The sequence below is a fragment of the Lactuca saligna genome, chromosome 4, assembly GCF_052625555.1.
Source record: "Lactuca saligna cultivar CGN05327 chromosome 4, ASM5262555v1, whole genome shotgun sequence".
Classification (NCBI taxonomy): Eukaryota; Viridiplantae; Streptophyta; class Magnoliopsida; order Asterales; family Asteraceae; genus Lactuca; species Lactuca saligna.
The window spans coordinates 73,675,142-73,726,592 of record NC_136420.1 but is presented as its reverse complement, the minus strand read 5'-3'; the positions used below and the strand labels follow the sequence as shown (position 1 = coordinate 73,726,592).

The 51,451-nt window shown below is 33.4% G+C and overlaps 3 protein-coding genes across 3 annotated transcripts; 1 reads left to right on the top strand and 2 right to left on the bottom strand.

The window, feature by feature from the left end:
* Window positions 1-19,052: 19,052 nt before the first annotated feature.
* On the top strand, window positions 19,053-20,428 carry LOC145038616 (postsynaptic protein-like protein). The gene is made up of 4 exons (XM_078986920.1): window positions 19,053-19,168; window positions 19,325-19,442; window positions 19,876-19,967; window positions 20,193-20,428. The coding sequence occupies exons 1-4, from the start codon at window positions 19,153-19,155 to the stop codon at window positions 20,255-20,257; spliced, it is 291 nt and encodes a 96-aa protein (XP_078843046.1). The 5' UTR covers window positions 19,053-19,152; the 3' UTR covers window positions 20,258-20,428.
* Window positions 20,429-25,524: 5,096 nt separating this feature from the next.
* On the bottom strand, window positions 25,525-27,236 carry LOC145038615 (protein translation factor SUI1 homolog). The gene is made up of 5 exons (XM_078986919.1): window positions 27,042-27,236; window positions 26,431-26,543; window positions 26,144-26,349; window positions 25,982-26,035; window positions 25,525-25,892 (listed from the first exon to the last, which is right to left on the bottom strand). The coding sequence occupies exons 2-5, from the start codon at window positions 26,465-26,467 to the stop codon at window positions 25,848-25,850; spliced, it is 342 nt and encodes a 113-aa protein (XP_078843045.1). The 5' UTR covers window positions 26,468-26,543; window positions 27,042-27,236; the 3' UTR covers window positions 25,525-25,847.
* An 8,446-nt stretch (window positions 27,237-35,682) lies between these two features.
* Window positions 35,683-37,570, bottom strand: LOC145042138 (polyubiquitin 4). The gene is made up of 2 exons (XM_078990518.1): window positions 37,463-37,570; window positions 35,683-36,961 (listed from the first exon to the last, which is right to left on the bottom strand). Exon 2 carries the CDS (start codon window positions 36,959-36,961, stop codon window positions 35,816-35,818), a length of 1,146 nt encoding a protein of 381 aa, XP_078846644.1. The 5' UTR covers window positions 37,463-37,570; the 3' UTR covers window positions 35,683-35,815.
* Between the last annotated feature and the right edge of the window lie 13,881 nt (window positions 37,571-51,451).

The window sequence follows — 51,451 nt, the reverse complement described above, 5'->3', positions numbered from 1 at the left end:
TACTCCTCAGTAAAACGGTGTGGCAGAACAGAAATGCCATCTTATTGTTGCGACAACTCAACCATTCCTCTTATCTATGCAAGTTCTAAGTGCCTTTTGGGGAGAAGCAATCTTAATTGTTGTTTACATGATTAATCGTATCCCTACTGTATATATTTTAGGAATTTCTCCATTTGAGAAGCTATATGGCCAATTACCAGGCTACTCTGCTCTATGAGTCTTTAGATGTACTTGTTTTGTTCTTCGTCCTCATGTTGAGAGGAAAAATTTAGGACCAAAATCTGTTATTTATGTATTCTTGGGGTATGGTGTTGGACAAAAAGGATATCGTTGCTATGATCCTATGAGTAAGAAGTTATATGTTTGCTGGCGTGTCACCTTTTCTGGAACATATTTCTTTATACTCGATTCCTGCAATAGCCTACGATGTAACTAAATCAGATCTTCTGAGTATTGATCATTTTGATGAGGATATAAAGGATCGAGATTCATCTATGCTTCTTGATCCTCCAGTTCAGGACACACCCCCTTCTTCAAAGAATTCCTCGACTTCTCTTATTCTTGAGTCTTCACCTTCGACTGATGAAACTGAAGACCCACCTTCACCACCCCTCGGGAGGTCTACTAATCCTATCAACTCTACCAAGCTTCCAAATTTTTCCTACTCTACATACTCAAGATCATTTGCTTCATTTATAGCGAGCATCCAACATATATATGAACTTGAATCATATATAGAAGCTATATTAGATCCTCTTTGGTAGAATGTTATGGCTGAGGAACTCACTACTCATCATTAGACTCATACATGGGATTTGGTTTCTCTTCCTCTAGGGAAACATACGATTGGTTGTTGTTGGGTGTACAAGATAAAAATAAAATATAATGGGTATGTTGATTAGTACAAGGCCAGGCTCATAGCAAAAGGGTATTCCCAATAGTACAGTATTGACTATGAGGAGACCTTTTCCCCAGTGGCAAAGATGACAACAATATGTATTAGGATTGTGGTTGCGTCTATTCTCTAGTGGAAGATCTTTAAAATGGATGTCAATAATGTTTTTTGAATGGTGACCTCTATGAAGATATTTATATGTCTCCTCCCCTAGGAATTCAGCACCAACCGGGTGAGGTTTGTCGACTTCGAAAAGCTTTATATGGTCTCAAGCAAGCACCTCGTGCATGGTTTGAGAAATTCTCCACAATGATTACTGTCGGATTTTGAGCACTCTAACACTCCTATGGTGTGCAAGCAATCCTATGTGCTTTGGATCTATGTTTTCTCTATTATACATGCATACATTCAAAATTCCAAAGCATCATCCTAACTAGCATATTATGAGGCAACTATACTACAAAAGTCTAGTTAGATGACATACCTTTTGATGGAGCTTGAAGTCTTGAACCTATAAGAGCTTAGTGCCCCAAGTGTTTCACCTCAAATGGTTCACACAACACCACCAACAATTGGAATAACTTAAGAGAAGGTTATTTGGTTCACCCTTTATGAAATCCAACTTCCCTCTTTTGTGTATACACTAGTCACCATTTCATGAACCATGGGGTACTTTATATAGTGTGGCTCATTAGGGTTACACCATGTAAACCCATGACTTTCCATTTCCTTCATGATCCAAGGGTTTTAACCTCCATGGAGTATCCATGGGTTAAGCCCAACATGAAGGACAATGGATCACAAGCCCACATACATAAGAATGAATGATTTACATAATCAAACCCCATATATTTAATCAGTCTCTTTTGTTGATCAATATTAATTAAATAATATGATTTCATATTAATATATTAAAACTTATAATATATTAATATAAATCATAAATAACATTTTCTCATTTGTCTATCTAATTGTTTCAATGCCATGCAACCCAAATAGACCATGCTACTCTCGGGTCTAATACATACCAATAATAGTTATGGGCTTAGACATCTAATCCAACAGTCTCCCGACTAGTAATTGTAGCTCTTAAAGTCGTTGTCGAACTCTGACTCAGTCAATGACGTGTCCATTAGATAAGGGATCATATATTCCTCCATTCTAGATATCATATGGACTGATACATGGATTTTAATCATTCTTTCTGTCTGTCTATTGTTTCCCGATTTCCGATTTATGATGACTGACTAATTGAACAAATCAAATTAGTCCAGGCCCGGCCGAGCACTTACGTTTGTCATCACTAAATCATCGAGGGGCCCAAAGATATCACTTTTATCCCTCCAAGGGTAAAATGAATGGATAAACTTCGACCCAAATGTTCGCTTGTACTTACTCATCAAATTACACATAGCGATATGTTTTATAACAACCAAGTTGTTGGTTACGTTTACATATGTCAATGTGCAACCGATGTGCAACTACAACTCACACGTCTCCGTTTGAAGAATATAAGATTTTGGTGTCTCATGATCACTCGTGATAAATGTAACATCCTGAAATTCAGGTAAAGCTATTTAACCCTTCTTATTTTTCCACGTTGTCAGTTAAGTCCCTTTAGTAAAAGAGTTAGGCTTGTGAGTACGTTGGGCGTACAGAGGAGTACGTTGCGCGTACTCGCGCGATTAATTTGGATGCGGATTTAATTGGGTACGCTGGGCGTACCCAGGGCCTAGGTGCAAACTCTAATTTGGGGCTTGAGCACTATAAAAGGAATGCTATGGCCTTGACCTTAGCCTCCATTCCAGAGAGTAAAACCCTAAAAGAGGGTCCTCCTTCGTTTCTAGCTAGTGTGTTGGTGTTCTAAGCTTCTAAGTGTCATTTCAAGGTGGTAGAGAAGAAGAATAGGTCATTTTGGAGGCTAGAAGTTTGTGGGAAAGAGTAGATCCGAGCTTTTCAGAGGTTGGAGCTTCTTCCTGAGGTAAAAAGCTTAAAACTTGCATTGTCTTTTGTGTTGTGTGCTTCTTGGACCAATTTCTAGGGTTTTTGGTCCCAAGATGGAGACTTTATGAGCAAATGGTCTCCATTGGCCTAGATCTATCATATTTCAGGACTATAAGAGTTGTATGTTCATAAAACTGCAATCTTGGACGTACACATTGAGCCATGCATGAGATTTAGACTTTTGGAGGAAAAAGGAAAGGTGTTAGAGAGTGTAGGGACCTCTACAATCATGTCAAGGCTTAAAGGTTCCGACTTTATGGGATAAGAGGCTTTAGGAGAGCCAGATCTGGGAGTTGAAGGAGTGTCTTAACCGTTTAAGACCAAAATCCATGGAATGGCTGAAACCGAGACTTACGTTGAGCGTAACTCTCAGTACGCAGCGTAAGGGGTTGAGACCCCGATTGTGGTTTGCTGGCGTACCCCCCACGTACAGAGAAGGTACGCGCCGCGTACTGCCCCCCTGTTGACTTTCGTTGACTTTTAGGGTTTTGGTCAACTTTTGGACTTTTGGGTCAGCGAGGGGTAAAATGGTCTTTTACCCTTCCGTGGAAATCGTGGAGTGGATTTAATCTAGTCTTTGAGAGCCGTTATTTATTTGAGAGTATTGTTATGTATTTAGGCAGGGACTAGACTAGTGCGTTCGAGTGCAAGATTATCCGAGATACCGAGGTGAGCCTTCTCACTATGTTGTACCTGGAAGGGTACCTATGCGTGACCGGAAGGTCTTGTATGCTTTGAGATGTATGTGCTATATGATGTTATGTGATATGTATGTTATGTATGATAAGGAAGGGAAGGTCAGGAGATTACAGACCGGAAGGTCGATACGGGTAGGACCGGAAGGTCTACCGGGATTCGGGACGGAAGTCACCTGAGATACTTGGATCGGAAGATCCTATAGAGTTATGGCCTGGAAAGGTGTATGTGGTATTTTGGGGAACTCACTAAGCATTTATGCTTACAGTGTTGTGTTATGTGTTTCAGGTACCAGTGAGGATCGCGGGAAGGCACCGGCCTGATCAGTACACACATGAGGAGTTTTTACGTATTATGATCTTGGGATGTAATGGGTTTTTATTTGATACAATGACATTTTTATAACTATTATGAATGAAAGTGTGTTTTTAAAATGTGAAAATTTACGTTGTTACAATAAAATCCATGAAGTGATTCAAATGAGCGTGAGTTTAGTCCAATACTCGAATCTCATTCCATGAGCACTCATGAATGTTGCAGCAACTTTTGCTATGTCTAAATAGTTTAGACATCTACAAGCCCAATTCATGACAATCTTGATTCATACCTACTTCCAAAGTATGATTGACTGTGGAGAGTTTGAATAACCTAGTTATTCGGGAAGTCAGAACATGCAAAGTGAAACACAAGAATAATCGAATCGAATATGGTCTCAAAACTTATGAATATAAATAAAACACCTTTTATTTAATCACCATATTGATTACACATTATTCATTGCATAATGTTTCAAATTGAATGAATAGTCATTCCATGCTCAAAGCATGCACACTATATTTGTCTAAACAATAGCTATGCCATACTCCAAGTATGCACACTATGTTTGTCTATGATCCTTACTTTGTGGAATAGATCAATTGAACATAATTTCAATGATTCTCATTTCACAATCCCAAATCCTTATCGTAAATGTAAGAACTCTAAATTCCTGCCATTTACCAAAATCTGTTATATTCTAAAATTATATGCATTGATCCTCTTGTAATGACTATGCACAAAGTCACAAAGACTTGTCAACAAACATTACAGAGTATTCCAATGGAGATCAATTCCATGGAAATGAAGTCTCAAATTCAAAGTACATTCCTTTGTACATCCTTCTTGCATTAAGTTACCTAATCTTACACAGATCTAATGAATAACTTCCACCTATGAAACATTTCTATATTCCCATTCTGACTATCACTTCTGAATAAGAGTTGCCTCTTTTCAGAATATGTCAAAATGGTCCTTTCCAAAAGTTTACACCATACTTCCAACCATCCATGAGCAACCAATCTTTGTTAAACCTCATATTGTCCTTGATAATTGCTTAATTATTTTAGTCATATCCAATTCTAGACCTTTTCCCCTCTTAATGTCCTAGGCATTTGGAAAATTTAGAAATGATAAATACTATAGAACATGTAATCGATCATATACCTAAATCATATGGGACACGATGATGTCTCACATAAATATATGATCCTAGACCAATATTTTGCTACAATATTTTTTATTTTCCATGTTTTCATAATTCGACTATGAAGAGGGATGTCGTAATCATAATCGAATTTTGAAAATGCAATATATATAGAATTTCCTTATGTCGAATCATTCCAACATAAGATTTATATATATATATATATATATATATATATATATATATATATATATATATATATATATATATATATCCTTGATTAAAGATGATTAAAATCTCAATCTAAGCTTTTAGAATTGAAATGAAGTATAATTTCCTCTCCCTTAATTATAGCAAAACAATTTTTCCCAATTGATAGTTTTGTTTTCTATAATTAACATTTCTAACTTGCAACACTAACATAATAATTACTAACATAACAATTATGCTCCCAGTAGCTTTGACATGTACTCAGAAATCAACTGGACTTCTAGAAATCAAATCTTTATTGATTTTCTTACCAAAGTTCAGATTTTTGATACGAGTTGCTTTGATAAGACTTTATCAAGGCTTCTCAAAATCATACACCTTTCCTTAGATAGCTCACATGTGTGTCTAAACAATTATGAATAGGGATGTTGTAATCATAAACTTTAGACCTTTTGCCATTCTCACAAGTCCATGTTAGTGTGTCGGTTAACCACACACGCTCCACTAACAACTTTGAGAATGCAAATATCACAATTGCTATCTACTTAAAATCTACTTAGCGGAAACATTTCCTCACCATCATTTTCATGAATCGTAAAGAAACCTTATGACACTTAGATTTTATGGTGTATGTGTTCCTATCCATGTGAATTTGGTAAACCATAATCATAAGACAAGGTTAGTGACAAATCCAAACTCTTATGGATTGAACTTGTTCAATCTTAATTTCTTGCTACTTGGTAGCACAAGGGCCTACCATGTCTTCCAAGTTGTTATGCAATCAATTGAGAACTCATAGAACTCACATGCACAATGAATGGGTATAGAAATAAGAATATGTCAACACGATAGGTTACAAACCTCAATTCGTGTGCAATTAATAAACAACAGGTTTTATTCTTGATTAGGTCTTGAAACTTTTTTCAAGATCTTTAATACTCTTACTGTCCTCTTGACATATAAGATTCTCTTGTCAAGAACCATTCCTTGACAAAACAAATATTCAAGAGTTAGTGTGGATTCTTATCAAGATGAACACTTCACACAACTGGTCTTAATTGGTCTTTGTTTTATCCAAAACATCACAACTTACCCATTTCAAATGTACAAGAGTCGAAAACATTTTATTCTACATTTGACAAGTGTTATAAACCTTCTTTAAGATATGTCACTCAAGTTACAATCTTGGAGTATAACTCTAAGACTTCTATTGGAACGAAGTATGATTCTTCTTCTTGATTCTAACCATTTCAACAATTCATGATTCCTCTTCTTAGCCAAACAAAAGCACTAAGATGTCCTTAGACAATCAATTTTGATATGGTTTCATAATCACTAAAATAATCATAAAAAAAAGACACTTAAGTACTCTCCCATCTTTTCAGATTGGTGAAACTTTTATTTTTCTGCCTAATTTGATTATTCTCATCCATCCTGTCATACACTGAAACCTTTCCAATGTTTTAGAATTACACTTAAACTTGTAAGTGTAACCATATTTACTAACTTTTAGTAAATCATGACGAATAACCTTATCGATCTTTATGGTGGACCTAACCAGCACACAACCAAGTGTACCCGATCCCTTTGTCCTTCACTTGACTCACATATACATGTGAACAAGGAATTAGTCTTATTTTCACAAAAATGAAAATTCCCATTCATCATACAATACCGGTTGCATGATTCCAAGTTTCTATCCAACTGAAACTTGGGTGATGAGAATCTTTCCTTATTTGGAAAATTATCACACGACCACAAATGAAAGAATTAAATTTATTTTCCAATATTGCTATCAATGGAATCATATAAACAACAATTCTCACAAATGCCATTGTAAGGAACCATAAAATAATGTAAAATCCAAATTTTCCTTTATTTTATAAAACTTTGCGGGAAAACTTTTCCTTACAATGCACCTACAAATGAAACTATGTTGTTATCTATTCCTAAGCAATCTATCATAACTCTTAAGTAGTAGTTTAAAATTCTGATCATTGAACCATTCGATCGGAATCCATCTTCATGATCAGAATCAACTTACTCTTCTTTTAAGATTCCTCTTTTTTCTTTGATTCTACGAAACATCAAAATACGACCTAGTCACATCATGTATTAAGAATATTCAAATAGGAACTTAATAGAGTTAGATAGTGGACTTTACCCGAAGTAGAGTCAAACTTTTTGACTTTACCATCCTTATGATCTTTCAGGTAAATAGGACAACTTTGCAACCAATGCCCCTTCTATTGGCATATGGACTCTTTGGGAATGGTACACGAGACTATCTCAGACTTAGCCTTTCTCTTTACCATTGGTCAAATGACTTGACCATGGCCGATCCCTTTCCTTTGGGAAGAGAAAGCTTTTATGGACTTCCAATGTTACCATTGTCAATGTCCAAGTATGTTTGGGAAGTAGATATTCCAATCAAATTTTGCTTTACCAGTGCTTCGAATCATTGCTGATTCAACAGCAACAAGAAACTAGGTAAGATCATTAAGGGTCATGTCATAGTCTGTTACATAGTAGTCCTTAAAGAACTCATTATGTGACTTTGGAGGTGACTGGAGAACCCAATCAACAACCAACTTCCTTGAGACTTTGACACCCAACTCTCCCAGCCTGTCAATATGTGACTTCATCTCCAAGATGTGATTGCACATAGACTTGCCAATAGGGCTTGAGTGACCTTAAACTATTCAAATCTTTAAACTTGTGGGTTAGGGATAATTATTGGAAGAGATGGAGAAAACTTGTTCCAAGAGATTTGGGAAGATCATAGTTGTCTGAACCAGACATCTATGTGGGAGAAATTCAAGTTAGTTGATTTAAGTCCTTAATATAACACCTAATATGAAATATTAAGGCTAGGACCCAACACAATATTTTATAACTTGGAAGAGGGATGTCGTAATCCAAGCTACAATATTTGAAGGTAGGTAAATGATGATTTACCAATTTCCACCATGAAAAACAATTTTTTTAATTGGATTGAAACTCCTAGATCCTTTGAGATTCATTAAACTATTCAATGACATGTTTAAATCTTGATTTTTCCCTCTCAAGTTTGTGACTGGGATGCCGAGGATCACAAACAAGGTGTGAATAACCATGCAAATTAACTTTGTGCCCTTAATTTTTATCACCTAATCAATGTATCGGTTACCCACACACGCTCCACCAATCTATGATAAACATTAAGTTACCCTTTGCTACTCTTACTAGTCCATGTTAGTGTGTCAGTTACCCACACACGCTCCACCAATGACTTGGTAAGGTACAAAGTGTAATTTCATGGGTTAGCACCAAATTCACATTTTCCTAAAGTAACTAAGATTGGGAATTTAATAAGGTTTGGTGACTTTATATTTATCATTTTACTTTTAATGAAAGGAGAATTATAGCCCTATCCTACCCGTTCGGACGACGACCCTTCACCAGTAAAGGAAGCAGTGGGTGAGAGTGGACACCGATTAAACTGTCATTTTATAGTAAGTAACCTTATACCTCGTTATAAACCGTCTTCGTGAATGAGACCTACTAACGATAAGATTGACTTTTACTCTTATACACATATATAAATATTAACTATTAATATTATAATAGTATAAGGGTTGAATTTTAAACTATTAAAATTCTAGGGTTTGGAACTAAATGTGTCTAAAGAAAACTCTATATTTACAAATTCCAAAACTTGAGGGCAAGTTTTGAACAATTCAAAAAAAAACTTTTGGAATCCATAACATATAAGTTTAATATAGGTATTAAAGACTTTAATGAAGAGACTCTTGAACATCCATAACTTGAGGACAAGATATGGAGTCCATAAAACTATTTATGAGTAAATACTCTTCAATTATGTAACCTATAGCTTTAATGAAGATTTAACACAAAAACTTTTGGTTTTCCATAACTTGAGGACAAGTTATGGAATCCATTAAAAATCATTAAGATCATCAATTCAACTAACAAACATGTTAAGAAAAACTATGGTCTAGATTAAACTCATATGAACAAGAAAATTCAAAGCAAACAATTTTCATGTAATTAGCATGACCATTAAACTAATACAAAACATGAAAGTGTTGACAATTATCTTTTGAATTGGATTAGAATGATCATTACCACATCAAAAATAGTTTAATAGGTTCAATAACAGATTAGGGTAATGACTGTAGTCTAATTCAAGCCTTAAAACTTGAAGATATGCTATCAAGGGCTCCAACTTGTCGAGTGCAAGAACAAACTCAACGAGTCAGATGAGTTTGTGCATGGACTCGACGAGTCCATCAGTGGAATCAGCCAGTCCACTGTCTAGAACAACAAAAAAGTGATTTTTATAGCATTTTCAAGCAAGTAGCATCAAGTATAACAGAAAACAACCCTAGGCTCTGATACCGTTATCGGGTTTTAAGCATTCTAACACTCCTATTGTGTACACGCAACCCTATGTGCTTTGTATATATGTTTTCTCTATTATACATGCATACATTCAAAATTCCAAAGCATCATCCTAACTAGCATATTATTAAGAAACTATACTACAAAAGTCTAGTTAGATGACATACCTTTTGATATAGCTTGAAGTCTTGAACCTTTAAGAGCTTAGTGCCCCAAGTGTTACACCTCAAATGGTTCACACAACACCACCAAAAATTGGAATAGCTTAAGAGAAGGTGATTTGGTTCACCCTTTATGAAATTCGACTGCCCTCTTTTGTGTATACACTAGTCACCATTTCATGAACCATGAGGTCCTTTATATAGTGTGGCTCATTAGGGTTACACCATGTAAACTCATGACTTTCCATTTCCTTCATGATCCAAGGGTTTTAACCTCCATGGATTATCCATGGGTTAAGCCCAACATGAAGGACAATGGATCACAAGCCCACATATATAAGAATGAATGATTTACATAATCAATCCCCATATATTTAATCATTCTCTTTTGATCACAAAATTAATTCCAAATTAATTCTTGATCAATACTAATTAAATAATACGATTTCATATTAATATATTAGAACTTATAATATATTAATATAAATCATAACTAACCTTTTCTCATTTGTCTATCTAATTGTTCTGATGCCATGCAACCCAAATGGACCATGCTACTCTCGGGTCGAATACATACCAATAATAGTTATGGCTTAGACATCTAATCGAACAATTACCTCTTATGGATTTGTTCAGATTAATCATGATTCGACTTTGTTTGCTAGATGATCGAGTGCAGTACGGATTCTTATTTCCTTATATGTGGATAACATGATTATTATTGGTGATGACCATGGTGGTATTAAGTCTTTGAAGCATGATTTAGGTCATCAATTTTCTATGAAGGATTTTGTAACACTCAGTTCCACAGTATTTATTATTTCGACCTTTATTATTAAATTAATTTGAAAATTTGGTCCTAAGGGGGTGAAAGTGAAACTTTTGGGAAAAGGGACGTTCGTTGGGTGTACGCTGTCCAAGGGAAAACCCTAATTTTTAGGGTTTGGGCCCTATTTAAGCATTATTATCGAGCTTGAGGCTACCCCGCATCAACATCCTTTCCCTAGAAGATAACCCACGAAACCATAGCCCTCTTTTGAGTATTCTTGAGCTTTGAAGTTATTTTGTAGCACTTTTAGGTGGCTCTTGGTGAAGAAGAAAGTACATTGAATAATAAGTGGTGCATTCAATCTTTAGATCTAGATTGTACACCTTCTTGTGCACCCTTAGAAGGTATCAAGCTCACACCTTGGAGTTCTATGTTCTAGATCTCATATTGTTCATGTTTGTGAAATTTTGTCCCAAAACAACTGTCTTATAGAGTATGGACTACTCCAAACCATTTGGATATCCTTTTGGGTATGTAGGAGATCACGGAGTCATAGAAATCGAATCTTGTAAGTGAAAGTTCATTCATGTTTGAGTTGTTGGCTTTTGTGTGAAGCCTTGGACCTAGGGTTTGGTGTTGGGTCCTTTTTAGCATGCAAGTTAGTAAAGTTGTCAACTTTATGGTTTAATACCTTATTTAGTAGTAGATACGAGATTTAGACGTTAAGGTCTTAAGGGGTTAACACCCTAGATTAGTTTTTGGGACTCTGACCAGTACATCGGGCGTACTCCTTAGTATGTTGTACGTACTAGGTCAGCAACCTGATTTCTGGTCAACAAGCGTATATGGGGCGTCTGCATTGGGTACATGGGTTGTACGATATACTGTGCACCTCCTTTGATTTTGGGTTACTTTTAGGCCTTTCGGGCTAGTTAGGCTGTTTTGGGGTTTTGGGGTTATGGGCTTTCATATTTAGGCACAGTAAGGGATGGGAAAAATAGTCTTTTACCCTATGAGTTAGAATAAAAGACTTAGACTCTTGGATATGGTTTATGCCCTAATAATAAATTTTGATGTTATTTGATCGTATTTAGTGCGGAGATTTCCCGGATTAGTAGCCTGAGCATTTATCTGATTTTTCAGTAGTTTGAGGTGAGTCTACTCCCAGTGTTAAGCGGGTCGAAGGCACCAAAGCCGACCCATGGGTTATGGTTATATGTATGCTAGTTGTCTATGTGACCTTACATGTGTGTATGTATTGTATATATGTCGGGCAGGGCTCAATGCTAGGCGGGGCCTGATGGGTGTGTTGAGTGGGGCCTATCACATGATTCAAACATATCTGTTATGAGCGGGACCCGATGGCTATCCGACATAGCCTATTATATGTTTGATATGTATGGTATCAAGTATTTTGTGGAACTCACTGAGCTTCATGCTTACGGTTTTCAGATTATGTTGCAGGTACTTCCTGATAAAAAGGGGAAAGATTGGAATGATCGCATCGCACACACCATGATTTCGGCCTTATTTGATTATGATGTAATTGAGATGATTGATTGACATACTCTGATTTTCCTTTATGGATTTATAAACATGTTTGGTTGATGGTTTTATTATTATTAAAATGAACTTTTTGGTTTTAGTTTTTGGAGGCGTTGCAAGTTCCTATCAGAGCCTTGGTTTGAGGGATTCAAGCATATGCTCGGGTATGTCATAACTCAAACTGATGGTTTGATAAAATAAATGTTTTATAAAAATAGTTTTTCTAATAAAAGAAGGGGGTGTGGTGCATGCAATTGATCGAGCTCCAGTAATTTTTCCCAAAATACACATACATGTTTTATTCTATGCTCTGAATTGTAAATCTGTGAATCACATGCTAGAATAAGGCTAAGGATTTGCTCAGGATTGCATGATAGAATGCTAAGAGATGTGCCTTTTATGTTCCTACTGTGTGATCTTGTAGACTTGCATGCTAGTAAAGATCAGTCATTGATAGGATTGCCTAATAGGTTATGCCTTGATTTCGATCACTCGATGCTCGAATGTGTTGGGTTTTGATACGAAATATAAGTTTGTTTTTCACAAAAACGACAACAGAAGACTTTAAAAATAACAAGTTTATTTTTAGTTTATTACAAAACCAAACCATCATGGATCCATTTATAGAGGTTAGAATGAAATAAAAACAATCATAGGATGTTTTAGAGATAACCTTTGAAGCCTTTGAACCCACTTGGTTTTGGGGTGTTGATGAAGATGTAAAGATCAAAGAACATGGTCTTCTCTACAAGTATCCACCAAGACTAAGGAACTTGGAATGCTAGTTCCTTCTTGTATAAAGTATTTATTAAGTCTTTAAGTGGTTAACTCAAATAAGCACTAAAGAATAAGCACTTTGAACCACCAAAGACTTGAATGATCTTCAAAAGAAAAACAATAGAAGTAGCTCCATGCTACTTACGGTTTTGGTGAGAAGAAAGGAAAAAGAAGAGAGTTTTTTACTTGTTTCAAATGCAAGCCTCATGCATCTCTAATATAGACCATTAAAGGTAAGGGCTTTACATTAAAATAATATAAAATAACTCTCATATTTTCAAGAAGCATGGGCAAGGCATGGAGGTTAACAAGCAACCTCCATAATATTATATATATATATATATATATATATATATATATATATATATATATATATATATATAGCCCATACCTCTCATAAGAGGATGGATTCTTTATTTTTTATAAACTCCAAGTTTATAAAATATCAACTTTGTCTTTAGGTAAAAGACAAAAGAATCCAACTAGTCTAAAATATTGTGCATGACTTGTTAATTCATACCATATAAAGTAATAAATAGTTATACTCTCTTATAATTATTATTTTCATAAAACAATAATTATTTCCTAATTAAAATACAAGAATCGATATTATTTATTAATAATCACATTAATAATAAATATAGAAAATACACCATCTTGATAAATGTGTGACCCTATGGGATCATATATTATTAGCAATATCACTCCAGAATGATTCTTGGACATATAGATTCAACAATCTCCCACTTACACAAAATTCATTATAGACTAACATAGACAACAGCTGACGTCTAGCAACAGGCTACTGCTCCTAACAACATATGAAGGGTGCCATCTCATCTACAACCAATTCCAGGAGCTATAAGCTACACTTGTTACTAAAGGTATGGTATCAGTTATTCCTTTGTCTCAGACATCATGTCAAACATGAGGATATGGATCACCATCAATCTCATTTACTGTTTAACTTTAAGTAAGGCCTTAGATGTCTAGCTCTCAACGAATAAGAGGGACAAATCCCATCTTGACTACATACGCCTATTAATGTAGATCATGTCACACCCAACGATGGCCCATATGACTGCCTTTTATGTGACAACGTTAAACCATGTCAAATCACAACAATTACTACACTTCAAGTCCCAAAATATGTATCTCAGGTCTAAGAATACAAAGATACAACCTTGATCAAAACATCACTCATGACTATGATCCATAAAGTGGTTTTCATGCGAGTCAAGTCCAATACTTATTCTCCTAATCAAGTATCTATGAAGTTGATATCAGCTCTTGGTATTTTCATCTCCGTGAGAATCCACCAATCCACTCATATTAGTCTTACCTCATAGATGCTCCCACAACTATGAACTAATATAGACATTTAGAATAACCTAGTTATTCAAGGATTTAAACATGCTATGATAGAACACAACAATTATTTAATGAATAACTCATATCCAATATCTTAACTCATTAAAATATATGTTGTCTTTATTGTTCCAATATCCAAATACTAAATTTCAATCAATACATCTACTTATATCGACAAGGCCCTATATTACCAGCTTGACTTTCATGCTTTAGCTAATGATGGTGCTTTGTCTAGTAGATTTAACAAACTTGATTTGTATAAACTTTGTGAATACAAACATTTTCAGTTTTATATTCACAACTCATGTAAAAAGAAAACTAATGAAAATGTATTAGATGATTAAATATAACTTAAATACCAATACTCGCATAATGGGATTACTCATAGTTATTGAAACATCCCAAAAATACAATCTAAAATTTTCGTTTTTGAAATCATTTGACAAACATAATCTCATCCATAAAATAAATCATCAAACATATATCTCAAATCTCATAAAATCGGTCAACAAATAACTGCCTGAAAAACAATATCAGAGTAAACTCCCAGGCTAATCAACTGTGGTGTGTGCCATGCCATCAGCTCGATCCCTTCCCTTTGCAAACTGAAGTACCTGAAATCAAAACTGAAACCATAAGCACGAAGCTTAGTGAGCTCCCCCAAACTACCACATACCATACAAAGCATATATAACAACTATTGGGCCCCGCCTACTGCATCGGGCCCGCCCGACATCGGACCAAAGTTTGGAATAACTTGGGCCCCGCCCACCGCATCGGGCCCAGCCCGACATCGGACCAATGTCCGGAATGAACTGAATCATAACATAAACTCAAACCTATAATATACTCACATAAACTGCATCGGGCTTGCCCGACATCGGACCGGAGTCCAGAAAACATAACACATAACATACACATGCATGATTCACAAAGACATCAAGCATACTAAACTACTTCTCGGGACCACCCCGGCATCGGACCGGAGTACGGAATAAACTGAACATATATACTGCATCGGGTTAACCCCAGCATAAGGCTTTCCCCGACATACTGTAACTACATAAACGGGCTGACATTGGTGCCTTAAACCCGTTCCTACTGAAGGGAAACTCACCTCGTATGTCTGACGGCTGAAACTCTGGGTGAGAAATCTCTGTCTGCTACTCCGACGACTCTCCGACTATAAATTTCCATAAGGATACTTAGTCAAAAACTGATAACTACTCTTAGGGTAAAATGACCATTTTACCCCTGGCTAAGTTAACATCCTGGTTAAAGTCAACTTCCTGGTCAAAGCCAACATCCAGTTCACTCGACTCGCTAAGTTGGTCCGTCAACTCGCCGAGTCCCTATTCTTTCATCTGTCTCCAACCCGACTCTACTCGTCGAGTCTAGCAAGAACTCGACGAGTTCTCCTTCAATCATAACATCGGGAAAATCTTCAACTGACTCGCCGAGTTCCTCCTTGAACTCATCGAGTTCATCTCCATCATATGAGCGTGTCTAGTCTGTGACTCGCCGAGTTGTATGAACAACTCTTCAAGTCCATCTTCATGGGTTGGGAGATTGCCTTGGACTCGCCGAGTGCGTTCATACACTCGCCGAGTCCCATGGTTTCTAGGTCCATAACTACGTCTATTTCGTTGAGCCCTTCTTCTAGACTCATCTAAATCCCTTCTAAACTCAACTGACTCCCTTCGAATCATAAAAAGGTTTGGGAACCAAACCCCTGACCCGTCAAGTCCCAAGGACGACTCGTCGAGTCGACTAATGCCCAAGTCTATAACTCGATTTTTGTTGTGCAAAACTCATCCAAAAGGTAGATATGGGCTCCTAAGGTCGATATAACACGTAAAGCCACAAACTTTACGTGCATGCATGGGACTTTTATGCTCAAAGGACCAAAAATGAGGTTTATTTCATGCATGGGGGTTCTCATGGCCATAAAGATGGCACCTTTATGCCATGAGGTCCCTTTAAGGTTCCAGATCTGAAGGTGTATCAACTTGGTTCGTCCAAGTCCCGTGAATCAAGCTTCTTGGCGCAAAACTCCATAAGAATGACCACAAGGAGATCTAAGAAACTACAAGTCAAGTATGAAGCTTGATTACCAGTAAGTAAAGAGGAGATGATGTTGTTCCTGAATCTGCAACCTTTTCTTGAAGCCTTCCGTCTTCCTCTCCTACATACAAGCTTCAAATTACACAAGATTACTCATAATGACATTAAATAGCTCAAAGATGCTCACAACTGCTTAGGGTTTCGAGGACAGGGCTTAGGGGTGATGGAGGCTGGGGTGGAAGCTTCATAAGTTGTTTAAATAGGGTGCAAACCCTCTAATTTAGGGTTTCACTCAGACAACTCCTACTCGCCGATTCGGTCTTCCGACTCGTCGAGTAGGTCACTTAATCCCCCGACTCAGAGTCGATCCTACTCGACAAGTTGAGCCTCCAACTCGCCGAGTCCAAGGGTAAAAATATGAAGTTTGAATTAAATTTAAATGCGTACCTGAGACCGGGTGTTACAATCATAATGGACCATATATTACGCTTCTTAGCATGTGGTTCTCCAAACCACAATATACTCTAGCTTTAATGTATAACTATAATTAAAATTTACATGGAAACACTATCCATGTATCTTTCTCTTCATTTATAATGAATACACACCCAATTGACATTAATAATCATCTCAATCTATTTGAAAATTTTGCACATGTGTAACAACTTTAAACATAGCTTTCTTTCAAATACTCCGTAGACTGGAATATTTCTCTAGTTCTCTCAAGTACTTTAGAATGTTCTTATAAGTCACACAATAACTTGTTCTCAGATTATACTAGTATCATTCGACATGCTTTAAGGATACGACTCATTTGGCCTTTATCCATAATCATGGCTTATATGATTAATCCAATTGCATCAGCATACGGAATACAATCATATTATCTAGTTGAAAAACATTTTCATTAGGATTTTGCTCAAAATCATGTCATGTGGTATTTGACAAGATGACTCTCTCAGAATCCTTTATTTTAAGCTCTTTTAAGATCCTTGATAATTAATGCAATTTTATTTAATCCTTTAAGTTACCATGATTTATCTATATAGATCTATATTCCAAGAATTAGTATGTCGACTATGTACAGTTCTTATTCTTCTACCAAACCTAAGTTTTAGAAAAACAAAATGAAAACCAAATTCACATACTATCCCAAAACACATGGGTCAATTGCAATTTAATCTATAAAAAATATTAAACAATTGAACGTTTTGAATATAGTTTGTAAAAATTAATTAAAAGAAGTTTTAATTATTAGTCTTTTGAATTAAATTTTTGGGTAAATTACATCAACCGTCCCTCGTACACAAGCCAGAAAGCGTGTTTAGTCCTTATTTTCAAAATTCAACTTGGACTGTCCCTCGTTTGTTTAATGTTTGCATGCTTCGCCCCTGATATGTTGTTTTATTGCAAATTTCATCCATATCAAATCTGAAATGACCATAATGCCCTTTTTATATAATTTCCAATTATTTTTTATTTTTTATTGATATTAGTTATAAATTAATATCTAGAAAAATGTATATCTCCTTATTTCCAAAACCTCACCCTCACAAAAAATATCAAACACCACAATTTTCTTTCCGGGCGGACCACCATCGCCGGACCACCGACTACCAACATCGTCGAAAAACCACCCGCCACCATTTTCGGAGCACCACTCACGACCATTATTTTCCAGAACCATGACATCTCTCTCATCCTCCTTTTCCGATTAGATATCCCTTATTCTCCACTCATCATCTTGTAATCTTCTCCACCATCCAACCATCCTCTTCATTGTGAGTTAGTTTCAACCACCAAGCACAACTGTTGTCCCGTCGACGACCTTCAACAACCAAGAACACATATAAGGGTTTCAAATCGCCGCCTAGGGTTTCGAGATCGACAATCTTCTTCTTTACCTGTGCGTCATCACCTGTAATACATCTCTGTCCTGCTCCTTTTTCGATCGACGATCTCCTTCTTCACCTGTACGCCTAGGGTTTTAGATTCATATAGGGGAAATGTGTGGTTTTATAGCAAGAACTTTGGGCATTTCATGACAGATTTCACTTTGGGGATTTCAGATCAAGCATCACCTCCTCTGATAATCTCTTCTTCTAAATTGTGTAGCAACCATAGTTAAAGTCTGACCGGTGGATTCAGGAGGTTGTTAGATGGTAAGAGGGAGGTTGTACATGGTGTAGGTGAGGCCGATTTTAAGTCGAGTAAAGAGGAAGAGAATAGGTGGTGAGACGAGTCTAGAACCAAAATGAAATGGCAGTGGAAAATCTGTCGGTGATTCTCCTAAGGATTTTGATCGGAGATGGGAAGGTTTCCTGTGAGAGGAAAGGACACTGGGAAAGGGAAGGGGGGGGGGGTACCTGATATATATATATATATATATATATATATATATATATATATATATATATATATATATATATATATATATTTGTTTAATTTAAAAAATGAAAAAACAATAAAAGAAAATTAAAAAAATTATTTTTTAAGGGTAAAATAGTCTTTTTATGTCCAGAGGAATGAACTGTGCAAGTTTTAAACAAACGAGGAACGATCCGAATTAATTTTTTAGAATAGGGACTAAACACGCTTTTGAACATATGTACGAGGGAAGATTGGTGTAATTTACCCTAAATTTTTTTATATAAATATAAAACGTATATAGAGAAAGGGCATTTTAGTCCGTTCCGAATAATTCTTCCCAACGGGGTTAAGCAACGTGAATATTTGTTCATCCTCTCTCGGTCTTCTCTTCCTTTTTTTACTCTCCGGAAATCTCACAGCTACGATGGTTTGCGAGAAGTGTAAGTCCTCTCTCTTTTGATTCTTGATGTCTTACTTTGATTTACCCAATAAATCTAACTGTGTTCCCAATAATCTCAGATAATTTGTTATGTAAAATTCAATTTCGTGTTAAGAATTTTCTAGGGTTTTAATATTTGGGGACGAAATTGAAACAGGTGAGAAGAAATTATCGAAAGTAATTGTGCCAGATAAGTGGAAAGAAGGAGCAAGCAACACCACCGAAGGCGGTGGTCGTAAGATCAACGAAAACAAGCTTCTCTCCAAGAAAAACAGGCAACTTTTTCCTTCGTTCCTTTTTTTTTTCTTTTAAATTATATTTTCAAGATCCCAGAAAACCTACCGATTCATTCAGAACCTCTTATCCTGTTAAGATCAATGTTAGTCAAAGTTCAAAACCCAAAAAACTCATGGTTTCCATTCATAACACCAAATTCTATTTCAATTTTCAACAACATAGATAAGGAATCAGGTAGAATGTATAGGTTTTAGGTATGTGTTAATTGTTATCCATGGGAGTATTGAAAACCTTCAATTTGGTTATTTCTCTAGCTAAGAACATGTTTATTTCTCTAGCTAATTGCTACATTGATGATTATGGCATTATGCTTTCATTATAGAATATAGATATATCTATATATTTTGTAAAATGTGATTATACATATGTGAAAACACTAATTATTTTATTTTATTTGTTTATTTCTTTTAGATGGTCACCATTAGGAACAACCAAGTGCATCATCTGCAAGCAGCAAGTCCACCAAAATGGCAAGTATTGCCATACATGCGCCTACTCCAAAGGTACACTACCCCCCAAAGCTTTCTAGAATTATTTTTAAAACCAAGGGCATTATCGTCTTTTACACATACAAAATATTTAAAGTGTGTCCTTGCCCCTGCTTATCATATCTTTTTTGGTCACGGTACAATGCATATCAAACACAGTATAATGTATAATGTTATCTGTGTAACTGTGTTAGGTTTGGTCATGACATGTGATTCACATTTAATGATTTTTTGGTGTAGGTGTTTGTGCAATGTGTGGAAAACAAGTTCTAGACACCAAGAATTACAAGCAAAGCAATGTGTAATAAAATAAATAATGAAGTTGTTCTTTTGTTTTTGTATGATGGTTGATTTTTGTTTTAGCTAACTTTATCGGTTATATCCTTTTATGATCTTTCATGTAACGATTGTAATGCTGGGTTACATATTACTTAACGGTTTAACACTATTGCTATTTAATCATTTTTCTTACGTTAGTTATTTTTTTGTATTATTTAGTCGTTGACACTTTTTTTGTCGTAAGTTTTTTCGTTTTGTTTTTGTTATATTATGTTTTAACTAACTTTGTTTAACGAAAAATTATCATAAACTTTCTCCGTTGACCATTTTTCAAAGGGTTTTTTTTTCTCTTAGATTAACTACATCATTCTCATCTTTGTGAATTATTTTATAAAGCTTCATCGTCCAATTTGTTATTTTGTACATATATGTTATGTTTTTAAAAAGAAATATTGATTGACAATAACATTTAATGTAATAAATAAGTTATAATACTAGAAATAAAAATATATGATTCTTTTCTTTTTTAAAATAGATATGAAAGTTGTTGGTTTTTATTTAAAAACCGGTTTCTGAAAACACTAAAAATGGTATCGGAAGGTTTAAAATTGTGAATAAACTTAAAACCAGTTTAGTATACCAAGGATAATTTTGCAAAGCATTGAAAGATTAAAACAACAATAGGAAGAAAGAGCTACAACTTTTGAAAATTTTGATACGCTTGAGACGTTGGAAGTTAATGAAGAATATAAATGTAGAAATCTGTCTTAGTTAGAAACACCATCAATTCTTATACTTGATTTGGATGCTAGTCCTTGTATATTTTAGTTGTTCTTAAACCTTAAAGACATATCAAATAGTCTTAAAGCGAAGCAACTAATAAGCACTCAGAAGAGGGGAAAAGTCTTGGAAATCCACCACTTGGAGAAAAAAATGAGAAGTGTACTTTTTTTTTTTTGTTTTGTTTTTTTGGTTTTTTTTTTGTTTTTTTTTTAAATCATATCTCATCTTTATATACTACCACACATGCACTAAAGCACCATATCTTAAACAAGTCAACACGTGTCTCTTTTATGACAAGTATGTGATGTAAGAAGCAAGACCACAAAGAAGCCTGAACATATTAAAGAGGTCTACGGTTTTGTGCAAGAAGTCAAGGATCAAGAGTGTTTTTCACTCAAGTTTCCAACTAACTAGTTACATATTCTAAGTAGATGGTTACTCAAACTACTCAAATAAATATAGATGACATATATAATCATACATTATGAATATAACTAGTTAATATTGTATTTATTATTATTTCTTAAAAATAATAATTTCATTTATGTTGGTAAAATGTTGTTTCCACAAAATAATAATTTTTCCAATCATATACAAGAAATATAAATATTTATCAAGGATCAAGTTATTATAAATAATACATTAACATCAAGTTAAGTTGTTCTAGTGTGATCCTTTAAGATTATATATTATCTAAAAATATCATCCTATAATATTTCTTGATCATAAAGAATTTTTCAAAAGTTACCTAAATTATTATGTTATAGTTTTAAATTTTTAAAAATCATCTCTAATAAATAAATGTTTTTTTGCCGCTAGTAATACTCTCATTCAAATTGCTAAATGTCATTTTTGTGGTTATTTTGATTTTTTATATATATATATCATTTTATGAGTTTTTCGATTTTATGAGATTCCCCATTATATTTTAATGTAAAATTACAATAAATATAGTAATAAATTGATATCAATTTCATTTATGAACTTACATTTTAATTTCAAAATTCTCAAAATTAAAGTTCATTAGTTTCTTATTTATTTAAATTATTTGTTTAAATTTAAAAGATACAAAACATCTCCATTATAATAATTTATTATTTTTCTTATTTTCTTATAAATTCAAAGTTGTTAAATATTTTGATATTTATATTAATTTTTTTTTAATTAACTCATGTAATACTTGAATCTCACAACTAGTTGTTAAGAATAATATATAACCATTACGAGTTTAATATGTGATATTAAAGTTAATAGGAAATGAATTTAGTCAATATAAAATATAAAAATATAAATCTAATAGTAAGAGTAAAATGGGGGATTTTAATTGCACCATAGTGAATATATATATATATATATATATATATATATATATATATATATATATATATATATATATATATATATATATATATATATATATATATATATATATATATATATATAGAAAAATGAATATGTGGTTGTGATATATGTAATGTTACGTATAGAACCATCAAAACTGATTTCATTTTGTTTAAACAACAAAATTTTCTTTCATTGTTAGTTTCTTCCTATTTCCTTTGAATTCATATTATATTTGATTTCGTGATTCATCCTTAAAATCTATCTATTTTGAATGTGTTTTTATTAGACCTCTAGTAGGTTTCATAACTTCCTTCAATACCTATCATATGTGTACTTGTATATTTTTTCTATCCTGGATTATGGAAAGAAGTTTAGTGGGTTTTTTAATGAATAATTTCAATCTTTTAAAGTAGTTTTATGTATTAAATTTCAATTTTGAAACCTACAAGTAGTTGGTAAAATATTCTTATACATGGTTTGTGGTGTACAATTAAACTTATAAAATTCCATAAAACTATATACAAAGCTTAGCATAAACTCTAACAGTGGATGTAAGAAAAGATGGTACAAAGATTTGATTGCATTTAGTTAAAACTACGTAGCTTTTTATGGTTCTATATCTAAAATTAAGTACATAACAGCTACATATTCCCTAAGCCTATATATATATATATATATATATATATATATATATATATATATATATATATATATATATATATATATATATATATATATATATAAAATAAATGTGAGAGTAGAGACTAAAAAGTAAATACATTATGTTTAGACTTTATTTCCCATGACCCATGAATACGATTCTAACTTACGAACCTTAATCTGACGAATGAAACCGAATTTGACTCATGAACCCGCAAACTCGTATAAGTAAACGATTTATGTGGGTTTACCTGTTTATGACTAATCCAAGTTAGGGTTGAGCAAGTCGACAATAATACTTATATGAGTCGTGTCTGGGTTGAGTTTTTATGATCTGTCAACCTGCGACCCAACAACCCAACACGACATGGCCGCCACCCCTAACTCTAGACCCGCGGGGGGGGGGGGGGGGGATATGAGCACCATTCATCAACGGGCCATCTTCATGATTGTTATTGATTAAACTAGCATTTATGAATGAATTTCTTCCCCATTTTGGAAAATAGCAAATTTGTTCAACACATAATCATTCTAGTGTACTTATACATCATGCGTGTTCCATACTAGATAATGTACATTCTGGACACAAGTTTCACAAATACAAAAATACAAGCTTTGGTTAATAATTAGTAACATTCATATCTGAAAACGAATAGTAATAGGCTAATAACATTCATATCTGAAAACGAGTTCATCAAATAGAGTTCACAAAAATAAGCTTTACCAACCTTTTTCTTTACTGTTATATCTTCAAATAATCAACCCCGAACTTTTATCCGCATCAAGAAAGATGTGAACTTTTATCCATATCAAATCGAGTTTACAAAGAAAGATGTGAATTGTTTTGAGTTTTGCTTTAACTAATGAAATTAAAAGTAATTCCCTTCGTGAAAACCATATATTACTTTTCAAAATTAGATTACATTATCTGTAAATGTAATAGCCATGTATAGTTGGGAATTTCGTACGGTGCAACCGAGGAATGTCTAAGTGAACTTCAAACAATTGCATGAAACGTTCAGTTAAGTTTATTGAAATATCGTTCATTTCAACTCGCTCCTCAAGTGTTGCACTCACCCTACGCTCTTCTTGAATTCTTTTCATTAAGTTGAAAAACTATATCTTCGGACATCGTAATCGTGAGGATTCGCATATTATGAAGTGTTAACTTTCTACAATCCTTAATTTCTAAATGTGGTAATGGGATCCCCAATTCTCACAATTGGTATTATATGGTGATAATCATGAATCAATTCTAACGCACTTCTATCAACAAGAACACATTGTCTAACCTAGCGCATAACCCTCCATGTTCTATAACTTCCAGCTTTCTAAAGAAGCATTTCTTAAATAATAATAATAATAATAATAATAATAATAATAATAGTAATAAAACTTGAGTAATGCTAAGTTCAATAGCATATGGTTTGTATTCTACCAACGAGTAGCCTTTTGTCTACTTATGGAAATATGTTTGGACTAAATGAGTACACCTAAAAATTGCATAATAGAGAGAAACATGGTCGGTCCAAACAGTGGGCAACCCGGGCGACCGTCCAGAACTCATGTCTCTAGGGGGCCCAAAAGTTTTTGGATATATAGTGTGTATATATATAAAACAGTTATTACCTAAATGATTTTTAAGGTCTAAAATTGTTTCAAATTTAAACTAGTTCAAAAGATAAACAATTTGGTTTTTTTGTTATTGCTGATTGAACGTATTTATAGTAAAGAACAAATAATATTTTTTTAATCTTTATTATATTTGTCTTTAAAGAGCTTTTTTTTTTTTCTTTTTGTCCCGAACCCCATATACGTTTGGACTGACACTGGAGAGAAAGAAAGGGGATTGTGTTTAACATGTCCCATTCCGATGAAAAACAACCATTTTCTTTTTCTTTTTGTTTAGCATGTTCCTATCAAATAAATTCTTAAGAGAAAAGGGAAAAAAATCATTTGTCAAAGGCGCGTAATGCACCTTCCTAGACGTTCTTTTTTAATTTGAATCAGGTCTCCTCACTTGTCGAAGGCGATTACAAAATCATGGAATAAGAGCTTAACGCAGTTCGGCCCACGGGAACAGATTCATAGGACCGATAAATCTCAGCTCATATCATCCGTTTTAATCCAACTAATCGGCTCTTAGGTGGCAAAATAATGGATGTTGAAGATTTTGATAAAAAAATAATAATAAAAAAAAAACATACAATTCTTTAAAACAATTATATGGTTAAAAAATGAACCTTCTCCTTCTAATACAAATCGTTTCAAAGTCATTCTAAGGATTTCGGACGACAATTATAGTAATTCCTACTTCAAATCATAGTAAGAAATCACATGAAAACTAATCTGCTATCTCGAATTCATGAATACCTTTTGAAATGAAGTTCAAAGGCGGAGTCCATTTTTTCAGAAGTTTCCAAAACAGTACTCGGTAGGAAGTGACATACAAATAAGATCACGTAATTCATGAAAAAACATACAAACACAAGGCATGGGAGCAAACGTAAAAAAATCCATGTACATTAGAATTAGATAAATATTCCCCGTTACATTATCACAAAAACAAACAAAGATCGCCCTTTCGTGACCCATACTTACACGCGACCTATTTATTTTCAAGATTTTACAATCTCTAATTTCTAACATTTGGTTATTATTATTATTATTATTATTATTATTATTATTATTATTATTATTATTATTATAAATGAATAAATAAAAGATGATTTGAGCAGATGATGAAAAATAACAAGCAACACAAAGAGCTAATATCGCTTAGATACAGCACAAGTTGCAAGCAGAATGTTATGTCGCCGCCGTCGCTATTTAAAAACCATGAATTTTGATGTGTTCTTTCTTCACAATGCCAGCCTGGCAAAATCCACATATAAATTACAACAAATCCATGTAACAAAAATAAATGCTTCTAAACTAGCTGTAATAATAACAAAGATTATTACTTGAACGAGAAATGTGGATACGTTCTTCCTTTGATCACCTTGAAGTTGGATAACCTGTAAACATATCCCGTTTGTTATATCTCTCTCATGATTCCACTTGTGGGCATTTTTGTCTTTTACTTAGAGAGAGAGAGAGAGAGAGAGAGAGAGAGAGAGAGAGACCTTGCCAAGTTCAGGGTCTTGAACAACAGTACCATTGCAGCAAAACTCTTTTTTAAGGTCTTTAAGGATCTTGTTGTAGCTGAATTCTTTCTTCAAGCCTTGAACAGTGGTCAGGCTTTTCCTACCATTGCGTTGCTGTATACGTATATGAACGTATTCCTTTGACCCAGCACCTGAGTTCTCAGCATTTGCCTCAGCGAATGGATCTTCATCAATCACAAATCTCACCATTAATATTAATGCTTCCATATATTTTCAAACAACTCATAATCATCAAAAAAACATACCAAAGGCAGTTGGAATCTGGATGTCGAGCTCAGACATTAAACTTGAGTGCTAGAATTGGAGGCCACAACCACGCAAGCAAACAGCCTTCTTCGTGTTGAACAGAAGAACACAACTGAAAACAACACAATTACTCTTAAAACTTCAAATTCAGATGTGTTCAGTCTTCGTTCGTTTCTAATCAATTTCAACAACAGTTTACATGATTAATTCATAATCAAATCATTAGCGTAATTACATCTTAATTTCCGGTAATGATGAAGAAAGATAACGCATCCAAAATCGGATTAGGAAGAAAACATCCGGAAATTGCAGCAAAACGAAAAATCGTTTAATAAAAACTAATTAAAGAAAATGTGAAGATCTGAACGAAGAAACCGATGATCCAACTCAAACATTATTTAACAACGGAATATGATCAAAATCGTTTGCGATTTTCATAATCAACATCTGATTCCGTGACGTGATTGTGGAAGATAAGCATCGTTTGGTTGATCTCATAAAAACGTCATAGAAATTGAAGAGTAATCAAACAAAAAGAGATTTAGAACAACGAATATCATGGAAGAGAGCGAAGAAAAGAAGAAGAATGAAAATTAGATGAAAGGATTACCTGACAGGAACGGAAGAAAGAATCGGCGATCGGAGACGATGGAGATGGAGGAATGGATTGAATGAGGGTAATGTAGAAGCAATTTGGAATGGTGGATGGTTGAGACTCCTGTTTTATATCGGCCACTGTTTTGATTTCCCGGTGGCTTAAAACCACCGCATTCTACGCGATTTCTGTTTGGAGTTGTAAGCTCTACCATTTTTCCAAAAAACCAAGTTAAAAATTTAAATCAAGCCAATTGTTTTAAAAAGAGGCGATAGATTAATTGGTGTTATACAATTTTGACATATTAAAAGACCAAATTAATAAAATTATAGAATTTATAGATTTGACTCATATCGTTTTTTCTTATTTGAGGCAATTTTAGTCTATCCATGGGTGTTTAAGATTTATGAACAATGTTTATTGATTTTTTTTTTTAAACCAATAAATCTAAAAGGTGCTTGAGGAGCTAATAAGCACTTTTAAAAATAGTTACCATCAAAAAATCATTTTTTAAAAGTCATATTTTTTATATTTAAATTAGTTTATAACTTATTAGATTAAAAAAAAACTTCAAAATGAGACGAGTATTTGAGGATGTTCGACCGTACCGTATGTGAGTGTGTGTAAAAGTTCTCCAAAATTGCTACTTTGGTTTACAGGCAATGATATTTGCGCAAACCAACTATCAACGATATCCACCAATTATACACGGTGCATGAAAGCAAGCATGAGTTCCTAAGAATGCTAGGTAGTATCGATTGCATGCATTGGGCTTAAGCATTGTGCCCTAATGCATAGTGTGGTTAGTACATGCAAGACGACCACAAAGAGCCGACGATTGTTCTAGAAACAACCGCATCACATGATCTTTAGATATGACATGCATTCGTTGGTTCAACTAACACAAACAAGGACATCAATGTTCTGAACCAGTTGTCGGTAGTCAACAATATCTACCTTGGAAAGTCATACGATGTACCTTTCAAGCAAACGAGATATCATATAACTGTGGGTTCTATCTTACTGACGGTATATATATCCTACATTTTCTTCTTCTTCTTCTTCTTTTTCTTTTTCTTCTTCTTCTTTTTTTTTTTTTTTTTTTTTTTTGTGAAATCGTTAACATATTTGAACAACGAAAAAGAAAAAAGTTTAAAGAGACACAAGTGTCAGCTAGGAAGGACGTGGAACGGACATTTTGTGTACTCAAGAGGCGTTGGTAAGTACTAACAGTTGGGGCACAGTCATATGAAGTGAAAATGTTGCAACACGCAATGTATGCGTGCATCATATTGCATAATATGATTTTTGAAGATGATAAAAGAGCGATATGCTGATACAATGAAAGCGAAGTTTTGTCAAATGTCTAAGAAGTAGCCGTTGGTACGGAATAGTATAGGGAACCCTTCATGCAGATTTGGTGAAGTACGTTTACACAGCTCATATTCAGCCGCCGACAGAGTATTAGCACAATGATTTGTTTGACGAACCAGATGAGGTTTCGGATATCTTCGTCGAGGGAAAGGATTCCGATGATAATGATGATGATGATGATGATGAGAATGACGATGACGATAATGGTGATGACGAGGACAACGATTTGAATGAGTTATTTTAGTTTTTTAAAATTCAGATATTAATTATGTTTTCTAGGTTATGTTTAATATTTTTTTTCTAGTTTTTTTTTTCTTTTAATATTTTTTTTAGTTTTAATCATGCTTATTTTAATGCATCTTTTTATGTAATCTTTATTTGAATGAAGTGTTTTTAATTTTAATTCATTTTTATGTTTACTAATTATTTTTAAAAATTATATTAAGTTTTTAAATTACGAATCTTAAAAAGAGTGAAAAATGATTTCCTTACACACCATCATGGACGGACGCAATAATACATAGTAGTAGGTGTTATCGGGATGAATATGTGTTGTCGATACATGAAAAATAGTTTAAAAAATCAAAAAATCAAAAAATTTTATACTGCGGCCAGAAAAGTTAGGGGTTGTCAGTACCACAACGGAAACCCCTTAAAACCGTCCCTGTACACCATCGCTTTTGGTGAAAAAAAAAAAATAAGAAAAAATGATGATGTAACAGAGAAAAATAAAAGATTATTTTCCACATATCATCGGGTCTAAGTCTAGGTGTCCATAAACACCCTTTATCTTAAAAGTTATTTAAGAGATGATAGAACCCACTTTAGTTCATATCAAACAAATAAACCAAAAGAAAAAATTCAAATGCAATGAAACCAGTCACGAAAATATAAAATACAAATTGGTATTAAAGAAATGAGGAAATGGTGGAGGTGGAGGTGGCTGAGGAAAAGGTGATAATAGAGGTGGTAAAGGTACCATAGCTATTGTGGTAGGAGGTGGTGGGGAAGTCCATTTTTGTTCATATTTAATTATTTTCTTGTTTATACTATTTATCATTCAATTTGTTAAAATTGTTTTTATATAGTAAGCTGCAAAGTGAATATGTTCGACAAAATGAATGATATTAATAAAAAAATAATAATAAATAATAAATAAACAAAAAAGTAAATACGAACAAAACATGTGAATGCCTATTTATTAGCCCGCTAAGTTATTTTCTCTATTTATTTCTTCGTTTTTTGCTTTACACTTTTTGTTTTGTCTTTTAGAAAGTGAGAAAAGGAGAAATATGTGAATACATTTCCCAATTAAAGTTAGAGCTGGTTACTTATTTGTTATTTTGTTTTTAGTCTATAAATTATGTAGAAAAACTAATATTATTATTATTATTAAGTTATTATTAATTAAAAACAATTATACGTAGGCGTTTGATCTAATGGTATCAATGCTCTTTTAAGTTAAAAGGATATATATTTTTTAGTTAAAGATTAAAAATTTAAGTTCCGACTAATATGATAAAATAATTAGTAAAATAGTTGATGTGTGTGATCTGTTCTAATAAAATATATTTTCTATCCCATATTAATATTCTATTTTTCTTTTTTGATTTGTCAAAATAATAGCATAATACTTAAAACAAATATGTCTTTTAACAAAATACTCATAATTATTAATTAACCTATAATGGAATTAAATGAAACAAAATAATTAAAATTAAATACAATAAAAATGTATGGTTGTTTCATTCAATAAAATTAAAGATAATTAATGTTTTTTTAATTCATTTGTTTTTTATTTGTGAACAATAAATATACAACATAATTAATGTTTTCTTAATTCGTTTGTTTTTTAGAGTTTTTGACAATAATAGAGTGATTGGAAAAAGTATTTACCATTTTAGTGTATTTTCAAAAATATTTACCAAAATAGTTTTTTTTTTCATTTTTTTTATTTTTCAGTTTTCTTTGATATTTTTTATTTTAAATATCCATTTTTTCTCTTTTATTTCACCTTTTTACATTTTGTTAAATAACAAATTTTATTTCAGTTGTTTTTTTTAATCTTTTTTTACTGTTTTTTTTAACTAACAGTTTTCATTATTATTTCTATTTCTTTTATTTTCTTTTTAATTTTAAATATCCGTTATTATTTATAGTATATAAAAAATTTAAAAAGAAAAGCTAAATTCACTTTCATAAGTGTAATTAAGTGGCCCAATTGAGTAATGCTTTTGTTTTATAATATTATATAATATGAATTTGAAGATGTTTGTTATTTTAGTTTTCATATAATTAAACAATGAAATATATTTTCGTAGAAAATCAATAGGCGTAGAGTACGTGTAGAAAGTTTATATTATTCAATATGACATAATGTTTTTTCCTTTAAAATTAAATGAATTTGTTTTTATGTAATTTGCATTAAACAACTAAAAACCAGCATTTAATATAAATTACCGGTTCAACATTGTTCGTTAAAAAACACCACAATTAAAAAATAGAATACATGGCATATTTTATTATCTTGTATCTTTTGTTTATTTATTGTTTTACTCCATTCGTCCAAATAAACCATTAAAATTAATTTTTATTTGTTTTGTATAATTCAGTGTTATGAACTTTTCTTTTTGGTAAAACACTAAATTATGCAACTAGTTACTATATTTTATTTTACTAATTTTATATCAAATTAATTTTGTAATCAATTTCTACAATCATATTGAATTCGCTACCAATTTATTAGTTTTTTTTACCGTATTTATTGCATATTTAAAAATTAAAATATTATTATATACAACATCCTTACATGAAGAAAAAAAAATTATGCCTCCCCTTACACCTACTCTCCGCTTATTGATTTTCTACAAAAAGATATTTCATTGTTTAATTATATGAAAACTAAAATAAAAAACTGTCTTCAAATTTGTATTATATAATATTAGAAACAAAAGCACTACTCAATTGGGCCAGTTAATTATACTTATGAAAGTGAATTTAGCTTTTCTTTTAAATTTTTTTACATACTATAAACGATAATGGATATTTAAAATTAAAAAGAAAAAAAAACAGAAATAAAAATGATAATGAAAACTGTTAGTTAAAAAAATAGTAAAAAAAAAGTTCAAAAAAGCTGAAATAAAAATTGTTATTTAATAAAAGTAAAAAGAGAAATTAAAGAGAAAAAGAATTAGATATTTAAAATAAAAAATATTAAGGAAAACTGAGAAATAAAAAAAATGAAAAACAACACCATTTTAGTAAACATTTTTGAAAGAACACTAAAATAGTAAATACTTTTTTTCAATTACTTTATTATGGTTAAAAACTCTGTTTTTTATTTGTGAACAATAAAGATAGGACGAAAGCATTATAAGGTGAGAAAACTAATGTGGTTGTTAAGTTAATGTTACCTTTAATTAGATTATCTTTAATTAATTATGTTAATGTTTATTGTTGTTGTTACTAAAATTAAATAAATTATATAATCGTTAGAAAACCAAAATATATAAGTTTAGAAAACTAATGTGGTTGTTAAAGTAATGTCATCTTTAATTAGATTATCGGTAATTAATTAGAATACTAATTGTGAGATCATGTATTATATGAGTTAATTTAAAAAAAAAATTAAATATAAAAATCAAAATATTAGAGACTTTTGAATTTATAAGAAAAAAAAATTAATGAAATATTATATATTTTGTATAAACAGGTTTTTTCATTAATTTACTTATCATCAAAGTTTTTTCATTAATTTAATTATTATATTTAAAATATTTTTAACTATTAAATTTAAACAAATAATTTAAATAAACAAACAAAAGAAACTAATGAACGTTAATTTGAGAATTTTGAAATTAAAATGTAAGTTCTTTAATGAAATTGATATCAAATTATTATTATATTTATTGTAATTAACATATTAAAATATCATATGGAATTTAATAAAATAAAAAAACTAATAAAACAACATGTGAAAAATAAATTAATTAAAAATAACCACAAAATTACATTTGACAATTTAAATGAGTGTAAAATATAGCAAAAAAGAACTTTCATTTATTAGAGTAGATTGTTTATCGTTAAATGAGTAAGTTTTTGTCTTTCTGAATATTCTTTTTTGAAAGATAAATTAATTCAAAATAACCACAAAATTACATTTGACAATTTAAATAAGAGTGTAAAATATAGCAAAAAATAAGTTTTGTTTATTAGAGTAGATTGTTTATTGTTAAATGAGTAAGTTTTTGTCTTTCTGAATATTCTTTTTTGAAAAAAAAAAATTAAAAGGAATTATCTGTACAAAGATAAAATATCTTATATAAATCCTCTCTAATAAATGAAGGTTTTTTTATCATTTGTCACACTCTAATTCAATTTGTCAAATGTCATTTTATAATTGTTTTGAATTATTTTTTTCCACATGACATTTTATGAATTTCTATTTTATTAAATTCACATAATATTTAAATGTAATAATTACAATAAATATAATAACAAATTGATATCAATTTTATTAATGAAGCTACCTTTTAATTTCAAAATTCTCAAAAATTAAAGTTTATTAGTTTCTTTTATTTATTTAAATTATTTGTTTAAATTTTAAAAATAAAAACATTTTCATTATAATAATTCATTATTTTTTTATTTTCTCATAAATTCAAAGTTTTAAATATTCTGACATTTATATTTAACTTTTTCTTTTATAAATTAACTCATGTAATATATGAGTCTTACAACTAGTATGATTATAAGAAATAAACTAAAAATATAATTAATAACCCTAAACTACAACACCAAAATTGCAAAATAATGACTTGGAATTCATGAATTATACAGGGAAATAACCTTTAAGTAGGAAAATATTAAATTGGTTTAGTTTTATCTGATGATATCTATTTCTATTATCATATTAGATTGACTCAATAAATATCTAATTGTTATCCAATTTGTATGCCATTACAACCGACAAATAATTATATTTATAATCAATAATCGGATGATAATCGTAGATATTAGGCCGTACGGTATCATATGCGAGGAAGGTCGTGGGAAGAGTCCCGCAGTGCGGAACATCGCACCGTCTATGCGGGGAAGGGGCGCAGGGAGGAGGGTGGGGAGTGGGGATGTCACGTTCTCATTCTTCTTCCTATTGGTTGTTTATTTATTTTATTTTTCCAACGGCTAAATAACTGTTAATATATATATATATATATATATATATATATATATATATATATATATATATATATATATATATATATATATATATATATATATATATATATATATATATATATATAATTTTTTTTCTTTTATCACACTATAAATACCACAACATCCAAACTATTTTTTTTAACACAGACATTCTTATTCTCTCCAAAAAATATTAATCAAAATGTCATCATCTTCATCATCCGATTCGACAATTCTAGACGAGGTTAAGTTTATCGATTCCGTTATGGCGAAAACGGTTGCATACTTTCAAAACCGACTTCAAGAAACATCACGCACACGCTCTAAAACAAGAAAATCGTAGTTGCGTAGAAATCGCGAAGCCGGATACGATCGTCCTATAGAAGATTAGTTTGCAGACAACGTCATCTATGTTGTAAAATTTCGACGTCGGTTCCGGATGAGAAATTAACTATTCTTACGTATTGTTGGCGATTTGGAAGGCCGTTTTCCATACTTCCAATGGAAAATGGATGCGAGATGGATAAAAGGTTTCTCTCCAATTAAAAAATGCACGGATGCAATTTGTCAGATAGCATATGACATGGGCGCAGACAGATGAGACGCGTATTTTAGGATGTCAGAGCTTATCGTGCGAGAGTGTGTGTACAAGTTCTGCAAAGCAATCTGTTTGGTTTATGGGCAACGATATTTGCACAAACCAACTATGAACGATATCCACCAACTTTACACGTTGAATGAAGGCAAGCATGGATTTCCTGGAATGCTTGGTAGTATCGATTGCATGCATTGGGTTAGTCATTATGCCACAACGCATGGCGTTGTCAGTACATGAGAGGCAACCACAAAGAGTCGATGATCGTTCTAGACGCTATCGCATCACATGATCTTTGGATATGGCATGCATTCTGTGGTCTAGCTGGTGCAAACAATGACATTAATGTGCTAGACCAGTCATCGGTATTCAACGATATATCTATCTTGAAAAGTCGCACTATGTACCTTTTCAAGCCAATGAGGTAGTATATAAGTGTGCCTATACTATCTTACTAACGATTTATATCCTTCATTGTTTGTTTTTGTGAAATCGTTTACATGTCCTAACGACCCAAAAAGGAAAAAGTTTAAAGAGGCGCAAGAGTCAGCTAGGAATGATGTGGAGCGAACATTTGGTGTAGTGTAAAGAGGGACAAGGTTATATGAAGTGAAAAGATTACATAACGTAATGTATGCATGTATCATATTGCATAATATGATTCTTAAATACGAATGAAGAGCGATATGTATATACAACGAAAATAAAGTTTTGTCAAATGTCGAAGTAGTCGTTGGTACACAAGAGTATAGGGCGAATAGAAGAGAAGTACACAATCGCAACATTCATCACGCCCTTCGTGCTGATTTGGTGGAGCACATTTATAGGGCTCATATTCACTGATGATTTGTTTGATGAATTAGAAAATGATTCTAATATGTTTGTCGAGAGCAAAGATTCCGATGACGAGAGTAACGTTCGAAAAACATGATAAACACAATGACATCGATGATAAGGACGATGATTCCAGATGACGTATTTAAATTTATTTTTTAAATTCAGATATTAATTATATTTTCTATTTTGTGGTTTGTTTGTGTTTTTTTTTTTTAGTTTTACTTATTTAAATATTAAGTTTAATATAATTTTTATTTTAATTAAACTTAATTTTAATTAAAATTTATGTTTATTATTAATTTAAAAATTATAAATCACAAATATAATTAACTTTAGTTTTAAAAAAGATAATAATGAAAAAGCTTAGGTGAGGAAAAAGAAAAGTAAAGAAAATTTAAATATTAAGTTTAATAATTAATAAAATTCTTCTTTTATTTTTACTTCAATTTTATGTTTATTATTACTAATTTAAAAATTATAAATTATAAAATACTAATCTTATTTAAAAAAAAAAATAGTAAAGAAAAGGATGACCCTAAAAAAATAAAAGAAACTCCCCATCAGGTCTCATAGCTATGCATTATAAGTGGACATAATCCGACAATTAGATAACCCAAAGACAATGAAAATTTAAAATAACATGACTTAATCAACTTCACAGAAAACCAAAGTTTTTTATTCAACAATTATTCACTTCAAACCATCAAACGAGTTTCAATCAACACAAACATTCAAACATAAACAATTCATTCAACAACAACCTTCATAACACCACCAAACCAAATCTTCAATTTCCACCACGAAGACGAAGGACAAGATGAAGAGTCGACTCTTTCTGGATATTATAATCCGCCAAAGTCCGCCCATCCTCCAGCTGTTTTCCGGCGAAGATCAACCGCTGCTGGTCCGGTGGGATCCCCTCCTTGTCCTGAATCTTCGCCTTCACATTGTCAATGGTGTCAGAACTCTCCACCTCCAAAGTAATCGTCTTCCCTGTCAATGTCTTCACGAAAATCTGCATCCCTCCCCTCAACCTCAACACAAGGTGAAGTGTCGACTCCTTCTGGATGTTGTAATCCGCCAAAGTCCGGCCGTCTTCAAGTTGTTTTCCGGCGAAGATCAACCTCTGCTGGTCTGGTGGGATCCCCTCCTTGTCCTGGATCTTCGCCTTAACGTTGTCGATGGTGTCGGAGCTCTCCACCTCCAAAGTAATTGTCTTCCCTGTCAATGTCTTTACGAAAATCTGCATACCACCACGGAGACGGAGGACCAAATGGAGGGTTGACTCCTTCTGGATGTTGTAGTCGGCGAGGGTACGACCGTCTTCTAGCTGTTTTCCGGCGAAGATCAACCTCTGTTGGTCTGGGGGGATTCCTTCCTTGTCCTGGATTTTGGCCTTCACGTTGTCGATGGTGTCGGAGCTCTCCACCTCCAAGGTGATGGTTTTTCCGGTCAATGTTTTCACAAAGATCTGCATGCCACCACGGAGACGGAGGACAAGGTGGAGGGTTGACTCCTTCTGGATGTTGTAGTCGGCGAGGGTACGGCCGTCTTCGAGCTGTTTGCCGGCGAAGATGAGTCTTTGTTGGTCTGGGGGGATACCTTCCTTGTCTTGGATCTTGGCTTTCACGTTATCGATGGTGTCGGAGCTTTCGACCTCGAGAGTGATGGTCTTTCCGGTGAGAGTTTTGACGAATATTTGCATACCTCCACGAAGACGGAGGACAAGGTGGAGGGTGGACTCCTTCTGGATGTTGTAATCGGCCAAAGTCCGCCCGTCTTCGAGTTGCTTTCCGGCGAAGATAAGTCTTTGCTGGTCTGGGGGAATTCCTTCCTTGTCTTGGATTTTTGCCTTGACGTTGTCTATGGTGTCGGAGCTCTCGACCTCGAGAGTGATGGTCTTACCAGTAAGGGTCTTAACGAAGATTTGCATCTGTTTAAAAGCGAAAGAAACAATTATTAGAAAATGGAAACAGTTTGATCATCAATTCATCAACAAACAAAATCATATGGTAACTTGAAACAGAGATCAGATTACAATTCAAAAGCAAATCAACAACTTTATAATCTTAAATTGAACTGAAAAACGAGTTTGATCATGAATTAATTTACAAAAAATCGTCGTTCGAAGCTTTTATACAAGAACACCGATTTTGGAATTGACTTGTTGAAAAACGATCGAAAACACGAAACTATAACAGATCGTTAATAAATTCGATGATCAGATCTAGAAACCATAATTAAAACATATTAAGACACCATTGATCGTGTTAATTACTAGATCGGGTTATATCTAAAATCAAAAGCCACATACCGATCAAAAACTTATGATGATTGAAAACAAACAGATCAAAAACTTCAATCGATTGAAAATAAACTGCTCAAAAACTCAAGAAACATAAAAGAATAAAAAAGATAAGAGATGAAAAAGTACCTTGGGAGAATTAAAGAAGTCAGATAGCTTTGAGATATGATGATTGCAGGATGAAGGAAGAGGATGGATTTGGGGGTGGATTTATAGGATAAGAAAAGGTTTCTTCACGAAAAGGAAGGCTAACGTTACGGGGTTGTTGCATAACAAACGAACAAAAATATTACACGTGTCAACAAAAAGTTGATGAACGGTCTGAAATTAGAGACGTTGGATTCCTATATTTAATCGGTGGCGGTGATTTCTAGGGCTGCCGTCTTCTTTTGGGTTTGGATAATTTCTTTTCTTTGTGTTCCGTCCAAGAAACTTTTAACTTAAATCTTGAGTCGATGATGTATTTGGTTTTGGATTGATATAATTTATAAATTTTATAATTTTAGGAATACAAGATTAGGTTAATCTCTTTGAAAAGTTATAAATAATTAGAGAATAGAGTATGTTCCTGATATTGAAAATACTTTTATTTATTATTATTATTTTTTAATTTTTTATGTTGAAAATGGAACTTTGCTAACGAGGGTTTTTTTGATCAGCTTTTGCATACCGATTAATTTTCTATTGCAAACATGAGATTATGATTTATATTTTGGAGTCACTGAATATGTTGAATAGTGTTATAATTTAAATATTGATCAACATGTAATACATCATATCTTCTATATGTTTCACCAAATTATCACAACTCAAGAAAATACTTTTAAATTAAACAAAATATGTTTGATTTGGATGGATAAAATTTAAAAATTTTATAATATTAGGAATAAAAGATTAGGTTAAACTTTTTGAAAATTTATTATAAATAATTAGAGAATAAAGTATGTTTGTATATTGAAAATACTTACAAATCAAATAAAAAGGGAAATTGAGTATTCTAATGAACAATTTGAAAAAAAAATGATTTTAGAGAGGTCTCTGGAAACCGGAGTAGGATTCTAGACACTTGTTCGGGATAGATTTTTTTTATGTGTAAAATGTGTTTTGTTCTTTTTGTTTATGTTTTGTTTTATAAAATCTGAAATTGAACTATAATCTTAAATTCAATAAAACAAAAACTAATAAATACATAAACTTAACGGATTTGTTTTAAGTAATATTATTTGTCCTTGTATTCCAAAAAAAATTCCGCCAATCGTTTACGATATGACATAACCTATTGACCACTTTTCCCCTCTATAGAATACGACTTCCCAAAAATCAACATCTCTAGGAACCAACACAAAAACACCCCATAATCCCTCTACTATTAATTCTGTTGTGGTAGATTCGAAGCCTTTTCGAGGGTTATGTTGAAACTCTCTAGTGGGACTGCATCAGTTGGTTCAGTACACTAGTAGTAGATACTCATTAGCAGACTATGGATGTGGTATCGCATACCAATAAACCATTCCTCTTCTTCTAAAAATATTCATTGTTCCAATGACTATCGTATACAGTCGTTTTGAATGTCTTCAAACCCAAAGCACCCAAAAACCAGTGAGTATATGGTATATTGATTGGGATATAAAGCTACATAAAAGGTTGGAATTAATTAATCATAAAATAACATTATATTATAAATTACTATTACTTAGGTAATGTAATTCAAGCGCAATTATATTGTATCACACTCTGTCTAAGCTAGGTAAACGGATTCATCAGTCATGTCACTCCAGTCAAATACATCAATGTTGAAGGCTGTCGGCACAACTATCCATCAAACATCATCACCTCTACGATCTACAAATAATGAGATCCACAACATGATGTGTTATTATGCATTTTTGCAGTAAAATAAGTATTGTTATTAGAAGCGTAGTATGTAATGAGTTGTAACATCCATAAAAATCATGCAAATTTAAAACTTTTTAAAACATTTAGAAACCAATAGTTATTACAAATTTGTTTTCAAAATAGTTCTATATCAAAGTATCCCAGAAACAAAGTCATAAAATGTGAGGAGTTGTACGATCACACATTTGCCTTCCCACGATCATCCGAAGTACCTGAAACCAAAATTGAAACTATAAGCCAGAAGTTTAGTGAGTTCCCCCCCTCCCCCCCCCCCCCCCCCAAAAAAAAAAAAAAATACTGATACATAACAAATAATACACATAATAACATCATGTAATGGGTCCATAACTCTACAAACTGGATTACCCCTGAGCCCTCAGTGTGAGTCCGGCTTGCCTTTCAGGCCCACAACTCACATCTGGCTTGCTTCCAAGCCCAAAACATAAGTCTGGTTTGCTCTTGAGCCCACAACTTATGACTGGCTTGTCCCCCTTCATCCTTAAGACTGGAATATAACCAATCAGCCCTCAATGCGAGTCTGACATGCTTCCCTGACCTTCAGCCTGCAGCTGGAATGCCTAGGAGTCCTTAGTATGTGTCTGGTATGCTCTCCCGGCCCTCAGCTCATATCTGGCATACTCCAGCGTTTGTTGGTCACTACACGAAGCGGTGCAACCTCAACCCTACCCCACACGACATGTCGACATATAACAACTAAATACACATACAAATAATCAAATATTAACACAGGTAGTCCTACAGATTTACCAAACTAGCATGCATAACTATCTTATACTTACATATCATCAACTACTAGGATATCAGATCCAATGGGCCGGCCTTAGTTCCTTCGACCCGTAAGTATAGTGAGGAAAACTCACCTTACAAATGTCGAACTGTAGTGATAAGATCAAACTCTCGAATCGTAGCCACGAACTCCACCACCTTTATTTACCATAAAACCACTTCTATAAATTCCTAATTTACTAAAATACCCCTAGAAGTCAAACTGGTCAACCCTTGGTCAAAGTCAAAGTCAGCGGTCAAGGTCAACATTCCATGTTGACCTAACTCGTCGTGTGTTGTTCACTGACTCGTCGAGTCCTTCTAGACCTTGAGATATCACGAAAACCCTAGTTGACTCACCGAGTTTCCAGACAACTCGTCGAGTCCATGCGTGTCCAAATATTAGGAAAAACCTAACTGACTCATCGAGTCTCCTTAGTGACTCGCCGAGTCCATGCAGAAACCAACAACGGTTAATTTTCATCGGACTCACCGAGTTAACCATGCAACTCGTCGATTCCCTTCAGTCCATTTCCCATTCAGATGTTTTTACGCTACCCCAAAGCTCCAAATTGTAGATCCAACTTCCTAAGCCACAGATCCACGTAAAGTTGCAAACTTTACGTGTATGCAATGTCTTAAAGGCTTAGAACACTAAAAACCAAGTCTAGAATGAGGTTTAGGGCATGGGAAGAGATCGATACCAAATAAAGTTGATAGGTTTATGGATTTGGGACATGAAAGGGTCTAGATCAGAAGTTACAACTTCAGATCATGGCCAATACCTGAAATGGCTCTCATATATGTTAAGAAAAATGATCCTAAACTTAAGCATGGGAGATCTAGCTAGAAAGAGGTCAATGTAACGACTTGATACCTTCAAAATGATGCCCAGATGAAGTAGAGTCAGATTCACGAGCTCTCCTTTACCCCAAGCTCCTTTAGCTCCAAACCTCCTTCACAAAATGCACCAAAACACTCTTAAAACTTCACAAACACTCAAGAACAAGCTCTAGGCAAATTAGGGTTCCTTCTGGTCGTCAAGTGTGTGGTAAGGCATTGGGGGTAAGGATATAAGGTCCTTTAAATAGGGCACAAACCATAAAAATTAGGGTTTCATCCTCCAGCTCCTACTTGTCGAGTCCGGGTCCTTCGACTCTTCGAGTAGGTCTAATAATTCACGCAGACCAACTCGCTTCTACACAATGAGTTGGGGTAACCAACTCGTCTAATAGGTCCATAAACATGTACATAATGCTTTAAAACTTATACCTAGGAGTCGGGTGTTACATGAGTACACAATTATATAAGTTACATCACATTCCAACCAGCCTACATGATTATCTGCATATAAGTGCGTCCAAAACTCAATCGTCGGAATACCGGTCAAATAACGATGAGTAAACAATAGTGAACCATCACGTTGTTTATATAGACCGTCTACAATAGGTTCTAAAAGATTGTCCAATGGTGCTAGTTGTTACCGTATGTGAAATTCTAAAAATTGTCACCGATCGTTAATATGAGAAACATAATAGACTAAATATCAATCAATCTAAGATGAAAATATAAGATTCACATCCTATTATCAATCTAGTCATTCGAAAACTAAAAATGTGGTGTGCATAACGTCGTGTCATCATATGTAAATAATTACATATTCCGAAAGTACATGTCTGTGACATCCCCAAATTCACGGTCATTTTAAAATTTTATTTATGCTTATTTAATAATCGGAGTATCCTTTTTGAAACGTAGTATTGTGGAATTTATTCCATGATAATAATGTTATTAAAACATTTTGAAAGAAATGTATTTTTTTTTAAAACACCTGGATGTCATCGTCAATAAAGAAACATAAGTACAAACAGACCTTACATTCATTTACACTAATGATTCACATCTCCTTTAATCTCTTAGTGTAATGTATCTTCGCATTGATACATGTGATTTAAATAAACACAGTAGGTTAGGTTCGGAAACCTGGCGAGTACATAGGGATTTCAATCCCACAATGCTATACCATATATATACTTTAGAACTCACAATATATACAATTTCACCTCATATAAGCAATTTTACCCAAACCCATCGATCATCACAACGACACGATCCATACTCCTGAATGTAAAATTAACAGCTTTATCTTATCCATACTCTCAAATAAGGTTTGTCTAACCTATGCTCTCAGATTAATGACAAATGACTATGCCCACTCCATACTTTCGGACTAGGGATGAATGAGTATGTCTAATCCATGCTCTCGGATCAATGACAATTTTAAAGTTCGACCCTCCGTGTATATCTCCCCTGTACTCATAAGGAGATACTAGCCAATATTCATCTCAATTAATTTAGGTTTATTCAGTACCCTAAATTATCATATATTATCAAATATGCTCTTAACATGTATTTCACGCAATAATAAATATTTCACACACAAACATATATTTAATACTTTAATCAATAATTGTTTAAAATCATGTTCATGAAAGGACTATGCACTCACTTGTTAAAGTGATGACTCCAAACTCGGACAGCGCTTCGCTTCTAACAATTTTATTTTCCTTCGATGAAACCTAATATCATTACTACTAGATTTTAGTGTAATATTTATTGCGACTAATTATTAGTCTCGATTTACGAGTGATATTGTTTTATAAGTGTTAAACAATAATTTTCAACTACTATGTACAGACTGAAGGGTTTTGAGCATTACAACATTCCTATGTGCACATGCAACCCTAATTGCTTTGGATCTAGTTTTTTCTCAAGTTATACATGCAATTTAATTTTCCAAAGCAAGGAACTCTAATCTAGCCTACATAAACCAAAATCTAATCATATTAGATTTAGAAGAATACCTTTCTTGTTGATAGCTTGATCTTGACCTTCAAGAGCTTAGTGCCTCAAGCACTACACCTCTAATGGAGTCATAAACACCACTTAGCAAAATATGAAGGAGATAGAAGTGATAGAGTCTTCTTGATTTCGGCTAAGGTTCTCTATGATTACATAGAGTCGTAAACTGTAAGACAAGGGTTCTATATATAGCCGAGCTGCTAGGGTTTTGGGTAAAAACCCTAATTTTCTGCTTAAGCTGATACCTTCTAGAAGACCCCTTGGATAAAATCTCTATGGGCTACCCATAGATTTCGTCCACTCCTTCTTTTAGGAGTGTATTAGCCCAACTTGCAACTATCAATGATTTGCAATATCAGCCCCTTACTTTTAATCAGTTTCTTTTGATCACTAAATTAATACAAAATTAATTTCTGATCAATACTAATTAAATAATATGATTTCTCAATTAAAATATTATTCTTATAATATTTTAATAAATCATTTATCAAACTCTTTCTCTATAATTCATCCTATCAAGTTGCTATGGTGAAGGCAACCCCAAAGGACCATGCTACTATCAAATTAAGTACATCCCAATTATAGTTATGGGTGTAGACACCTAATCCAACAATATCCCATTTGGATAAGTTTAATAATTATAACTCTCAATGCAAATTCAGAATATGATTAACAATCGTAGCTCTCAAAAGCCGATGTCGTACTCCGACCTAGTCAATGACGCGCCCTTCGTATAAGGGATCATATAATCCTCCGTTTTGCAATATATTGTGTGGATAAAGACATGGAACATAATCATTCTTAATGTCCAACAGTTAGTTTCCTAACTTCTGATTTGCTTGACATAGAACTTAGTTGAACACATCAATTCAATCCTGACTGGGCCCAACACATAAGTCAGCACAAAATCATCAAGGGGCCCAAGTTATCACTTTTACCCTCTTAGGATAAAAGGAACAGATAAACATTGATTTATATGCTTGTACTATTTACTCATCAAATCGTACACAACAACACGTTTTATAACATCAAGTTATTTTTGTGTTTACGCATTATTATTGCACAACCAACTTATAAACAACAACTCTTATATCTCAGTTTAACGACTATGCAATATTATCATCTCACAATCACTCGTGATAAATTCCATGAAGTGATTCACATGAGCATGAGTTTAATCCAATACTTAAATCTTATTTTGAGAGTAGTCATGAACGTTGCAACAAACCTTTGTTATGTCTAAGCACATAGACAATCTACAAACCAATTCATGACAGTCTATCCTCATAACGTACTCCCAAAGTATGATCGACTGTGGAATTTGAACGATCTAATTATTTTGGAAGTAAAACATGCAAAAGTGAAACAATAGTAAACAATCGGCACAAGATAGTAAACTTTACTTATAAACAAATCTCCACTACTTAATCATCAAATGTTAATTACATTTAACTATTACAAATTTCTGAACACCTATCTAATCGCTAAAACTAATATCATCCTTCATACCAATGCTCCTCGGATGGTGAATGTGCTTAACCCTACTCAGAACCTTTGTGAGGGGATCTATAGGATTCTCTTCTGACAATACCCTATTTACCACGAGGAGTCCTTCCTCCACCCGATGTCTGATGAAGTGGTATTTTCTGTTGATGTGTATGGATCTGCCATGATCCCTTGGTTCATTTGTTAAGGAAACCACTCCTTCGTTATCATAGAAAATCTCCATGAGCTCCTTTATGGCTGGTACAACTCCAAGGTCTCCAATGAAGTTCTTTAACCATATTGCCTCCTTTGACGATTCGCTCGTTGCTATGTACTCTGATTCACATGTTGAATCAGTCACGGTCTCCTACTTGGAACTTTTTCAAGTAATTGCTCCTCCATTTAGGGTAAACACCCAGCCCGATTGAGGGCGGAAGTTATCTTTGTCGATCTGAAAGTTGGTGTCACTATACCCTGTCACTCTTAATTCATCACTCCTACCAAGTATAAGGACCCAATCCTTAGTCCATCGCAAGTACTTAAGAATATTCTTCACTGATGTCTAGTGAGATCTACCCAAGTTCCCTTGATATCGGCTAACCATGATCAATGTAAAAGCCACATCAGGGCGAGTACATGTCATAGCATACATGATTGAGCCAACGGCAGAAGCATATGGCACTCGACTCAATTCTGCTGTCTCAACATCGGTACTCGGACTCTGAGTCTTACTCAACTTGGTATTGCTTTGGACTGACAGTTCCCCTTTCTTGGAATTCTCCATGTTAAAACGTTTCAGCAATTTGTCCAAGTAAGTACTTTGACTATGTCCTATTAGTCATCTACTCCTATTCCTCAAAATCCTTATCCCCAAAATGCAAGCAGCTTCCCCTAGAACCTTCATAGCGAAACACTTCCCAAGCCAGGACTTAACCTCTTGCAAGGTCGGGATGTCGTTTCCTATAAGCAGTATGTCATCAACATACAAAACTAGAAAGCTAACTATACTCCCACTAGCCTTGACATATACACAGGATTCAACCTCACTTTTAGAGAACCCAAACTGTTTGACTTTCTCATCGAAGAAAAGATTCCATCTGCGAGACGCTAGCTTTAATCCATAACTAGATTTCTCAAGCTTGCATACTATATTGGGATATTTAACATCCATAAATCCCTCTGGCTTACACATGTAAACATCTTCAGACAACTTCCCATTAAGGAAAGCGGTTTTGACATCCATCTGCCAAATTTCATAATCATGAAATGCAACGATAGCTAACATAACCATAATAGACTTGATCTTGGCTACCGGTGAGAAGGCCACACCATATTTAACCATCGGGATGTGAGTAACACCCTTCCCAACTAGCCGTGACTTGAACGTATGCACCTTTCCATCCATGTTGATCATTTTCTTGAAGACCCATTTGCACCCAACTATCTTTCGACCTGGTACATTGTCAACAAAGTTCCAAACTTGATTGTCATACATGGACTGCATCTCTTTGTCCATTGCCTTTTTCCATTTTGCAGACTCAGGGCTCGTCATGGCTTCCTTGTAGTTAGGGGCCAAACATGAAACATCTGAGGGTAGGACCATTTTGGCATTTAAGCTGTTTTGAAATCCAACAACCCTATGCGGCCCTTCAAACCAGATTCCCCGTACCGTGAGCAATTAAAAGGTATTATAACAACACTTTGTATAATTTATAATACTTAGCACACATATTGTTTATAGGCTCATGATAACAATAATGAACATAAACATAGATTATACTTAAAGTAGGGTAAGCATAACTTAGTTACAAGGGGGTTTTAGCTAGGAGTCGGGCTCTGCAGGGGCAGAACTTTGTCGCTGAATATTTCTAAAAAATATTCTTGCAGCACCTCAACGCTCACCTTACTATACTAAAACTACAAAAAAGTCAAGTCAAATGATGTGGAACCGAAATACTCGGAGGATAAAAAGAGAAAGACTCTTTAACCAAGAGAATGGTGCAAGAAATATGAGAGCCTAGAGGCTCTTATTTATAGTAATTTAATTTTCAAAAACTACCATCTGTAGTTATTTAATGACCTTATAGTTATTTAAATGATTAAACACCCATTTATAATACTATTTTAAATATATTTAACGATATTTGTACCAAGCTAATGTCAAAAGTACTCAACACTACTCTTATAATGACCGCATCGTCGATACCTTTCTAATGATATATACATATGTATACGTATATATGATTTATATTTTATTTTTATATGTACATATGCTACTATAAATTATAACTCGTTCATACGAACTCCGTTTTGACGTTCTTTATATCCATGCGTAGCTATCGACGTGATCTACAACTTTCGTTTAGATTCCGTCGGCTAAATTTGACATTATTTTTTTGTCCATATTTTATAAAATTAAATGATTTTGCTAAAATGATAACTCTCTCGTACGGACTCCGTTTTTGACATTCATTTTCTCTAAATTCTTATTTTAAAGAGTACTACGTTTTTCTTTTTGGTGGTTCTAGCTAAAAGTCAACCATTCTCTTCGTAGCTTTTTACGTCATACATTCGTTGTGCGTGACTGACTTTTATATCTTATAAAAATCATATTTAATTCATACGGAATCGGATGTCTACAAAATTTATATTTTTGGGATCGGGAAGACGTGTATTTTCTAAATATATGAATATATGAATATATATATATATATATATATATATATATATATATATATATATATATATATATATATATATATATTGGCGCACTTATTTTTACGATTTATAGACGATTTGACTAATTTTTCCTATTTTATTATATTATAATAATCATGAAACACATAATATTCATATAATCATTATTTATTACGTCAAATAAGTTACAATTGTTGACCCTAACTATTACTTTGGTTAAGATAATTTATCCTAGATAATCTTGTATAAAATAATAATAATAATAATAATAATAATAATAATAATAATAATAATAATAATAACGTTTGTTATATCTTAATTGACTAGCTCGATTCTAAAGGTGCGACAATTACCCCCCCCCCCCCCCCCTTAGGATGATTACGTCTCATAATCATCAACAAAACAGGCTTGTATAATGACTTTGTATGTTTCATTTCCATCATAGGTGATAATCGTGACTCTTATGTCCTTTTAAATGAGTATCTAACTCTAAGAGTCCTTAACTGCTGACAGTACGCAATCTTGCACCTGCTCTTTATCCTATGTTGGACTTTCAATCGCAACTTTCGAGTTACAAACTTGGTCTTTATTGGAGACTCCTGATTCTTCTTGAACATACTGAACTTAATATAAGGTTTTTACTTCGATTCCCGTAATAGACCGATGTACCATCTTCTAATGACCTCTCATCGTATGATGCAACGCTCAAACTCAAGTCTTTTGAAGTCAAATTCCACAATGGAAGATACCTTCCATAATGTTTTAATGTGGTATAATCACATTTTAGCATGTAGCACTTCTAGCTACAAGCTTCTTACTTTAACGGCAATCGCAATACTTCTATTGATCGCGTCGATTATCTTTTACTTCAATATCTTGGCTTAAGTTGGATGCCACATCGAACTTGGTTCTTTGAACCACGTACAATACTTATCTTAGTCGAACTCGATTTGATATAACCACTAGGGTCAAAATAATAATCATCCTCTTAGTCATTACTAAAATGATGGTAATGACAGACATGAACAAAACGGAATCAATTACTAGCGCATTGGTAACCTTGTGACTTTCCCTGATCCAAGTGTGAGTCTTGTGCTTCCGATAGTATATACCCCTACTACCTTTCACACCTACTTATACTTGTCCCAAGTATTGTCTAGTATTTCTCCAAGTCACCGCACAAGAAAAATCATATAGCAACTTAACACATCAGATAACATAACCAAGGTTCATATTATTTCTTGAATGACTACATAGATATTTAAGTTCACCTTACACTATGCCTCTTATATTACGCTACACCACATGATACTATTTAGCTACTTTATAGATCCTTACTCCTAATCCCTTGCGTCGTTTCCCGCTTCATCAAGGATCATTTGGAAAGCTCTTTCCTTTGGCTTTGATGGTACGTTTAACTTTGTAGCTCCTTCCCTCTTTGGGCAGTCTTGCTTGAAGTGTCTTTCTTCACCACACTTAAAGTATAATTCTCTCTTGGCCGTGTATGCGTTGGCATATCGACCAGTCTTCCTGCATTTGAAGCAGGTCATCTCTTTAGAGCATCTCTCAATGTGCTTCCTTCTACACTTGTCACACCATTTTTCTTCATTGTTATCCCCATACCTCTTGTTGTTGGGGTCAGATTTTGGGAACATATTTCTCTTTTCGGATCTTGAAGACCCCTTAAAATTCCTTTTCTCACCAACTTCAACCTTTTTGGTGGTTCTTGCCTTTCATAATTTATTCAACAGACTTAGAAACCCAGATCACTGCCTCAACAGTAGGTGTCTGGCGTACTGGGACGGCGTACTCCCATGGTAGTCCCTTTGTATACCTATCAATTTTTGTCAGCTCGCCAGGGACGATGCGCAAAGCAAACTCCATATTGCCATTTTCAACGTCAGAAACTGATTCTCTAGCTTTAGCATGTTTTGGGCTAAGCAGAACTTGTGTTTAAAGTGTACCAAGAATTATGCCCATGTCCGTTGTAGTGGCTCATGGGGGCTTATGATCTTTCCTAAAATGTTCCACCAACGAATGGCCCCACCCCTAAATTGACGCACAACATAAGTAGTTTATAGCTTTCCCTTGCAACCACATTTTATGAAAGCTAGCTCCATTTCAGAGATACAATCCATAACTCGAATCAAATCTTCTTCCTAGTAAAAGTTGATGGTTTGCAAGTCATAAAGTCTTTATACTTGCATCCGTTCCTTTTCAATTTCTCCATCCTGGTTATTTCTCCTAACCAATTGTGGCTCAACTTGACTCACAGTATGACTGTTGTTTCCTTCCTCTGACTAATATATGTTCAGTTTAGGCTGTCAACATGCACGGTAGGTTCATCCCTATTCTGTTGAAGTAGAAGCCTTGTCGCTTCCATCAGACGATCCAACATCATTTGTATCATTGCATGTACTCCTGCCATTATGACTGGATCGGGTGCAACTGCTACCTTTGGTGCATGCTCAATCACTTGTGGCTCAGGCTGCGGGTTACCGTTTCCCAATCCGTTTCGAGTTCTCACCATGTCGATCTATACACCAAATCAGACATTCGGTGTGCAGTGACGAGAATTAAGATAAGAAAGCTTTATTTATGATAGATGTATAAATCTCCTTATCACTCTGAAAAGTTACATGCCAGTTCTACTACCATAATTAAACGTTTAGAAATCTAAACACATAAAATTTCCAGATCCGATCGACAATAGACCATAGATACGATCAAATAATACCATATAAGGCATCTTTATAGCTATAAAATAAATCATTTAGCATATAAAAGCATTTTAGGCATCTATCCTAAAATAAGCTAGTGCTAGTGTCTATTTAGGTATACATCCTAAATATAGCAGACAATGTTCTCACAATCATCGCTTAGGATTCTAAGTTTAAATCTAGAAATTCCCTAACATTCATAGTTCCCTTAAACAAATGTTCTGATACCAACTGTGACATCCCCAAATTCACGGTCATTTTAAAAATTTTATTTATGCTTATTTAAAAATCAAATTATCCTTTTTGAAACGTAGTATTGTGGAATTTGTTCCTAGAAAATATGAAAATGATGTAATCAAAGCATTTCCAAAGAAATGTGTTTTTATTTAAAACATCGGTATGTCATCGTCAATACAGACACATAAGCATAAACATACCTTACATTCATTTACACTAATGATTTACATCTCCTTTAATCTCTCAATGTAATGTATCTTCGCATCAATACCTGTGATTCAAATAAATTGAGTGGGTCAGGTTGGGAAACCTGGTGAGTACATAGGGATTTCAAATCCACAATGTTATACCATATATATATATATATATATATATATATATATATATATATATATATATATATATATATAGACACACACCAACACACACACTTTAGAACTCACAATATACACAATTTCACCTCATATAAGCAATTTTACTCCACCCCGTCAATCCTCACAATGACACAACCGGATCAAAATTAATAGTTTTACCTAATCCATACTTCCGGATCAGGTTTGTCTAATCCATGCTCTCGGATTAATGACAAATCACTATGCCCACTCCATACTCTCGGCTTAGGAACGAATGACTATGTCTAATCCATGCTCTCAGATCAATGACAATTATAAAGTTCGACCCTCATTGTATATATCACATGTAATTATAAGGAGATACTACCCGATATTCATATCAATTAATTTAGGTATATTTTGAACCATAAATTATCATATATTATCAGATATGCTCTTAACACATATTTTAGGCAATAATAAATATTTCACACACAAACATATATTTCATACTTTAATCAATACTTGTATTAAAATCATGTTCATGAAAGTGACTATGCACTCACTTGTTAAAGTGATGACTCAAAACTCGGGAAACGCTTCGCTTCTAACAATTTTATTTTCCTTCGATGAAACGTAGTATCATTACCACTAGATTTTAGTATAATATTTATTGCAAATAATTATTAGTCTAGATTTACGAGTGATATTGTTTTAAAAGTGTTAAACAATACTTTTCGACTACTATGTACAGACATGGGCTAGACATGAAACACTTGAGGGTAGGATTATTTTAACATTTAAGCTGTTCTGAAATCCAACAACCCTATGTAGCTCACCAAACCAGATTCCCCGTACCGTGAACAATTATAACATCACTTTGTATAATTTATAATACTTAGCACATATATTGTTTATAGGTTCATAATAACAATAATGAACTTAAACATAAATTATACTTAAAGTAGGGTAAGCATAACTTACTTACAAGGGGGTTTTAGCTAGGAGCCTAGCTCTGCAGAAGCAGAACTTTGTCTTTGAATATTTCTAAAAAAGATTCTTCTAGTGCTTCAACGCTCACCTTACTATACTAAAACTACAGA

Coding starts and splice junctions, on each gene's coding strand:
- LOC145038616 (XM_078986920.1), top strand. Junction 19,443..19,875: donor CTTCTCTCCAAGAAAAACAG/GCAACTTTTTCC, acceptor TATTTCTTTTAG/ATGGTCACCATTAGGAACAA. Junction 19,968..20,192: donor TACATGCGCCTACTCCAAAG/GTACACTACCCC, acceptor TTTTTGGTGTAG/GTGTTTGTGCAATGTGTGGA.
- LOC145038615 (XM_078986919.1), bottom strand. CDS start 26,467: ATGTCTGAGCTCGACATCCAGATTCCAACTGCCTTTG. Junction 26,350..26,430: donor CCAGATTCCAACTGCCTTTG/GTATGTTTTTTT, acceptor TGATTGATGAAG/ATCCATTCGCTGAGGCAAAT. Junction 26,036..26,143: donor AAGACCCTGAACTTGGCAAG/GTCTCTCTCTCT, acceptor ATATGTTTACAG/GTTATCCAACTTCAAGGTGA.
- LOC145042138 (XM_078990518.1), bottom strand. CDS start 36,961: ATGCAAATCTTCGTTAAGACCCTTACTGGTAAGACCATCACTCTCGAG.